Genomic DNA, 72089 nt, shown 5'->3' with positions numbered 1-72089 from the left:
TCGCTGCTTTGTTAGCTTCTCGAAAGACGTCGGAAATTCTGCACTGATTTAATCTGAGTTCCAAACCTACATCAATAATAATGTTGTTAATTTCTAGTGGACTTTCCATGTAGTCTTAATGGAGTTGATCACAACAAGATTATCGTCTTCAATGATAATATTTTTTATATTGAGGGAAAGGGCTCCTCTAATGCCTTCTTTAAGGCCACAGACTTCGGTTTGGAGAATAGAAAAAGAGGACCAAGGGACTTGGCCGCCGTAAGCAAAACAATGACAGCCTCATCAAGAATGACAAAACCAACAGAAGAGTTACTATTATCGAGTTTCGAACCATCTTAGGAGGCAGAGTCCAAAAAAGATTTCGGCCGGAGCGGGCAATTTTAGACGCCTTGAGCTTGCTACAAGTGGTAGAAGGGAGTGAATTACTGGGAAGTTTATTGATGATAATAGATGCCTGAGAAGGGAAAATACTTTCATCATTAAATTAAAGATTAATTTGTTTCTAAAGTACCACATAAACCATTTAGATCAAAGAAAAGGAAGCAACTTCCTAATTAGTAATTTGAAATTAATGCCATGTATAGCATTTGTATGCATTTTGTATTTTTTTTTTTGGCAATTCAAAGATATTAATGACTATCAAAAAGAGGAAATACAAACACCAATCAAGACAACCAAATGGGAAAACTTGTACTTAGTATTTTTGTTGATTCATATTTCATTTTTTTCGGTATGATGATGTGGAATGGGAATAACTCGTATGCAAAATTTTGCGTTAGGGGATTACCTAGTTAGAATTTTGATTTATCCTTTATGGATTTGCATTTTATTCTCTAGTTCGAATTTAATACTCTTATTTTCAACATTAATAAAGGTAGCGTTTCGAGTTAATGAGCTTTAATTATTTTCTATTGCAGAATTTTAGCTATTTAATAGTAGATAATTAGTAAATCTTAGACGCCATAACACGTGGGAGAGCATGTTAAATTACTTTAAGTATTTTTATTGAAAAAATTGGTTTTAAAGTGAGAATTTTTTTTGGGATGTTACAATTATAATACGAATTTCCTTTTAGGGTGATTCTTTTTCACCTGAAAAATTAAGTTTGAGATCTAATAAGTTCACATGATTTAAATAAATTTTAATAAGTTATGGTAAGTTCAAATAAAACATATCATACAATAACTTTAAGAAGTTCATATAAGTTCTAATAAGTTCATATTATTTTGACACCAACAATTTTTGAGATGATTACTTAGTTTTTTTATATATCTTACCGTTTTCATTCAAGAAAAAAAGTTTGATTACTCTTTTCAAATTGTGGATAGTAGTTGATTATTAATTCATATAATTTATGATAAGATCTAATTTTATATCTGTCTCCAATATAGTAACTATATTATTGTTTCTATTTTTGTTGAAAGGATGTTCGATGTCTCATTTCAAGATTAGTGTAATAAGAGACAACTTTTGAAGAACTTATCTATTAGTTTGTCCGTAAAAGATTGTCTTAATTTTTTTAAGAATAAATTGATGAGAACGCAGTAGAGTTGATCAAATTGAGCCCGATATGAAAGCCTAGTCCGAAAAATGCCCGGACTTGGGAAGATTTTTTGGGCCCGACTCAATTTTTTTGGTTTGGGACGGGTTTGACTTTCTAATTCAAATTTCGGGCCCGCCCGAAAGCTCGTTGTTTTTTTCCCGAAAAAGCGGACTTTGGGTACAAAAATTGACCTGGCCCAATTAATGGCCAATTTTATTTGGGCAGCCCGACCCTCCTTAAGATCACTTCTAGAATAGAGCCTAACCTAATACAACTTTTACAAAAAAATATAATAAGATAAGTGGGTCAATTTTTTAGAGATATTTCAATTTGGAACCTAGCCACCCCCTTTCTTTTCTCTCCCCATTGCTGACCGTAACGAACTTGACTCTGCCCCTGAAAAAAAAAAGAGCGGGGAGACCTTTGGCCTACGCTGGGGTGCGGAGGGTCCCTTTGCCCCCATGGAAATTTTTTTGTAAGGATCTAGTAATCCCAAATTACTAATCATGAAAAAAACAAATATGTTACAATTCGTATTCGATTTTCTTTCCAAACAATCACAAGTCAACTAGCCATAAAATAAAAACAGAGGATCACATGAGTTTCAAACTTTCGGTTAATAGGAACCCCTCATTTAATTTCCTTTCGGAAATTGAACAGGCGAGCAAAGATGATCAAATCCCCCGATAACCCCCCTAACTTCCCCCTTGACCCCCTAAGGGGAAATCGAAGGAACAAGTTTGATTTAATTGAGAATCATGTTTAATTTTAAACCTCGCCAACCTCATGGCTGCTTTCTCATTTTAGGCCTAAAGATTGACTCTTCAACTTGTCGTTATAGAAATGAGGAGGATAATTAATATGGTAAAAGATTATTCCATTTCATTTATGTTATGCTCTTCTTTATTACGGCACTCTATTTTGTTGGTCGTTTAGTCCATGGTCCATTGGATGGTCGGTGCAAGGCCAGACTTGCAACCAGGAATAAGCAAAGTCAAGTGGGAAAGTTGGTCCCCATTAGTTGTTTTGAATTGAATGCATTAACAGAAAAGACTGACATAGATGTAATGGATGAAATTGTCCTTCTCGATGGCGGTAAGCCTCAATTTATACTTTTAAGTACTTGTTTTCTAGTTTTTATGAATAATAATTCTTTTTCTTCTCTCTTTTGGAAAGATTTTACCCAGTTATGGGGTTCCTTCTCTCTAGTAGTGGGAGTTGGAGTTCCATTCATTAGTCTCTCCTTGTGGGAATCAGAGTTTAGCTTTTATGGTTCCAAAGATACAGTTCCTTATGCTATTGCAATCAGTAATGGATTCTTGTACGCTATATACACAATCCAATATAAAGATTTCTCCTCAAAACTATGTAAGAATGATAAACCGGATATTATGTTCATTTAAAAATCGTTATAAACCGGATATTATGTTCATTTTAGAAACAATGACTAATCATCGTAATAGCAACCGTATTATCAAATCCTTACATTTTTTATCACAAAATTTTAATTAACCCCATCAATCATTGTGGTGGCATTTGGATTCTATAGAACAATGATAACATTACACTAAATCGAAATGCTACTACAGATCGATTCCCTCATCTAAATATCACGTATAAACCTCTTAATGTTCAATTACTTATATCCGAATTTTATGATCCAACACAAGAAGGTCAAAAAGATTACTTTTGGAATTACCTCCAATCGTTTCATGAAGTTATTAATTTGTCGTGGTTAATTATAGGTGATTTAAAAGAATAACTATCCCCCAATGACAAATTGGGGGACCGTGTGTGCCAGCCTTTCCAACTCTACCGTCTTCCTAATTTCATTAGTCAGATAAGCGCACATGATATCCCTGTTTACAAACTGCATTTTCTTGGAAAAAATTGGTTCACGGTCACTTAATCTATGAACGCCTTGTTAGAGCAATTTGCCATCAATCATTTCTTGACATATTTCCTGAAAGTATCGTCGAATATTCACATTTCACGATCTCCGACCATGCCTCTGTGCTTTATGAATCTAACTCGCTCTCTATCCCTCCCCCTTCCCTTTTTAGATTCCAAAACTTATGGACTCTTGACAAGGATTCACATCGTATCATTGCTAAAAGTTGGAATCCTAGAATCCGGGGTTCCAGATTTTTCCGGATACATCATAAGCTTTACTAAATTAAAACGTCTCTGAAATACTGGCTAAGACCAAATATGGCTACATGAACAATAAACTAATTGCTAATGATGAAAAAATAAAAGATGTTGAGCAGATAATTTGGGCGCGACCTTTTAATCCAATTTTACAAGATCATATTTCTCGTCTCATCCTACAAAGAGAGCGCCTTTTCCTGTTTAGGCAAAAAACATGGGGAGGTACAAGTAGGAAAAAATGGCTTTGTCAAGGGGACAAAATTCCAGGTTTTTCATAACCGTCTTAAAAAAAGAAATGCCTTGGCTACTATCTTTAAACTACACACTCCCTATGATTCTTAGGTCCATGATCCGACCGAAATTCAGGATCTGTTGGTATAATCTTTCCAATCTAGATTTACCACAGAACATCCTAATCCCCGCAGTATTGATTTAAGTTTCCTTTCTCCATTGTTTCTCAGGATCAATCCGCTTCTCTCTTACTCCCCTTCTCGCATGACGATATTAAAAATGCTTTTCTTGATATTAACCCTTACAAAGCCTCAGGATCTGACAGTTACGGATAAAAGTTTTTCCAAGCCTACTGGCTCATAATTGGGAAGGATATCTACCTAGGTAGTAAGAGCTTCTTCCACCATGGAAAGCTTCCACCTTCGCTTACGCATACTATAATCACTCTCATCCCGAAAGTCGACATACTAAAAACCCCAAACCATTTTCGCCCTATTAGTCTAATAACACTATGTATAAAGCCATTTCAGAACTACTTGTTAAATGTTTAAGCCCAGTTCTGATGCACATCATAAGCCCCCTTTAAAAATAATTCACACCAGACATATCAATTAATGAAAATATTTTCGATCATTGTCCAAGAAATTATGAGCACTTTTCAAAAAATCCAATAACAAAATCGGCTGTTGTGCTACTAAATTAGACATGGAGAAAGCCTACTGATATTTCGGCCAATGTTTTGGATATCCAAAAATGAAAATTTCTTATCGGTATCCGATTCGCAATTGTCGAATATTCGATACAAAATATCCGAAAAATAAAAAACGGATTGGATATCGAATATATATCTGATCAGATCGACCGAATCTAATATTTATGAATACCCCAATAAATTAGACTTTAAAAGCTTATGAAAACCCCAAGTAGTCGATGGAATCACATGAATTTATCTTAACCCGCTAAGCTCCTTATTATTAATGCCATTCTTCTGGGCAAAGTTCTACACTACTTCTCAGTTTTCAAGATTCCGGCAACGATTACAAATAAATTAGATAGTCTGATGGCTATGTTCTTTTGGAAAGATAGACATGGGAAAGGTATCCACTAGAAAAACCGTGTTGTTTTGCAACAGCCTCGAAAATTTGGGGGGCTAGGAGTTCGCAATGCAACCATTCTTAACGATGCACTTTTAATGAAAAAGGCATGGCGCAGGGGGTCCCTGACCATCCACGTTTGCTTAGTAACCGTCAATTATCTTGGGGCCATAGGGGTCTCCTACTTGCGGAAAATTTATTGCATAAACACTGCCACTGGAAGGTAGGGGATGGATGAGACATTGGGGTTACTACACATAATTGGATGCAGGGTCGAGTGCCTATGTTTCGTGATTCAACAAGGCTTCGTGAAGTGCGAAACCTTAAAGTCGCACAACTAATTATTCTGAATCAACAAGGCTGGAACTCTAGTATGATTAACTCCTTATTCGAACCAACAACCACTGCACGACATATTAAGAGTATTGAACTCCTTTTTCCATGAATGCGCGTGATTACTGATATTGGCTGCATACCAAAACATGCGAGTATTTAGCTAAGTCGGGGTATGACTTACTACTCCACTAGCAACATGAAATCTATAGCATGACATCTACCATTGATATAGCGCTCTTTTGCTATCTATGTAGATTGAACATCATGCCTAAATGGAAGCTTTTTATATGGAAGCTTTGGCAGAATGGGATAGCAACCACTTCTAACTTAAAAAAAAAAAGGGATGTTACCAACACCGAGGAGTGTCCCATTTGTCTCAATGATCAAGAAGATGTCCATCATCTTTTTCGCCTCCGCCCGTTGGCCATGGAAGCTTGGGACCAAAGTCAACTAAATTTCGATTCCATCAATACGGTTCATTTGGCTTTCAGAGATTGGATAAGCCACTGGATTTTGCATTATACCAAGGAGGATGGGGCACGGGGCTCAAGTCTTGTAAAGTTTATCGACACACTTTGGGCAATATGGTGTTTGCGAAATAACCAAGTTTTCTGCCAGCTCCGGTCAACAACAACTTCTATCACAATGCAATTACAAGAGAGTGCCCAACAACATTCGCTTTTCGTGTAATCTGCCTGCGACCCGACGCGGAATCCACTGGACCCAACCCAACCCCCGGGTTTTGAAGTTGTCCAAATAGGGCAACAAACTAGTGACGTGTCGTCCACCACACTCCTTATTGCATGCACACATAAAAATAAAAATTATGCAGGTGGCACAACTTGGGTAAGAGATACAATAGATCTTCGCTACTGTGCCTAGTGGTGGGCATGGGCCGGGCCGGCCCGTTGTCCGCTACGTGGGCCGTGGGCTTGTCACAGTCTAGAAATTTTATTTTCGGCCTGCACCGGCACGAGCCCGCGTGGGCCGGCCCGCGGGCCGAACGCTCCTTTCCTTTGTTTTTTACCCTAAAACTGTCAAAAATACAAAAATACAACATAAAACATGGGCCGGCCCGCGGGGCATGGACAAAATTTTATAATTTCAAGCTTGGCCCGGTATGGCCCGCCACTCATGGATTCGTATCGGTATGTAGTCCGTTTATTTATTGCTTTATTTTCTATGCTTATTGTAAGTTCTTTCGATTTAATAAAAAAAAAGCTTATAAAAACTTACAAATAACTACGGTAAAAGTGTAGAATGAAATATACTCACACTGTAAACTCACGTGAGCGAAGCTCTGATAATTTCTGTTGCTGTTTATTATTTTTATTATTATTATAAAGATTAAAATATAAAACTGTATTGGAGCAACTTAGTAAACACAAGATAAATCAAAGTCATCATTCCCATAGAAAAAGAAATAAAAGGAGACATGTTCAATTTTCACTTTTCACCAGTAAAATTCTCCAACTAGGGATTTACATTTATTTACTGTTTACTACTAAACTTTATATAAAAAAAATTGAGCGGCAAATCCGGGAAAGATTATTGGTATCAAACAATCTCATAAACTTCGGTGAGTTTAATGACTCCATTTCCTCGCAGATCTAGATGTTAATTACTCTATATTTTGTGTGCATTCAAGAGAGAAAAAAGAGCAGAAATTCATGGCCTAGGTTGCATTAAAAGTGAGCTTAAGCTAATCCCAAGTCAATTAATAATCTATTATTTTACTTGTAATTAATTAGAGAAAATTCAAACAAATAGAGAGATTTTGCCATTTTTGGTGGGTAAAAGCTGGGTTATATTTGCTTCTTACTGGAAATAGTGAGGCATTAAAAAAAAAAGTTCAAAGTTGAAAACTTTCTCATTTTCTCTATTTATAATTCACCTTCTGCAAGATTTTGCATCTGGGTTTTTCTTAATTCCACTTCAGAAGTGTGGATTATCACTACTTTAATTAATGGGCATTAATTTTTTCTTTTTTTTATTAATTTAAAAATAATATTTTTCATTATTTGTGCAGATCGACCTCCTTTCTCTGTCATAGTATATAGGGCTTGTTTGGATAGCGCGTATGATTGGGACAATTTTTTCGCTTTCATATGCACACAGTATAAAGAAAGAAAGAGAGAAGGAGGAAGAGAGAGAAAGAAAAAAAGTGCTGAAAAATATTTTATTTATTTATTTATTTATGGGATAAGCATTTAATGCATTAGCATCTACTGCTTTACAACATTTAGTAATTGCAGAGGTGATGAAATAGAAAGTAGTAGTAATATAAAGTAGTAGCAATTTTTTGTGTGTTTGTTTTTGTTCATGAATCAAGAAGTTTAACGACTTCATTCATTCATCATATATTCATAGTCATATTCATCACCCACAAAAGAAAAACAAAAACAAACAATACCCATCTTCTGATTTTCTGGGTATCCAACTTTAGAGAGAGAAACAAGAGAGAGAAAGTGAGGAGAGAGATTGAAGAAAGACAAATCTGCCAGTTGCATCCCAAATTCTCAATCTTTTTATCTTTTTAATCTTGCAAAATAGTAACTTTCTGGGTTTCTTTTCAGAAATCCTCACTCTCACTGGTTATACTCTCAGGTACTTTTACTTTTTACTCACGTCTTTTTCTGCTTAGACATTAGTCTTATTGGAATAATAATAGTAATAATAATAAGCTGATTTTGATTGATCTTGTTTGATACTTTTTTTTTTCAATATAAAATTTTCTGGGTTTTTGTTATGAATTTGAATTAAAGAATTGTATTTGGTGTACTTAGTGGATTAATCAAAATGGGTTTGTCAATTTTTTATCTGGGTCCTTTTCAGTTAGTTAAGGATGTTTGTTGATCTTAATTTGGTAGGAGTTTTTGTTGTGAGTGTGATGAAGGTTGTGTTGATGAACATAATATATTATTGTGTCGGTGATGCTTGTTGTTTAAGCTTGTTGTTGGAAATGATTAGCGTATCTTAATCAGAATTACTGTTTCATTTGCAATAAGCATCCGAATCTGGAGTCCACTTTGTTATGTCGTAGTAAAAGAAACAGTATTGACTTGGGTGTTTTATGTTTATAATGTACCAAATCTTACTTTTTATATGCTGCAATTGACTAAAGTTGTTTAATTGGATCTGTTTTTCCAATATTGTTGCCATACTTTGGTGCTCCCCTTTGGAATGCATTTTTTTAATGGTTTGCTATTATTTAGTTTGTGCTTTGATTATGTAGTGTTTTTAATGGTGGAAAAAATGTTTTTAGGTTTATATTGATTTCCTAAAAGCTGCCTTTGTGGGATTCAGGGCAGTATAAAATGTCTAGGCCTCTCCAGAGGGGCATATCGGGTGAGCAACGGCGGCTTTCTGTAGGCAGTCATGGTTCTTGGGACTTTCAAGACTCACAAATGAAAGAAAAGTCAGAAAAAGATGATACTCGAGCAAGTCGTTCTTTGTCGGACCAAGGCTATTCATCACTAAAGTTACCTTTTCATTTGAATTCTTTGGATAATGGCCATTCAAAGTTGGGTGTTAATGAAAATGGTTTTACAACAGACTTATTTAGCAGTAAAAGTCCAAGAAATCGACACAAGTTTATCTTGCTTATGTTAAGAATCAGTTTGGTTTTCATAGTGATTCTTGCTCTAACTGGGTCATTTTGGTGGACAATCTCAATTAGCACATCATCAAGAGGTCACATATTCCACAGTTATAGGAGACTGCAAGAACAGCTTGTCTCAGACCTTACAGCCATCAGTGAGCTCTCTCTAGGGCCAGCAAAATTGAGAGAATTAGACTTCTGTTCTAAGGAGTACGAAAACTTTGTGCCTTGCTATAATATTTCTGAAAGCTCTGCTTTAGGTTATGCTGATGGTGATGAATATGATCGTCTTTGTGAGCACAGCTTGAAGCAAAATTGCTTAGTTTTACCTCCAGCGAATTACAGGATTCCTCTGCGATGGCCTACTGGAAGAGATGTAATTTGGGTTGCAAATGTTAAAATTACTGCTCAAGAAGTGCTTTCTTCTGGAAGCTTGACCAAGAGGTGAAGAGAAACCAACTCCATACAATTGTCTTGAACTGAGAGTTCTATTATGGTTGTACTTTGTGTTAATCTTCTGGCTTTATTACAGGATGATGATGTTAGAGGAAGAGCAAATTTCTTTCCGTTCTGACTCACTTACATCAGATAACATTGAGGACTACTCACATCAAATTGCAGAAATGATTGGGCTAAGAAGTTCTTCAAATTTTATACAAGCAGGGGTATGATATCTTCTTTGATGGATCTTACCATAACTTTATAGTCTCCTCACCCCCTGTCCTCATTGATGGTAGTTATCTACTTCTCCAAAATATTTATGTCTGGAGGTTTCAGTATATGGAATTAGTGGTCAATTGAAATTAGTATGCCGTTGTTATTTGGTCCTAGAATTAAGTCTTGTTTCCTCCCTTGATATCCTTTTGAAATATTAGTTCAAGATGTGTACGATGAAGAATATATTCCCAAATGCCACTCTGGAAGTGGCGTGTATGATCAATTGATCATAAAGGACTTGATGTGGGCAACATTATGCTTATGGTGTCATCCTTGCAATGCACCTTTTTACTCCTACATTAACATTACCTAGCCTCTAAGGGGACTCTCATTAGGGCATTTGAGGGGGTTGACCTTAATAATGTGATTAGAGAGACGTTATTGCTGTAACTATTCTTTACCAAGTACACAATAACAAATTGCTCCTTGATAATAAATATAATTCCCACACGAAACCATAATTTAGTACATCATAATCCACCGCTGAATTGATGTGTGCTGAGTAATAGTCTATTCTGAATCTTTGTTTACTGAGAATCTAAGGATCCCATGTGGACGGTGAGGTAGATTTGATGTGCTTTTGATCTAGCATTTTGAATTTTTAATGCTATTGTGTTAAATTTCTTTACTATATGTTGTTAACAATACATTGACAAGCTTGAAGCTAGCTGTTTGTTAGTGTGTTGCATTATAACTCTATTTTCTTCAGCATTATAGAACATTTTCTTGTGTTGCACCCCAAAAAATGTGATCCTTGAGTTAGGCATTATATGCACCCTAATCATGAACCATGAAGCATCTTTTTCTGGTGCAGGTGAGAAATATCCTAGATATAGGATGTGGATATGGTACCTTTGGAGCGCATCTCTTCTCAAAAGAGTTACTGACCATGTGTATTGCGCCCTATGAGGCTTCAGGTAGTCAAGTACAACTCACACTTGAAAGAGGTCTTCCGGCAATGACTGCTTCCTTCGCTACAAAACAGTTGCCATTTCCATCTCTTTCATATGACATGGTGCACTGTGCGCGATGTGGCATTGACTGGGATCTGAAAGGTACCAGGTCTTGGATTTCACAAGACTAAACATTTATACTGCTTTCAATTGATTTTTTGTCATGCCCCTTTCTATAGAATGTCTTGGCAGAATTTCCGTTATTATAAAAGAAGGGAAGTCGGGGTGGAATCTACATCAGCATTATGATGTATTGAAAATATAGTGATTGCCAAGGGAATGACAATCATTTTCTGCCCCTTTTGGTTTACAAATGACAACTACTTGCTACGATTATCAATGTTTTGCACCTGAATTCTCCTTTGAAGAATTGTTTCTCCTATCTTTGTGTGAGGGGCTGGGACTTATTTAGTTTGTTATTTGACCTAAATAATCTTGTCGGGAACATTTATGCAAGAACCTGCACTGTAAAGGGGATCAGAAAATAGGCCCTGTCTAGATTGTGATCCTGCACTTCTTGGTCTCTGAATTTCTGACGGACTTGGTTTTAGGCTCTGCTTTGTAAAGCCAAATTTTTGATAGGTCAAATTTATATAGCCTTCTTTTTGCTATAATGTGCTTTCATTGAAGGAGTTTAAGTCAATTTTCTTGCTTTGCTAGTGGTTTCAACTTGCAAGGAAACCAAGACGCAAATTATGGGAAAATATATGTATCTTGATACCTAAATGTCAAAACTTGTTAATAAGTGAGATATTCCATTCATGCAGATGGGTTATTCTTAATTGAGGTTGATAGAGTCTTGAGACCCGGCGGCTATTTTGTCTGGACTTCACCTCTTACCAATGCCCGTAATAAAGTGAATCAGAAGAGATGGAATCATGTTCATGATTTTGCAGAGAACCTTTGCTGGGAATTGCTGACCCAACAGGATGAAACTGTTGTTTGGAAGAAGACTACCAAAAGGAGTTGCTATTTTTCTAGGTCAGTCATTAACATGCTGATAAGGAAACTGTTATTTTGCAGTTTTCAGGGTCTTTGGTATTTGACATGTTTACTTATGAAATGCTTAATTTTCAGGAAACCTGGTTCAGGTCCAAATGTGTGCGGCAAGGGTCTAGATATTGAATCTCCATATTATCGCACGCTCCAAACGTGCATAGGAGGGACTCATAGTGACCGCTGGCTCCCCATAGAAGAAAAGTTAACATGGCCATCCCGGGCTAAATTGAATGAAAAGGAGCTTCAGCCTCATGGTAAATCATCTTGTCATTGTTTAGTGTGATAAAGAGTTAAAATTCATGTGATGGATATCTTCACCTATCATTCTTATTATTAGTTGACGCACTCATTTGACTCCTCAGGACTTCATCCAGAAGACTTGGCTGAGGATGGTTTGAATTCGAATTCTGCAATCCGTGATTATTGGACTCTTCTCTCACCTTTAATATTCTCAGATCATCCAAAGCGACCTGGTGATGAGGATCCTTCTCCTCCCTACAACATGCTTAGAAATGTGCTAGATATGAATGCTCGGTTTGGCGGTTTTAATGCTGCTTTACTGGACACTGGAAAATCTGTGTGGGTCATGAATGTTGTACCAACAAGTGGTCCCAACTACCTGCCCTTGATTCTGGACAGGGGATTAGTTGGTGTATTGCATGACTGGTAAGTATCAAAGGTCACTCTCTTTCTTCTTCCCTTGTTAGCACTTGTATTGACTTCTGCTTTTGGAAATCCGATGTATCATCTACTGCTATGTACCATCACTGGTGGTGCATGATATTGCTGGAAAAGTTTCATTTAAATTAGACTTAAGAATATTAATCTTCCTCTCTCTAGGAGATAACGTGAATTTCAGACTTCATTATCTTGTAGAACTATGTATTTGTACCTAAACAATGGATAAAAAAGAACTTGGATATCCGGTTTTTCATCTGGGAGTGGAATGCATCTTTCACCCCAAAACTGAATTAGGCAATAAAATAACTACAGGAGTGATGGAAAAGGGAAAAAACGAATAATGGTTCTTGATAATCTGTGTCTGTTAGATCTGGTTCATTTTCCTTTTATGTGGTATGTTTTATCGACTTATGAGTGGCCATCAAATCTGTTTCTGGGACTGTGTTGGGATTTTGGAGCTAAAATCTAAATAATGGCCACACTGTCATGGAGATTGTTAAATATATCCAGTGGGTAAATCTATACACATGAAATAGACATGTTAAAAATAAGAATCCTATAGTAACCTTTATTTTGTAATATTTGTGTTACCATTGTAATGTTTGCCATAACAGATGGACAATGCACCAGCTAGGAAGACTTTAACTCAGTAAGACATGATAATTGAACTTTTAGTTAGAGAACATGCTATGATTGTTGTTGAGAAACATAAAGCATGTTACTTGTCAAAAAAGTTGCAGATGGACTTGTCCCATGCTGTGGATACATCACATTTTCAAGTTCTCTTTTCGCAAGTTCAATACGAAGTATATGATAGTTAATATTTTAAAGTTGTTTGACCATTTACTGAATTACTCGTAAATCCGACTTGTGTAGGTGTGATGCATTTCCAACATACCCTCGAACTTATGACTTGGTGCATGCTGATGGTCTCCTCACTCTAGAGAAAGATTCCCAGCGCAGATGTAATACTTTCGATATCTTTGTTGAGATTGATCGAATTCTTCGGCCGGAGGTACCTGAATTTTTCTAATTCATCAATTTCCATTTCACAATTTTTAGCAAGCAGCTAACTTGAAGTATTGGCTTAGGGATGGGTAATCTTCCGAGACAAAGCTAATCTTATTGAGTCTATAAGACCCTACCTAGCACGACTGAAATGGGAAGCTCGAGTTATTGAAATCGAGAGCAACAACGACGAGAAACTCCTGGTTTGCCAAAAGCCTTTCTTCAAGAGGCACGCAAAGTGATCAGCAACCTACAAACCTCGAGGACAGTTTTCTGTGATTAAAAATTTATTTATTATTATACCACGACGCAAGTCAATAGAAAGAGAATCGAAGTCAACAGTTTTTTGGAACAGAAAGAGAAGGTATACGATCAACATCAATATGTTTTTGTTTTTAGTTGACAAACTCCTATGGAGTCGTAAGGCGACCATAGGAACCTCTGTAATTACGCGACTGAGGCACAGGGAGAACAAAATTGCATTATGTACTCTTTGGTCTCCATTTTAAGTTATACGATGATTAGCAGAATAAGCAAAAGATTATCTGCTGCAGTATATATGATGCTGGGGCGGAAATTTTCAATAGATTTTTTCTTTTTTTTCTGCTACCACTTCCCTTATCAATTCTATATTCATTGTAGAAAGCTTATTTAAAAAAGGTATCATTAGTAATACAAGTCTTGTAACACAAAACTTGGGGTACTTATTTATTGGTACATTTTGAAAGTTATTATGGTTATGAATTATGATGTTTAGCATCAGAAAGAAAATGTTTTCGAGTCATGTTTTCTGTAAGATGACATAAATGTCAGTTTGTCCACTGTGCAGCGAGAATTAGGACCATTTTGCATCACAACATGCTTAATGACAGAAGTGATTAGGGCTCGTGAAGCATGAATATGTAAGAATTTCAACAGAGGTTCTTTCATAATGAGTTCACAGAATTCAAGAGAGATTCTTCAACATGAGGTTGTCTTTTGGGATATTTTTTTCATTCAATAACCACTTTTTGGATCTGGATTATGTCACGAGTTTTTAGGAGAACAGTTTCTATGATCTTGTAGGTAAAGTCTAGATTGAGGTCATAAAACTTGATCATTGGATCATTGATGTTTATATTTTAGGAATTAGGATGCTGGTTTAATGCTTATAATAACCATGTTTTTTTAATGTATGACAAGGAGGGAAACTTAGGCCATGTTCTCTTTGACATCTTCGACATAAAACAAGTGAATTGAATCGATTTGATTGTAATCGAATTGAATTGAAATGAAATTAAATCAAATGAACTGAATTGTGTTGGTGATTAGGGAAGAGTGGTGGACTAATTCCTGAAATAGTTTCTTTTTATTCATTTCTTGAAAATGACTTACATCACCTCTTGGGTATTTATAGACCCAATATTACATCATCTAGATTTTTCTACTAAGTTCCACTAATTAGATATTTAACTTAGATTTTTCTAGACTTTGATATTTCTAACATACACTAAAATATTCTAAACTTAGATTTTTTTTTTACATAGATATTTTACAAGATTTTTCTCGACAATTTAAGACATGCATATAAGATTTTTCCTTACATTACATGACCTATCTAGAATTTTCTAGATTAACTTTCATCACTCCCTCTTAATCTTGAAAATTCTTGTACTTCAAATTATTCTTCCAAGAAAAATCTTGTTGACGTACTTGTCACCAACCACCGGAGGATATGTACTTTTAAGTTCCCGTGTTGGCACTCATGTTACCAACCTTGATCTTGTCAATGACTTTTTCGATTTTTCTGATCTTCTCATTGGTACTCATGTTACCAATTATTTTACTGATGCTCATGTCACCAGCCATCATCTAAAATATTTTTTTCTCCAAATTTTCTTTTGTTGGTGCTCATGTCACCAACCCAACCCGCTAATGTTCATGTCATTAACAAACTTCAAAATAAAATTTCTTCTTGATTTTCTTCGCCAAAATTGGCAATCTCATTATTTTTCTTGGTACTGCAATTCTTTCCTGCATGACCAAACCTTTTGCACCCCCAGCATTGTAGCTTTCCTTTGTGCCAACAATCTGCAGTATCATGGTTAGTCTTTTTGCAAATATTGCAGGATAGTTTTTGATTCATACCTTTCAATGATTTCTCTTCGTCTTCATCCCCAGAATTTTTCTTGGGCATTTTGTTAAATTTTGCTGCAAGAGCAGTCTCAATTATTTCTTCATCAATATGCCTATTTTTCCTTTGTTCATGGGACTCCAAAGATCCCATAAATTGCTCTGCTGTTATTTTTGATATATCTTTTGTTTAATCAATAATAGCAACAATGTTATCATATTTTTCCGTTAAACTTAATAAAATCTTCTTCACAATTTTCTCATCTGAAATTCTTCTCCATATGATTTCAACTTATTCACTATTTTTATTACCTTTGAAAAATAATCTTTCATTAATTCTCCTTCTTTCATTTTTAGTTTTTCAAAATATCTTCTTAGAGACTGGAGTTTGATACTTCTCCACCTTGCTATCTCCCTGCAATTCTTGTTGCAGGATCTCCCAAGCCTCCTTTGTCGTGTTGGCTCTTAAAATTCTTGGAAATATTATATTCGTGACCGCATTTTGTATTAGATATAATGCCTTAGCGTCCTTCATTCTTTCACCCTCGAGCTGCTTTTTTTGAGCTTCAGTTAGAGTACTCTCTTCTTTGTACTCCATATACCCTTTATCAGCATAACTCCACAATCCATGAGATTTAAGTAATATCTTCATTTTAATTTTCCAAAAATCATATTTTTCTCCCCCGAAAATTGGAATTGGAAAGGTTGGGTTGTTGAGTGCCATTATAATTTATGTTGTATATATATGGGTTAAATGTGTTTTGTGGCTAAAGTTGTGAGGCCTTGAGAATTTTGGCTCTAATACCAAATGTTGGTGATTAGGGAAGAGTGGTGGACTAATTCCTGAAATAGTTTCTTTTTATTCATTTCTTGAAAATGAGTTACATCACCTCTTGGGTATTTATAGATCCAATATCACATCATCTAGATTTTTCTACTAAGTTCCACTAATTAGATATCTAACTTAGATTTTTCTAGACTTTGATATTTCTAACATACACTAAAATATTCTAAACTTAGATTTTTTTTACATAGATATTTTACAAGATTTTTCTAGACAATTTAAGACATGCATATAAGATTTTTCCTTACATTACATGACATATCTAGAAATTTTCTAGATTAACTTTCATTAAATTGAACTGAAATGAATTGAATTATAACTAATAGAAATGATAACTGGAGGCTTGAGGCTAAACTGAACTGATTGCAACTGAATTGAACTGAACTGAAATGAAGATAAGCTGGAAAGAACATTCCCTTCTTAGATGAAGGAATACGCCATATGGACGATTGATTAGCTTGAAAAATATCTTTTATTATATATATATATATATATATATTATAATAATATTATATATATATATATATATATATATATATATATATATATATATATATGCATAATAGATTGTCTCAATTATTTTCCCCCTTAAGAAAGTTTATTTAGAGGTCTTATTTCATAGTCTGTCGATATAGAAATCACACAGAATGTATGTTATGCAAAGGTAAGGGATGACGCTTCATGCAAGGTCAGGGTTATGCAAGATTAGAATGTATGTTATGCAATGTAAGGTTAGAAGATGTGTAGAATGATGAGAAACAGATAGAACGATTATCGAAAATCGTTTTTAGTAAATAGTTGGGTTCCATAAACGAGGTTGTTTTATGCCAAACAATAATCATCTAATATTTTCAAGACCCTAAAAATAATTATTCTAGATTGTTCAAGAAACACATAAAAGACTAATTTTAGTGATATGTAATTATGCAATCAATATTACAGGGAACCTAACAAGTTGTCCAAATTAATTTGATTAATATTAGAGAAATTATTTAGGTATTTCTTAGCAAAAATAACATGTGGGTGATAAAAGGAAATAACGCAGGACAATCATTTAATATGCATAAAATAATCAGTCAAGTATGATAATATAAAAAATATATAAAAAGAAAGAAAAAGGTCTAGAATATACATTAGAACGATTCTATATTAAAGATCTACATCAGGAAATAAACAATTAGTAACTTCAATATAAAAACAAAGAATTTATTTAAGGGCCCTCAGGCTTATATCGTGACTTCGGTTTGCGAGATTGACAACCTTCGGGACGAGTAATCGTGAAGCCTCAAAATCTGAATGTATGAAAGTATGTATATTAAATGTGTTTGTGTTTGAAAGTATGAATTTTGTAGGGAGGTTTTGTGTTTCGAAGAAAGGTATCCGTAAAGTATTCATTGAGTGTTTATGTGAAAAATCTCCGTCCTTAATCTGTACGGAAATCAGGCATATTTATAGGGAAAACAGAACTACGCCTCACGCGCCAGATGCGCTTGGCGCAACTAACGTGTCAAGTGCATTACATGACATGCCCAGTAAAAAGCGTACACATGGCACGCGTTTTGAAAAAGATAAGAAAGAAATTTCGTGTCTCGAGCAGAGAACTGTGCTTAACGCATAGCAGTGCGCTAGACCCATGGCACAGTGCTTGGCACAATGCCACGCATTAGGAAAGCTGTGCCTGACACATCATGATGCGCCTAGCACAAGGCTGTTATTTCCCTAGGAACACTACAAGAGGGGGGTGAATTGTAGGTGTAGAAATAAACTTAACTTTTTGCGGAAATTAAAACTTAAACGAATAAACAAGCTAGAGGAACACAAGAGATTTTTACGAGGAAAAAACTTCTTGGGCCCAAGAAGAAGAAACAACCTCGACCACTAGGGATTTTAAACTCAACTCTTTCACTAATTAGGCCAAACAACTTTGTTACAACCTAATTCTAACTCGAGCCACACCTTGAGTTCCTAAACTCAAGTTCCTGAGCCACTGTTCCTTTACAGCGGTTCTCTCAACTTCACTCGAAGTTTTCTCTTCATACAAGCTTTACTCAAAGCCTCTCTCTTACAGAACTTCACTCAAAGTTCCCTTACCCCAAAAACCAAAATACAATTTGATCAAAATAAGCTTAGTGGAATTAGAGTAAGAAAGCAAAGAACAAATGGCTATTATGAGAGAATGAAGGCACTGACACTTAATTAGTTAAACTCAATTAATTACTTAGTCAGACACACTTTGGAACTCATTTAGACTTTAATATTTATAGTGATAATCACAAAGAACGTGGGAGTAAAACTCGATTACATGTTAAGTCCATTAACCCATAATGTCTTCCCCTAAGGAACACGTTTCTCATCATGTCCCATGATCCCATGATCTCAATATGAACGTGGATATATTTTAGCCACAACTCCTATTTAGTAGGAGTTCCTTGAGCTTTATCCGAAAATCAGTTAGTTATAAAAACAGCTTTTATCATTAAAACTGAATTTTTAATCTTTAAGAAAATAATATCTTTTAAACAAATTCTTTATAAAACCGGATAATTATTTTCTATATATATTTTCCGAAAAACAAGAATTAAGATTTTGGGATTTTTCAGATTTTTCGGATTTTTATGACTTTTAATTTTTGAAAGAAAATAAATGCTAAGAAACTTGTGCTATAGGAACAACTAATGCTACATATCAATTCCTTCATATCATGCATGTTTCTTAACCTTAGGAACAGTAAGGGGAGTATTATGTGACATTTGTGAGTTGTTTAATTCCTTTGAATCATGTTTATGTTTTGTAACATTCCAATTTGCAATGGTCTTAGGCAATTAAACACAATTATTTTAGCACACAAAGTCACTCAAATTGATTCAAGCATGGGGGAATGATAGGAACAATCACTTAATTTTTATTAACCCTAACTCAAGCCTTAATTTTTCATATCTATCCTTTGTAAAGGCTTAGTTAGAATATCAGCAATCTGATTCTCAGTTTGCCAAAACTCAAGTTTAATCAAACCTTTTTCAACATTTTCTCTTAAAAAGTGATGTCTGATATGTATATGCTTAACTCTAGAATGATGCACTGGATCTTTAGAAATACTATATGCACTTGTATTATCACAATAAATAGGAACACAATCAAAGTTTATTCATAGTCACTAAGTTTTGTTTTATCCAAAGCATTTGAGAGCAACATGCAGCAGCTGCTACTATTCTGCTTCAGCAGTGGATAAAGCAACGTGTTTTGTTTCTTGGTACTCCAAGAAACTAAACTATGACTAAGGAATTGTGCCATACCTGAGGTGTTTTCCTATTTACAAGATCTCCAGCATAATCTGCATCTGCATATCCTTTTAGCTCGAATGTATCACTTCTTGGATAGTAGAGTCCAAGATCATTTGTTCCTTTAAGATATCTAATAATTCTCTTACAGCAGTAGGTGAGACTCCTTTGGATTTGCTTGAAATCTAGCACACAAACCAACACTGAAAGCTATGTCTGGACGACTAGCAGTTAGATACAAAAGTGAACCAATCATTCCTCTATATTTGTTTGATCAACACTTGTTCCTATGGAGTCTTCATCTAATCTAGTTGAAGTTCCCATAGGAGTGTGATTTATCTTTGAGTTTTCGAGGCCATATTTCTTTAATAGTTCCTTTATGTATTTTTGTTGGTGTACAATTATTCCCTTTTCAGTTTGTTTGATTTGTAATCCAAGAAAGAAATTTAACTCACCCATCATACTCATTTCAAATTCATTACTCATGAGACTTGAGAATTCTTTGCACAATGTTTCATTAGTAGCTCCGAATATGATGTCATCAACATAGTTTGAACAAGTAAAATGGCAGTTCCTTTAGATTTTAGGAACAAGGTTTTATCAACCTTTCCTCTTTTAAAATTGTTTTCTAAAAGGAACTTTGATAATCTCTCATACCATGATCTAGGTGCTTGTTTTAACCCATAAAGAGCTTTATCAAGCTTGTAGACATGATTTGGGAGATTATTATTTTCAAACCAGGGGTTGTTCAACATATACATCTTCGTTTAGATAGCCATTTAGAAATGCACACTTAACATCCATTTGATATAGTTTAAATCCCATGTAAGCAGCAAATGCAATTGAAATTCTAATGGCTTCTAATCTAGCTACAGGAGCAAAGGTTCTTCATAATCTATTCCTTCTTGTTGATTATAACCTTTTACTACAAGTCAGCTTTGTTCCTAACAATGGTTCCATATTCATCTAGTTTGTTTCTAAACACCCATTTTAAGCCAATTACTTTTTGTTGTTTAGATGAGGGAACTAGATGCATACCTTGTTTCTTTCAAACTCATTTAATTCAGCTTGCATTGCAGTAATCCAATCAGAATCAGTTAAGGCTTCTTCATGATTTCTTGGTTCCATCATTGATAGGAACGCATGAAATGCACAAAAGTTCCTTAACTGAGATCTAGTTTGCGTACCTTTGGATATGTCGCTGATTATGAGTTCCATTGGATGTGACTTTTGTTGTCTCCAAGGTTTTGGTTGAAACTCTCTTATAGGAACATGTTGTTCCTTGAGTAGATGAGGAACTCTGATTAGTTGTTCCTCTATTAGCCTCGGTGGACTCAGTTCCTTCATTTGGAGGAACAGGAACATCTTCTCCTCCTTGAGGGACAGGAACATCTTTGATGTTATTATTTCTAATTCCTCTCTTTCCTCTTTCACTTCTTCTTCTTCTTGTGAATCTGCATTCTTTTCACTTGGTTGTACCAACCCAATCTCATAGTCATCAACCTGTATGCTTGGATTATTTGTCAGATTCATCAAAGATTACATGAATGCTTTCTTCAACACACATAGTTCTTTTGTTATATACTCTATAAGCTTTACTATGTGAGAGTATCCAAAAATATTGCTTCATCACTCCTTGCATCAAATTTTCCAAGATTATCTTTTCCATTATTATGCACATAACATTTGCAGCCAAATGTTCTAAAATAGGTAATATTTGGTTTCTTTCCAAAATAAAGTTCATAAGGAGTCTTATTAATGATAGGTCTCATCATGACACGATTAATTATGTGACAAGCAGTATTAATAGCTTCAGCCCCAAAGTTCCTTGGAAGTTCACTAGCAATTAACATGGTTCTAGACATTTCCTCCAAGGTTCTATTTTTCCTTTCTACAACACCATTTTGTTGTGGTGTTCTAGGGGTAGAAAAATTATGATCTAGACCATTATCTCTGCTTAAGTCATCAAATTTATAATTCTCGAATTCTTTGCCGTGATCTGATCTAATGTGCATTATTTTATGACCACTTAAGTTTTGAACTCTTTTAGCAAAGACAAGGAACTCATCATAAGTTTCATCTTTACGAGTGAGAAAAATAACCCAAGTATACCTAGAGTAGTCATCTACAATCACAAGTACATACCTCTTTCCACTTCTCTTTGAATTCTCATGGGTCCACATAAGTCCATATGAATTAATTCTAATGGTTTGGTGGTACTTACAATCGTTTTAGATTTGAAAGAGGATCTTACTTGCTTACCTCGTGCACATGCATCACAAACTTTTGATCTAAGTTTCTCAAGTAATGAAAAGCTAGCATGTCCTAGACGCTTGTGCCAAAGAAGTGAATCATCTTCAATAACACTAAGACAAGTTAAATTGATTTGAGGAACAAGGTCTAGATCCACAATGTATGTGTTCCCTTTCCTTGTTCCTTCCAAGATAACCTTCTTAGTTTTAATGTTGATGATCAAGCATTTTTCTTTATCAAATTTTACAGTATTTCCTTGTCACAGAATTGAGAAATGCTTAATAATTATGTTTTAGACCTTCAACTAAAAATACATTTTCAATGGAGTGTAGTGGTGACTTACCAACCTTACCCATGACAACTATATTACCTTTCTTATTATCATCAAATGTTACACTTCCACCTTCATAGGTTGTGAGTGAGAGAAACTTATTTTGTCTCCTGTCATGTGCTTGGAACAACCACTTCGAGATACCATGTGTTGTTCCCCCTCACTCCAACCTGCAAAAATCAACTAGGTGTTAGTTGTAGGAACCCATCTTTCGTGGGTTCCTGTTCTTGACTAGGATTTGTTTTGACAACCCATTTTTTCTTACTTATTGTCACATTTTTCCCAATCATCTCAGATTTTAGTTGACATTGATTTATGTAATGACCTACCTTGCCACAATACATACAGAACTTATCACTAGGTAGATCAACATATTTCTTTGTCTTGTTCCTTTTCTTGTAGTTTTCAAAACCAAGACCTTCCTTCCTCTTGGTCTGTGGTTTTTCAATCCACTTAGGAACTTTCATGATTTTGCCTCTGTTCCTTGCGACAACCAGTTCCTTTTTAAGATTACAGATCTGTTCCTTTAAAAATTTTTCTCTTTATTCAAATTTTCAATCTCAGATCTGTATCCTTTCAAAGGGGTTGATCTTATATCAAAGGAACTCAGAACAGGGACAAACTCCTTCAAGTGTGAAATCTCTAAATTAATTAGATAATTTTCATTTTTCAAACTTTCATAGCATTCTTTGATTTTAAGTTTTTATCAAATAAATCAAAGAATCTGTTTCAACATCTGTTCTCATTTTCTTAAGCCTTCTATGTGTTCCTTGCAGACTTTAAGGCTTGTTCCGTTTGTTACGTTTTTCACGTTCATCTCTACATTCAAGAATTGCATCATAAAGAAGATCATATATTTCAGGCCTAGTTTTACATCTAAGTCTGACTCAAGACCATGTTGACTTACCTCAACTTTTTCTTCATCTTCTTTTTCGTCAGTGTTTGCCATGAGGCAAAGGTTTGCTGTTTCTTCAGTTTGTTGTTCCTCTTCTTCTTCCGTCTCTGAATCTCCCCAAGCAGCTATCATAGCTTTGCGACATTTGCCTTAGAGAAAGGTGCTTTTGATTCTTTTTTCCTTTCAGCAAAGCGTTCCTTGTTCCTTTCTTTGGTTTTGTCATTTTCCCAAAGAGGACATTCCTTGATGAAGTGATCTGTACTACCACATTTATGACAAGCAGCTTTGTTAGAAAATTTCTTAGTTTTACCTTTGAAGTTTCCATTCTTCATGTTCCTGTACATCTTTCGAAATTTTCGAACCATGAGGGCTGCTTCTTCTTCTTCTGATCCGAATCATTCTTCATCATCTGCTTTGAGAGCAATTGATTTTTTTGGAGCTTTCACCAATTCAGTATCAAGGTGAAGCTCATGAGTCATAAGTGACCCTGCCACTGTTCTAATTGAACTTAGTGAAGTCTTTTGTTTCTTGAAGAGCGATGACTTTAGCCATCCATCTGTCCTAGGAAGACTCCTAAAACCTTTCGAACCTGTTCCTCAGATGAAATAAACTTTCCAAGAGAAGCCAACTCTTATAATGTTAGTAAACGAGTAAACATCGGATGCTTTCTTTGATTTCATGCAGAACAGTTCTATTGATTCATAAGTAAATCAATTTTGATCTTTTAACTTCATTAGTTCCTTCAGGTTCTTCTAGTAAATCCCATATCTGCTTTGCGGATTTGCATCCCATGATCCTATTATTCATGGGGTCCAAGTCCACAATGCAACAATTTAATAGCCATGGCATTTACTTCCATTTTTTCAAAATCAGATTTGTCATAATCAGAAGGGGTTTTAAGTTACCTCATTTTTGTCATTTGTAGTTGTGACTTCGAAATCCCAACTTCAATGACTCTCATACCTGATAGTTTTCAGCTTTGATGAATATCTCCATGCGTTCTTCAATATTGTATACTTCCCATTGAACAATAGGAGGCCTTTGAGTGGAATAAGCCTTCTTCAAGTTTCTCGGTGGTATTCTTGTTCCTTGGATCTTTTTCTCAATAGGGTTTCCTATCTTACGTGAGTTCTAGCTCTGATACCAATTGTTATTTCCCTAGGAACACTACAAGAGGGGGGGTGAATTGTAGGTGTAGAAATAAACGTAACTTTTTGCGGAAATTAAAACTTAAACGAATAAACAAGCTAGAGGAACACAAGGGATTTTTACGAGGAAAAACTTCTTGGGCCCAACAAGAAGAAACAACCTCGACCACTAGGGATTTTAAACTCAACTCTTTCACTAATTAGGCCAAACAACTTTGTTACAACCTAATTCTAACTCGAGCCACACCTTGAGTTCCTAAACTCAAGTTCCTGAGCCACTGTTCCCTTAACAGCAGTTCCTCTCAACTTCACTCGAAGTTTTCTCACTCATACAAGCTTCATTCAAAGCCTCTCTCTTACAGAACTTCACTCAAAGTTCCCTTACCCCAAAAACCAAAATACAATTGATCGAAATAAGCTTAGTGGAATTAGAGTAAGAAAGCAAAGAACAAATGGCTATTATGAGAGAATGAAGGCACTGACACTTAATTAGTTAAACTCACTTAATTACTTAGTCAGACACACTTTGGAACTCATTTAGACTTCAATATTTATAGTGATAATAACAAAGAACGTGGGAGTAAAACTCGATTACATGTTAAGTCCATTAACCCATGATGTTCCTTCCCCTAAGGAACACGTTTCTCATCATGTCCCATGATCCCATGATCTCAATATGAACGTGGATATATTTTAGCCACAACTCCTATTTAGTAGGAGTTCCTTGAGCTTTATCCGAAAATCAGTTAGTTATAAAAAGCTTTTATCATTAAAACTGAATTTTTAATCTTTAAGAAAATAATATCTTTTAAACAAATTCTTCATAAAACCGGATAATTATTTTCTATATATATTTTCCGAAAAAACAAAATCTTTTCCTAGATTTTCTTTTTAAAACTGATTTTATCATTTAAACTGATTTGAAATTAGATAAAACTAATTTCCTATAATTTAGGCATGACTTACTCAATTGTATAATTGTACCGTTATACTTTTGCACGCCTAAGTCTAGTTCCTTTTATAAACCAAGTTCCTTTAACAGATTCGTTTAATGCCACTTAGTTTGTTCCTTTTTTTTTTTTGATAATTGGTTCTTGCTTTTTATTGAAGACAGTCAAATATTACAAAAGGAAGTTGGTATCACATTGAAAACATTCCAGACTTCCAAAGTGAAAAAAAGCAAGCTATTCTATAGCCACGCCATGAACTCATATGCCCTTGAGAGTCCCTGCTTAGCAAGAAGATCAACCACTATATTTGACTCACGACTTCTGTATAAGATTTCGATTCCCATACCTCGATACATCGCGTTCCTGACGAAATTAATTATGAAATTTAGATTCCAAGGCCCCTCATTCTTCTTATTGCACCAATGAACAGCGTTTTGGGAGTCCGATTCAATCTCTATTTTTGACTGGGATAGATAATCAATTGAGGATGATAACTTGATTGCTCTGTGAATGGCCAAAACCTCTGCATGATTAATCTCCATAAACGGAATAAGACTTGAGAAAATGCATAAGAATTTGCCCTGGAAGTCTCGTAGGACCCCACCAATAGCTGATTTGGATTCACTTATCTTCAGGGAGGCGTCTACATTCCATTTATACTTGAATTGATCTAGGGGGGCCCAGCACGCAGGACCCATAGAGGGCTGGGCAAGCTTTGGTTGAATCTGGACAGGAGCCCAATCAAGGCATTGGGGAAACCTGAGAACTTCATTCGGTCCATATGGGAATGGATCATCCCATCCCTTGACCCACCAGCACAATCGAATAATGACAAGCTCCTGTAATTGAGAGATAGAGGAACTAATATTATCAAAGCACCTGCTATTACTCTTTTTCCAGAAGGACCACATTATAATGAAGAAGCTTGCGGACCATATTTTTTTAAAGAACACACCACGTTTCGGGGGAAGCCATTGATCGAAAGCTTCGCGAGTGGATGCGGGAAAGATCCATCGAACATTCCATATAGAGAGCCACCAATTCCACAATGATGCGGCCACCGGGCAGTGAAGAAAAAGGTGATTACTCGATTCTAGGCCGGAATTGCATAATATGCAGTGGGCGTTTGAAGCTTCAATGATGCCAAGATTAAGTAATCTGTCTTTTGTATTCAGTTTTCCAAGGAAGGCAAGCCAGGAAAATATTTCAATTCTATTAGAAAGGAACAAACTCTCATTCTCAAATAAAACTGCCACTGTTCCTTACCATCCTTCCTTTGTTCCTTTACACTGAACTAGAAAATAAAACGCCTAGCTTTTATTCTTCTTGATCCAATGCTTGCTCCAGTATCAACTTATAGAAACTTCTTTACTTAGCCTTTGAAATCCTCTCTTGACTTCTTCCTTGACTTCGTATTCTCCCAGTTCCTTGCATTGATACCTTAATCATCATACACTTAAATAACTCATTAATTCACTACTTAGTTTGCATCTTTGTTTCTTTGTCAGCATCAAAACTAGGGTTCACAAAGGCTATGCGCCAAGCGCACGGTACTGCGCTAGGCGCACCAGCCTGGCTTTTGACACGCCTTTGCCAGCTTGTTTAGAACGTGTTTAAAAAGATTTTCCTTTATCCTTTAATTTCAAAAATCTGATTTTTCGGAATAAAATCTGATTTCAACTATAAAAAATACCTTTTGAAAATATTTGTTTTATCTAAATAATTATTATTAAACAATTGTTTGGGCTTTTCAAAGGATTTGGCTCAAAATACAATTAATTATCATGAATAATTAATTGGGCTTTAAAATAGAACTTTACCACTTTTCAAAATGGTTTCGAATGACTTTTCAGACTGCTCTTCCCTTGGGTCGGACCAATTAAGATCACGATATTTTTTATCATCGGATTCTTAAATGGGGAGACACGATTATGTGTCTAAAACTACATATATTGTGTTACGGATAGATGTTAGACTTGGTCTAACTCTATTTGATCTCCTTAGTTTGTTATATAAGATATGTTAATATTATTCTTTATTTAGCTATGTATATCTCTATGTAATCTTCTACGTATATTTCTGTTGTAACTTCCCCCTAGGTTACAGTAGCTTTCTATAGTTTGTATTATAAATACATGAACAATATAATGCAATACATATTCTTTGACTCCTCCATGGTATTTGAGCAGGTTTATTAACCGTCCTCCATTTTTTTTCTTCTCTTTCTTGCTTCTTATTTTCCCATGGCCAATACCACCATCTCCAATAACGCTGAGCGGTCCTGCCCTCTGGTGGTTGTCTCCCTCTCCAACATCCTAAAACTCACCAACACCAATTACTTATCATGGAAACTTCAAATCCAGGCTACTCTTATCGGCTACGAATTGTTTAAATTTCTCAATGGCTCGCGTCTTGCATCACTTGCCACTATCACTAAAGACTCCACCAAGTCTCCGAATCCCGCTACTACTACTTAGCTACGCCAAGATCATTATTATTTAGTGCTCTCATTTGCACCTTGGATAGTACCATTGTTCCACTTGTTTCTCGAGCCTCCACGGCCAAGGAGGCTTAAGATATCCTAGCCCACACATTTGCTCACTGATCCCGCGAGAACGCAAAGCTTCTTAAAGCTGATTTCGTCTCCTCACCAAAGATACTCAGTCAGTTTCTGAGTACATGAATGTTGTTTGGGTTTGTGATGATCAGTTAGCCATCTTGGGTGAACCTGTATAACCTGAGGACTTAATAGATCATATTCTTGATGGCCCACAAGATCCCAACTACAAGTCTTTATTTGATGTTGTGAATGCTAGGGACACATTAATTACTTTTAATGAACTTTATGAAAAGTTACTAGTTTGTGAGGGACGTTTGCGTACAGAACCACCCCTATTCCTACTCCTTTACTGGCCACTGCCTTTTCTACTACCACTTGTTACCCACCTGCTGCCTCGTCCCCCTCCCAGGACCATAACCCACACCCGTTTGGTCACAACAAAGCTCCCTACAACCACTCTAAGAAATTTACTCACACCAAAGGATAGGGCTACCAAGGCAAATGCCAATGGTGTCATGTTCAAAGCTATTCTCTCTATTGCTGGACCAAATTTCAAGCAAGTTTTCCACACACCAAGCCTACTCTACTCTCATCCTCCAACTCCCCTCAAGCTAATATTCCTGCGGCTCCCCTATATCCCCCTCTCCCACTTGGTTACTCAATTCGAGTGCCTCCCATCATGTCACAAATGACCTCTCTATCTTGCTTTGCATCATCCCTATGATGGCTCATAGGAGATTGTAGTCGGTAGTGGTATGTGTATCTCCAATTCTCATATAGGTTCTTTATGTCTTCCTACTGCCTTTAAACCTTTAAAATTACATAATGTGCTTTACGCTCCACCCTCTCCTCTCCCTTCGTCCATCCCCCCAACCGCTGCGCCACCTAGAACGCCCCCCACCACTGCGCCACCAATAAACAATGGTTTATGTTCTTCAATTTTTGATAGTTTTCGTTTCATTTGTGGTGGTAGTGGGTTTCATGGTGGTGGTGGGGGATGGTGTTATGGTCATGTGATGGTGGTGGTTCAGATGTTCTGGGTTGCGGATGAGGGAGTTGCGAGGGGATGGGGCGGGCTGCGGTATGGGGGGTGGACGAAGGGAGAGGAGAGAAAGTAGGGGCGAATTAAGGGGGTGGAGGGAGGGGTTGGAGGCTGGTGGTGGGATGGGCTACAGGTGGTAGGGGCTGGGCTAGGGGTGAAGTGAGGGCTGGGCACAGGTGTTCGTAGTGGTGGCCAGAGGTGGTCAACACCGAAAATTCTATGGTCAATACCGGAAAATAATACTAGGTTTGTTTTCGCAAAAAAAAAAAATTTATTTTGGTTTATTTTCGCAAAAAATGCTTTATAAGGTTTATTTCGCAAAAATGAACTTGTAAAAGGTTTTTTTTGGCAAATTTTTCTAATATTTTCAATAATTTAGTTTCTCAATTCCAACTTAAAGTTACTAGTTCCCTCACTTTTAATTGTGAGGCTTGTCAACGTAGTAAGCGCCATAAGCTCCCCTTTTGTCAATCAATTCTAGTTTCATCTCATGCTCTTGAAGTCATTTATACTGACTTATGGACATCACTGCTATATTCTCTTAATGGCTTTAAAAATTATGCCATTTTTGTGGATTAATTCACCAAATACATTTGGTTCTATCCTCTCAAAAATAAATCTGATACTAAGTCAGTCTTTATTAGGTTCAAAGCTTTTTTAGTGGAAAAATATTTTGAACGTCCAATTGAAACACTTTGTTTTGATAATAGTGGTGAATATGATGCATTATTTAATTTTCTCACCATTGATGGCGTCTCATATCTTATCTCTCCTCCTCATACTCTTGAGCATAATGATTTTGCAAAACGACGATATCGCCCCATTGTTGAAACCATACTCTTAACTCTTATCTCATGCTCAACTTCCACCTATTTTTTGGACGTATGCTTTTACCACTACCTCCTATCTCATTAATCGACTACCTACTCCTACTCTTAATGGAAAATATCCTTTCCATTTTATATTTGGCACTCCTCCAAATTATCTTAAATTATGCATTTCTGGTTGCTTATGTTATCCATGGCTCAAACTTTATACTTCTCATAAACTTGCCCCAAATCCAAACCCTGTATTTTTATTGGGTATTCCAAAACACAAAGCGCCTATCATTGTTTAGATCCCACCATCAAAAAGGTTTATACTTCCCCTCTTCACATGGTCTTTTCCTTAGTCAACGCAAATACATTATTAATTTGTTGTGGTGTTGGGAATAATTGATGTTAATCCCTCTCCATCTCCTCTTGTTGTTACTCAACACTTGAATGCTAATATGGGCACACCACTTGCTGAGTCAAAGGACTACCAAGCTGCTGTAGGTAGCCCTCAATATCTCACATTAACGCGGCCCAATGTCGCCTTTGCAGTCAACCGCGTATCCCAGTTCATGCACCGTCCAACAATCGATCATTGGGCCACCCTAAAACGCCTACTAAGTTATCTTAATGACACTCTTGACAAAGGTTTCACTATTTACCGTGACTCCTAACCTATTCTTCATGCATTTTCCAATGTCAATTGGGCTGGAGATAAACATGATTACATGTTCACTATGGGTCGCATTGTCTTCCTTGGTCGTACTCCTCTCACTTGGTATTCTAAGAAGCAAATGTTTATAGCTCGGTCCTCTACCGACGCCGAGTATAGGGCTGTTGCTGCTACAACGACTGAATTAATGTGGTTTCGTAATTTACTCATTGAGTTACATGTACCCTTGGCCCAGGTTCCTGTTATATATTGTGATAATCTTAATGCTACTCATTTGAGTGCCAACCCATTTTTTCATTCCAAGATGAAGCATGTTGCTCTAGCTTTCTAAATCATTTGGGAACAAGTTCAATGCAGTTTACTACATGTTAGTCATGTTCCAACTGGTCATCAACTTCCAGATTTTCTTACCAAGCCTCTTTCTCGTCCCAAGCTTGACCTCTTACTATCCAGATTGGAGTTTCGCCACGCCCGTCCGTCTTGCGGGGGCATATTATGGATTGATGTTAGACTTGGTCTAAATCTTTCTTATCTCCTTAGTCTATTATATAAGATATGTTAATAATATTCTTTATTTAGCTGTGTATCTCTCTATAGTCTTCTACTTATATTCTTGGTGTAACTTCCTTCTAGTTTACAGTAGCTTTGTATAGTTTGTATTATAAATACGCGAACAATATAATGCAATACATTACCTTTCACTCCTTCACATAGAAGTCATAACTGCCGTAAAATATTCGGCTATTTCATCAAATATCCCTGACAAAAAAATTTATTCACCAAATACCCCAACTTTTTTCAAAATTTACCAAATTCCCTTGACCTTTAAAAAAATTCACCAGATACCCTTGACCTTTAAAAAAATTACCCAAGATGCTCTTTTGGCTAACAGATGTTAGTGTTCCGTTAACTAATTAACTAATTAACCCTAAATAAACCCTAAAAATCCTAACACACTCTCTCCCTCACCCAACCCAACCCTCCAACCCTAGACCCACCAGCCCCACCAGCCTCACGACCCTCACCCCTCCCCCTCCCCCTCCCCGGCAGCCCACACGCAAACCCCCTCCCCTCGACCTCCCTCGCGCCTCCCCCTCCCCTACCTCCTTCGCGCCTCCCCCTCCCCTCCCTCCATCGCCCCACCCCCTCCCTCACACTCGTCAGTTCAACACCAGTTCGCGTTAGTTCAGCACCAGTCCTCCCTCCTTTGATCTCGCCGGCGCCTCCCCCTCCCTCACTTACTCGATCTCGGTAGTTCACACCAGTTGGCCGGCGAGTTTCTTCTACTTTTTAGTTTGCCCCGAATTTGATGTGGGCTGGGGGTGGTGGGCTCGGAATTTGAAGGGGTGGGGTGGTGGGCTCGAGATTCGAAGGAAGGAGGCGCGGTTGCGGCTGCGTGGGAGGGGGTTGGTGGGGCTAGGGTTGATGGGAGGTGGTGGGATGGGGGTGGTGGCCCTGGGGCTGTTTGGGGGGGGGTGGGGGCTGGTGGGTTAGGGGGGGAGAGAGAGTGTGTTAGGGTTAGTTAGGGTTAATTAGGTTGAATTGGGTTAATTAGGTTGATTTAGGACAAACTTGTAAATAAACACAAATTGAGGATTAACGTTCGTCAACAATTAGGAATCTGGTGAATTTTTTAAAAAAATCAAAGATATTTGGTGAATTTTAAAAAAAGTGAAGGTATTTGATAAATAAATTTTTTTTGTCAGAAATATTAAGTGAAATAACTAAAAAAAATTCTTGTTCAACCCAATCTTTGGTAACTGTTTTATCCCATCAAAGCTCATCACTACTTAGTAGATGCCTCACTGGCTTGTATAATCATGTATATCATGCTGTTGCTTTTTTTAAGGGTATTCATAAAGTAGAATTGACATTATATGTAATAAATGAAAATTCCTTTGTTTGTAGGACCTGATATAGCACAACAGGAGTCATCATCCGAAGTCATGGTTTGTGGATTGTGGCGTGTAATTGGCCAAAACATTAATCAAGTATGTTTTCAAAAGATTCAATTGATAATGAACATGAACAATGACAGAGTTCCAACAAAAGAAGAAAAATGTGTTAACAAATATCAATAGCAATGTGGATTGGTTGGCTGGAGGGTATTAACTAGTCATCTCTCTTGTAGACAACGAATGAGAAATTTGTTCACTTTCAGATGGTATGTTCAATCAGACTATCATATCATCATCCTCAGATAACGTGGGGCTTATATTTGATTAAAGGTAACCTAACCTTTAAAATATCACTTTTTGGGTGTTATCTGTTCTCATAAGAATTAGTTGATATCCTTGTTATCTAAAGGACTCTGTTTGGGTCCATCCAATTCCATCATTCCATGTGAGGAATGAAGACATGTGTCAAACTTTACATATCAGACTAGAGCCTTTAAAAGGCTCATTATGGGTCTATTTGGCAATATTATATAAAAAGAGGCCGAAATTAATAACTTAGCTGAAATTGGTAAGATAGTAGTTTAAATTAATAAGGTAACTAATTAATCTAGCTATTTGGCAATATTATTTGTTTAAATTGATAAATTATTTTGACAAAATAATTACTATCAAAATTTTAGAAAGGTTTTTTAAATTTCAAGTCACCTGATTTTGATAAGTTTTAAATTTAAACTTATCAATTTCAATTATTTTAATCACCTAAAATTTTATTTTAGATGTTTCCCAAATACTATTAATTATTTTAGCACCTAAAATATTATATCACCTAAAATTCTATCACCTTATCGTTTAATGTGTCCAAAATGTTTTCTCAAATATAACCAATATATAAAATTACTTTAATATCCCTCGTTAGGAAAAAATACAGTAGTTTATATCAGGAACAATTTCCTTATAAATAGTGAAGGCATCCACACAAGCGAGGCATATAATTCTTATCTTTGAGAGCATCTCTAACTACTTTCTCTCTATATACATTTTTTAACTAACTTAAACATCAAATGAGTGTTTTCATATCACACCCTAGTTTTCTCTATTCTATAGGCTTTGACTAGAGGAGGGACAAGATTAGCTCGACTCATTAATATTATTGAGCATAATTTTTTTTTGTAAAGGTTTTACATTCAATGGATCACCCACTCTTCACCTTAAAAAAATTAAATTTTAGGTTTAATAAGTTCAGATCAGCTTTGATCAGATCTAACACAAATACTCAAAAATAAGTTCTAATAAAAGTTAATCGGGTCTAATAAGTTCAGATTTTTTCAGGCGAAAAGAAAAGCATCCTAAGAGAATCGTATGTTTTGGTTCAAAATATAGCGTCATACTACCTTTGTACCGTATTAGTTTTGATATAATAGGATACACAAGTTCATAGAAGTGTTTGTAAAGAGAAAAAGAGATAGAACTCATCACCAAATAAAAGTAATGTTGTAACTAATTTGTAACTCTATAAATAGGGAAGTGTTTTTCAACTAATAAAGAACAAAAGAACTAAAAATTCACATATGGTACTAAATTAGCAACTTTTAGCGCTCAAGATTTGTTGTAATGAACAAAGAGTTGTAAGTTGAAAATTAGGAAGTTTAAAGAAAAGCATCCTTTTGAAGTTAAAGAAGATTATTTACTTTATTATCTCTAAATATTTTGGGCTAAATTTTTTTTGTAAAGGTACTACCTCCGTATATCCTTTCTTTTAGGGGAAAAGATAAGCTTAAATTATATATAGAAATACGAAGAGTCTGTTAGAACCAAATTAAATATATATAGAGGACCATCACCAAGCCAAACCTCATCACTATCAACTACTCCCTCCGTCCCTTAATAGAGTGCTTATTTCTCCAATGCACGTTTGCCAATGCACGTTTTGTATCGTTAATATCTTTAATTTCATATTAGTAAAAATTATATAAGTTTGATTTTCTTAATGTACGTAATGAGACGAATCAAACAAGACCCCACATGACTATGTTTTTCTTATATATTAGAAATATTTTTTGAGGGCTTTCTTTACCTTTGAATAGTGTCCAAAAAAGAAATGGGCACTCTATTAAGGGACGGAGGGAGTATAACTAGTCACCACCTATTTGACAAGTCGATGAGCTATTTTTTTTTTTGGTAAAATATAAGTATATTAAACCAAAAAGAATCAAAGTGTCACCACCATACAACCTAAGAAGCAACTCAGCAATACACAGCAGACAACCAGACTACAACACACGTACTATAACAACACTACTTATCTAGCACACAACATTACGACCCATTCCTTATCAACATTAGACCAGACTAGCATCTGCACTCTAATACAAATCATCTACTTAATCTTCTTGATCACTATATCATAACAAGGAACTTTTGCTTCCCAGATAGCAACATTCCTAGCCAGCCACACATGGTACACAATAGCAGCAAGGGCGGCATAGCAAACTTTTTGTCTCCTTTTACTACGAAATTTCCTACCTCATTTCTTCCAAGTAGTAAAGACACTTTCATCAGCAACTACTCTAATGTCTAGCCATTTCATAATACCTTCACACACATTCTTACCAAAATTGCATTTGAAATAGATGATGATAATTATCAATACCAAGGCAGCAAAGAGCACAACTAATATCAACACAGATGCCAGCAATAGCAAGCTTGGATCTCATTTTCACTTTATTTTGAGCAGTCAGCCAAGCTATGAAAGAGTGCTTAGGAACATCAATGAATTCCACATCCAGTGATGCCATCTATCTTTTTCTCCTCTTCTTGATGTAACCATTTGTACCCAGCTTTGATATTATAACTTACCCCAGTGTTGAGCCATTGATTTCCATTGTAGGCAGCTCTCAACTTCTCCCTAACTTCACATATATTCTTCCAACACCAACTTGCATTCATGGGAGCTTTGTACTCCCACCATTCTGTGTCTTTAATATACACATAATTGACTCATTTAATCCATAATAGGTCAGCCTTCTGTGTAATTTGCCAAACATACTTGCCAATTGCTGCCACATTCCAACTATAACACTCTCTAATTCCCAGTCCACCTCTACTTTTTGCAAAGTAGACCTCATGCCAGGCTACAAAAGGTGGCTTAGGGGTAAAAACATTACCCTCCCACAAATAAGCTTTGCAAATCTTTGTTATAGTGTCAAGCACACCTTTAGAAATCGAGAATACATGATCCCAATAAGAATATAAGCTCATCAAAACTAAATTTATCAAAGTTAATCTTGCTGCATACGATAAATGTATATAGCTTACACAAACAATTCTCTTGAGAATTTTGTCAACCAACAAGTCACAATCAGATTTAGACAGTCTCTTAAATGTAATAAGTATACCTAAGTATCTAAATGGGAATTGACCTTTCTGGAAACCTGTCACTTGCAAGATTCTATGTTGCACCTCATCCAGTACATTACCAAAATAGACAACTGTCTTCTCTTGGCTAGCTAAAGTCCTGACGTTTCAGAGAAGGTCTTCAACACTCTTTTCGGCATTATAGCTAATTTGACCTCTCCTTTGCAGAACAACATCAGACCATCTACAAAGATGAAGTGAGTAAGCTTCAACTCAGAACATTTGTAGTGAATGTAAATTTTGGCTTCTTATGCATCTTAGTCATCAGTCTTGAATAGTATTCCATAGCTACGACAAATAAGAGAGGTGAGATATGGTCACCTTGTCTCACCCCCCTCTTACCCTTGAAAAATCCACACAAGTTCCCATTATTACTCAGAGAGTAGCTAGGATTAGTTACACAAAGCATAACCCACTTGGTAAACTTTTCAGGAAAGTTAAGGCCTTCTAGCATTTCCTAAATAAAGTCCCAGTCTAAGATATCATATGCCTTCCTTAGATCAACTTTCATGGTACATCTAGGAGGCTCAAACTTCCTTTTATAATTTCTTAATATATCTTGACATATAAAGATATTATGAAAAATAACCCTCTACTCCACAAAAGCACTCTGGGTTAACATGTCCTGCTGATCATTATTCAATCTTCTCCCTTCATACAATACACTCCTTCTCCATAAGTTGTTGGCTCTCCACTTATGCCCCAGAAGACTCTCTAATCCTATAAATATGATTTTGAGCCCTCCTTTTTTTTTCAAGCAAACATGGAAGTAAGATGTGTTGCTATCTCCTCCCTTCAACCACTCACATTTCACTTTATGGTGAAGAAACTCCATTCTAGCTTTACTCAACTCCAAATACTTCCTCCTAAGTTCAGCTTTCTTAGAATGCAGATCCTGGTTAGTCAAATCACCTTGTAACACCTTTTGCATATTAATCATGTGTTAATAGACAACATCTACTTCATTCTCTATATTAGAGAATTTACTTCTATTCAACTCAAATTTCAACTCCTTTAATTTTTTCACCACCTAATACATTGCACACCCTTCTATCTACATTTGCCACCATCTTGTAACAATGCTCTCAAACTATTCAACACTAGTCCACATATTATAGAACCTGAAAGCCCTAGGTTTAACATTCTGTGAAGTCTTCAGAATGACCAATATAGGGGGAGTGGTCTGACACACTTTCCTGAGTAAAATTGTTCTCCCGCACATTATTTAGGAAGACTTTGTCAATCTTAGAGTACAACCTATATTCACCCTCTTGTTTGTTAGACCAAGTAAAAAAAAAGGACCAACGGTCTCCATTTCCTGAATTTCACACTCTCTAACCCTTAACTTCTTGGAAAGTCACAGCAGACCCCAATCTATCATTAAGATTAACAACATTGTTAAAATCGCCACAAATCATCCAAGCTTGCTGAGTCACCTTAAGTCTTTTTAGATCCTCCCACATCTTTTATAGTTCAACTACATTATATGAGCAATACACCAAGGTAAACAAGAAACATTTCCATGTACCCTTGTGCTTAACTCTATTAAGAATGAATTGTGCCTTACACTCAAGGACATCAACTTCAAATTTATGAGGCAACCAAATCATCCAAATCCTCCCTCCCTTATGATGAGAATAGTTTGCTACAATACTTCAATCAAGGCAGACTCTAGGATATATAAACGTTAGCAACATTACAAGGCTTTACCCTAGTCTCTAGGAGTCCAAAAAGCCCACAATCATGATGGTTAAGAAATAGTTCTGACATCACCATGCTTGTTTAGGCTATTTACTCCCCTAATGTTCCAGAGTCCAACCCTATCCATTAGACAACAAGGATTGATCTCCATGCTCATGCACACCCCACTAGTAAAATAAGTGCTTATTGTTGCAGTAAAAAAGTGGCCCATTGCTGCCGTTTTGAGTGCGCAACAATTAAGGGGGAAGCAATAGTAATAATTATATTGTTGCGGTTTTCTCAAGAAAACCGCAGCAATATGTATTTTTTTCAATATTAAAAATACAGGCATATTGCTGCGGTTTCTTCCCAAAACAGCAGCAATATACGCAAGGCAGATAAAATTTTTTTTTCATTACTCAAGGAGTAAATTTTTGGTAGTCATAATATACTTTTAATATAAACAATTTTAAATCCAAGGAGACTATTGTAGTATAATAACAACACAAAAGTAACTAACCCAAAAGGCCATATATTCAATAAAAATAATATTTTATAAACCCTAATTAAAAAATATAAAAAAATGAAAACAGAGTAATAAGGAAAAATTTTAAAAAAAATGAAAAAGAAAAAAATAGAGTTCTGGTGGAGACGAGGCTGCTTCTCGCAACGGAGACATGGATGAATCACCAGTGGTGGAGACAAGGTTGAATCTTGAAACCCACGAACACCGGTGGTGGAGACGAGGTTGCTTCTCGCGACGGAGACATGGACGAACCACCACCGGTACGAGGCTGCTTCTCACGACGGATCACTAGTAGAATAAAGGCTATTTGTTGCGGTTAAAAAGTGCCCTATTGCTGCGGTTTTGGGCGCGCAGCAATTAAGGGGGCAGCAATAGGTATTAATAATATTGTTGCGGTTTTAAACCGCAGCAATATCTACCAATATTGTTGCGGTTTTTAGTCCAAATCGCAGCAATATTATAATTTTTTATCTATTTAACACGTAATATTGCTGCGGTTTCTGGCCCAAAACCGCAGTAATATTATTAATTAACAATAATAAAAGTAATATTGATGCGGTTCTGGGCCCGAAACCGCAGCAATATTACTTTTATTATTGTTAATTAATAATATTGCTGCGGTTTTGGGCCAGAAACCGCAGCAATATTGTTAATTAAAAAACAAAAAAAGTAATATTGCTGCAGTTTCTGGCTCAAAACCGCGGCAATATTACTTTTTTTGGTTATATAATAGTGATTGGGAAGCTATATATGCAACCCTTATGAAGCTATGCAGCAATATGCTATTAAATTTTCTGCATAAATTTCGGCAGAGCTCCGTTTGTAAATTGGATAAACCCATAATAGGGAATTAACCTGTACAACAACCAATAACATCTCTGAGATCCACCATCCAAGAAAATCCAAAATTCCATCAAACAACCACCATTATCTCCAACATCCATTATCCAATATTCAAGCCAACAACCAACATCATAACTACAATTCCATAATAATAGTGATTGGGAAGCTATATATACTTTATACTAATCATTTTAAACTATAATTTAAGCCAAATTTTAAATTAAAACACTAATTAAGAAATTTTTTAAAAAAAACTAACCTAATATGATAAAAACCCTCGCCGGTGGGAGGAGAAGAGCCGGAGATGGGAGGAGAATCACCGCCGAAGGAGTGGCGCGGGTGGAGAAGGGAGGAGAAACGAGGTGGGAGAAGAAACGTCGGTGGAGAAGCGAATTGAGGAGAAATGGTGGTCTGCGCGAAACGGTGGAGAAGCGAAATAAACTCGCCGGTGGAGAAACCCAAGTCGCCGGAAATAAACTCGCCAGTGGAGAAGCGAAGACCCCGAGTCGCCGGAAAATAAACCCAGTAGCCGGATATAAGAGTGTGAGAGAGTATGAGAGTATGTGAGAGGAGAGAGAGAGAGACTAAGAGAATGTATCGTGAAGTATGTGAGAGAGAGTATGAATGAGGGCCCGTTAATTTTTTTTGCCAACAAATATTGCTGCGGTTTCCACGTAGGACCGCAACAATATATCAAAAAAATATTTTTTAAATATATTGCTACGGTCCCACGTGGAAACCGCAGCAATATTTGTTGTTCAGGGCCCACGTTATTTTTAAAAAGTATCCGTTAGACAATATTGCTGCGGTTTTTGGTGGGAACCGCAGCAATATTGTCAATTTCTATTTTTTCTTTTCTTTTTGCGTGTTATATTGCTGCGTATAGGTAAAACTGCAGCAGTATCACCGTAGCAAATAGCATTTATTCTACTAGTGGGAGACATGGACGAGGCGAGGGAAGAGGGCTGAAATTCGAGGCGACGCGCTTGAGATCTAAAGGCAGCGAGGCTGACAATTTCGCTGAGATCTAAAGACAAACGACGATGATGGCTGTCAACGCCACTTGAGATCTGACGATGGGAAGCACGACGAAGAGACGACCACCGCAGTAGACGTGCGATATCAAACTCGACGACCACCGCAGTAAAAGTAAGCGCGCGTTCGGATTTTACTGGGGGACAGAGACATGTCGTCGTCGCTGAGGAGGAGATGAGAGAGAGTGAGGTGAGAGGAGATAGAGTGAGGAGAGCGTAATTTTTTTTAATTGATGAGGAGGAAATGAGAGGGAGAGAGAGGAGAGAGAGTGAGGAAAGAAGGTTTAAAAAAACGGTTGGGAGGAGTTGTTAAAAGGAAGAAGGAATAAAACCCTAATTGGGTCGTGCATTTTATTTTAAAACATCCTATTGCCGTGGTTTTTAGTAGGAACCGCAGCAATAGGTTCAAATATTAATGAAAAACTAATATTTTAATATATTATTGCGGTTCTTACTAAAAACCGCAGTAATACAGTTGGTCAAAAAGTCAACTTAAGTTTGAAAATTTTCATGTTGACATCTATTGCTGAAGTTTCTAGCCGAAACCGCAGCAATATGTCTACTTTATATTTTCCTTTTCTTTTTACGTTATATATTGTTGCGCATGGGTAAAACTGCAGCAATACTACCGCAACAATAAGCAATTATTCTACAAGTGCCCTGTCTAACTACATCTCTCCCAATGGCTCACTAGGCTCCCTTCCCTCATAATTCCGATTGAAGGCATCACTGTCATTCATTATATCAATGTCCTCCTCTTCTACATCCTCCTCTATTGTTGCTAATCTTGTACCTGCATTTGTGATATTTTGCACTGGTTCATCAAGTTGAATAACTTGTGCGGGTTGTTCAATATTGCTCTGAGCTTGTGGTTTAGGCTTTGGAACCCATTGCTTTTGTGGTTTCAGTTTAGCTTTTGCAACTTCAAACCTCTTATATCTGCATTGTTCCATGTTATGCTCAATGCCTCCATAATCACTACATAAAATAGGCTTGCATTCATAAATCATCTATTGAGAGATCATCTTTCCATTCTCATTACAAAACATGATTTCATTAGGAAAATCCTGGTCCATGGACATTTCAACCAACACCCTTGCAAACTCCAGGATGTCCTTCCGAGCAGTTGCTCTGTATGTTCTTAAAGGCTTCCCAATCACCCCTACACTCTTATTTAGAGGCAAATTCGGTAATGTGATCCAGATAGGAACAATCCTAACATTTCCAACATTTAAATCCATATTAGGTGTCCAGTCTTCAACAACAACAGGTGTACTATCATAAAGAATAGGCCCAACATCCATTGCTTGATTTTTACAATCAAGGGAGTGAAATCTCACCACAAACAAGCCTGATTTCATCATTAATACTTTATCAACACCATACTTCCTCCAAATCCTCCTTATAGAACCATCAACAATTCTATAAGGAGGTTTGACACCCAAAATATAGCACACAACAACATTCTTCCAGTAATCTACTTTAGGCTTAATATCCTCCATTGTAATCTAAACCACATTTTCAAGCCTACTACCTTTTACTGGAACAACAATCTCTTCTGCAGGTTTATCTAAGTTCAATCCTCCCTCAGCTATATTATTGAACAGAGAATACCTCCAATTACCAGAAATTGAATTATTACCTGCATTGCTAACAAGCTACTGCATCGGAAATGGAGAAGGTTGAACTATAGAATGAACCGAGCTCGCTGGAGTACGCACCGATGCAATCGAATTATCTAACTAACTTCGCGCTGCAAAAAACGCATTCCTATCCTCCTATGAGGCCTCAACATCAATTGATGCATTTGAATGCTCCTCCTCCCATGACCAACTCAACACCGAATCATCCTGCAAATCATTGACATTTATCTCCTTCCTAGCATCTACTGATTGCGGTTTTTGAACTACTTTCTCTTGCTGACCAGACTTACCTTGCTTCTTACCCTTGTTCCCCTTTTCTATCTTTTCGCCATGGCTCCAGTATCACTAAGGTTCGAAAATGGTGAGAAAAGTACTGTTTCATTGAATTTCTAGAGAGAGAGGAAAGAATTTCTCTCTCTAGTCGATGAGCTATTTTATTACATCCACAATAACAAAGGGAAAAAGAAGCAAAGTCAAAGCAGGGAAGAATAGCTAAGGTGTCTTCAATTAGTATCTGCACACTAGATCTATTGCCTCAATTTCTTAACGATTTACAAACCTAAACTTTTGTTCAAATAACCAACATCTATATCCATTTCTTTTGTTACTCCTATTTGAAATGTGCACATTCTTTAATATCCCTTTAACCATTAGTATCTTTCAAAAAGTACTTATAAAATCTCAAATTTTAAGACCATGTATTGAAAGTTGAGAACAATCTAACAAAAACTATATATTTAACTTTAATTTTCTTATACATAAATTACATAAGATCAAGCTAAGGTCGAAAAAAAATTTAAATGAAATGATTTACTAAAGGAAATGGAAGTATGAAACTAACAAAAAGCGGACCTAGTTTAGTGATTAACAAGAATTTTTATAACAAAGTCAAATATTACCTTCGATCTTCATTAGTTTACCTGTATTCCTTTTGGGGATGTTTTTTTATTAATTTTTCCATTTCTTTTATTTCTATTTTTGGAATGGGACCACTAACTTTTCATCACACATATATTCAACTTTACATAAAATAATAGTTTCTCTTTCAATCTATGTCCCACAACATTGTTTCTCTTAGAACTTTGTGCAAAGAACTTGTACACTAAAAAAGACAAGGCGGAGTACACTATTAACTAGTTACGACTCCTTCGGTCCCAAAATATTGTTCTCGTTTTATTTTTCATGGTCAAACTTTAAAACCTCTAACTAAATATTCTCATTAACATATACAAAAAAAAAACATACGCATGTTGGATCTTGTTCGATTAATCTCAATGTGTAGTTTTATAATATCAACTTTTTATATTTTTTTGTTAATACATAACTAAAGATATTGATGGTCAAAATATACGTGCTAGACCGTATAAAAGGAAATGAAACTATATTTTTGGTCATAGGGAGTAATCCCTACTTTTAGGTAAGAGTATGAGCAATGGGGTTGGTTTTGGTTGGTCTAGCAAAAAGTAAAGCTAGCTTTACTTAATTTTACTATTAGAGCGATCGGCCCTTGGAATTGGTTGGTCTGGAATGCTAAACCAACCATGCCTTAAATGGTGTGCATAGCAACAAATTAAATGGGGTGTTGTCATATGTATCAATATTGTTTTATTGTTGCTGTGTTTTTTTACAGGATTGTTTTTTTTTGTTTTAAAGCAAATAAAATCAACTTATAATTCTTTTGAAAAAATTACATTACGGTTATAAAAAAAATTATCTATAAATGGAGCCTAAATTTTACATATTTTACCATTTTTTTCACAACCTAATTTTCTTTCTAATAACTTTCTCCTACCTAAAATTATTCAAAATGTATATAAAGTAATTAATATATTACTAATTAAAACATGAATTAAAATTATCTATTCTATATAAGAATAAGAACATTTTGGATAGGAAAAAGAGTATATGATAGAGTATATCAAAAGTAAGAGAGAGAATTTAAAAAGCCAAGTGGGACTAGTCTAACCATTGTGAGAAAAAAAAAAAAGATAAGTTGTTGGAAAGTTAGTGGAATGTGAGGTGTAAGAAGGACGAAAGGCAAGAGAATGAAAAAAGTATAAAGACCAACAAAGACCCACCCACCCATTTTACATGTTTGTACAATGGATTGGTTGGTATTGTTTGATCTTTGAGTTTTTTTTTCTTTCTCTCTCCTCTCCTCCTCTCCTCCTTCTTACACCTCACATCCCACTAAAACTCCCACCAATTCATCTTTTTTTTTTCTCACAATGGTTTGGTTGGTCTTACTTGGTTTTTCTATTCCTCTCTCCTACATTTACCAAGCACAACCATATACTCTCTCTCTTATTCAATGTTTATTTTTATATGAAATAGATGATTTAAATTAAGCTAATTAGATTACGTTAAATTAGATTACGTTAAATTAATTACGATTACTTAAATTACGTTACAAGCTAATAGCTAACTAGTTTACGTTAAATTAAATTAGTGTTAACTTGAGATTATAGTAACTTTGTGTTGATTAACTTGAGAATTTTGGTAATTCAATTGGCTTAGAAAAAACATAAACATTTTTTGGAATTCCGAATTTTGTAGAACACTTGGATCAATTTGAAAATTATTTTGGGAATTTTGTGGGTTAATTGGATTATTTTGGAAGTAATTAGGATTATTTTAATCCATAATATTGGCTTAGTATAAGTAATATTAGGTAGGAAAGAGAAATTAGAAAAAAAAAATAGGTTGGGAAGAAGTTTGGTAAAATATATGAAATTTGGACTCAATTTATAGATAAAAATATTTTATAACCGTTACTGTAATATTTTTTTAAAATATTAACCTGATTTTTTTTATTAACGTTACAAAATTTAGAACTTTACAAAATTACGATATTGAGCATTAAAAGTAAAGAGTGTTGCACTCCATCCTAGGTCCATCTGGTCTAGAAATCAAGACCAATCAACCCAACGGACCAAGTGCCGCAATGATAAAACTAAGTAAAACTAGTTTTACTATTTGTTAGACCAACCTAAAACTAACCCATTGTACATGATCTAAGGTGTTACTAAAAAGTGAAAAGTAAAATTTTTAATGATAATAATATTACAAACAATATCAACATCCGACCTTAGCTCAGTTGGTAGAGCGGAGGACTGTAGTAGTGTGCTGGTATCCTTAGGTCGCTGGTTCGAATCCGGCAGGTCGGATATTTTTTTTTCCTCCTCCGATTCAAAAATTCCCTTTTCATGTTCCTTCCGTAAAACCCCAATTCCCCTGATTCATCTTCCACACTTCCTCCTAAACCCCAACCATGGCCTCGCACTTCTTTTCCACCATAACCAAACATTCCCTTAAACCCTATTTTCTCTCTCCTCCATTTCCCCAAAACCCTGTTTTCTCTCTCCTCCAAAAAACTTCCCCATTTTCCACCTCTTTTCTCATCACAAAAACCCCCAAAAAATTCAAAAAACGTAAGAAAAAGCCCAGCCCTCGTACTACCCCTATTCAACACCCTTCTTCCTTTATCCCCCACTTCGAAAATCTCGCCAATCGAGATAATTTCTTCCGATTTCTCATCCGATCCAAACAATTCCTTATCAAACAACCCGAACATATTCTCCGTTTGGATGACGCCGGAAAACTTTTCCGCGAACTGGGTTTTCCCCGCGGAAGAAAAGTCACTAAATTTTTGGCCAAACACCCCCTTATCTTCGAAGTTTACCGTCATGAAAGTAACAAAATGTGGGTGGGTTTTACTGAGTTCATGGAGAATTTACTGGAGGAGGAGAAAAAAATTATGGGGTGTATGGAATTGGAGAGGGTAAAAGTTGTGAGGAAGCTTTTAATGATGTCAAAAGATAAAAAAATGGCATTGAGTAAGATTTATCATTGTAGGTTATTGTTTGGAGTTCCTGAGGATTTTAGGGATTGGGTGTTGAAATTTCCTGAGTATTTTAGGGTTGTTGATGGTGAAGATGGAAGTAGAGTGCTTGAATTGGTGAAATGGGAGCCGGGTTTGGCGGTTAGCGCGTTGGAGAGGGAGTTTATGGTTGATGAGGAGAAGGTTAAGAGGGCATTAAAGTTTCCTGTGAAACATGGGAAGGCATTGGATTTGGAGGTGGATGATGTGAGGAGGTTGAATTTGTTGAATACATTGCCGTTGGTTTCGCCTTATTCGGATGGGTGGAAGCATGAGTTGTGGAGTTTGGAGGCAGAGAAGTATAGAGTTGGGATTATACATGAGTTTTTGAGTTTGACATTGGAGAAGAAAGCTTCTATACATCATATAGTGGAGTTTAAGGAGGAGTTTAGTCTTACTAAGCATACTTATCAGATGCTTAATAAGCAGGGTAGGGCGTTTTACTTGGCTGGTACTGAGATGAATTGGGTTGTTTTTTTGAAGGATGGCTATGATGATAATGGAAATTTGATTAATAAAGATCCTCAAGTTGTTTTTAATGAGAGATTATATAGGTATGCTCAAATGCAGCATCCTGATGAATTGTGTCGTGATAGTGAGAATGAATCGAATGGTGGCAATGAAGTTAGCTTAATTGAACGAGAAGAAAGGGTATCATTAGGTAAAATTAGATGATTTTAGTTGTGTATTTGTATAATGCAATTGTATACTACTGTTTTAGAAATCTCTAATAGTAGAATTTCTTGAACTGAACTTATGATTGTGATATCACCTTTTTTGAGCCAACAATTGTGTGTAAAACTGGCCAAACTGTGCCTTTTTTGCTCTCTATTGCCTTGTGTAATTTGGGAACACTGTATGTTATATCTCCCAGTTACCTAATTCGTGGTATACCACTTTACTTTCAACGTATCTAATGTAATTTTACTTTCATACTTCTGGACTTTTTAGTAAATGGCATCATTTGGATGATACAAATTTAACGTACGAATTCAGCAAATGGTTGCACAGATATCAGCCTGCACTTCTGACTAGTTTACATGTAATGTACATCATGTACCTACTTGTTCTCCGGCGATGTTCTACAAATAGGCAAAAATGACACTTTCAGGTAATGCAGCAAGAAATAGAAACCTGCACATTTGACATTATAATTGATGACCCTGACAAGCGAAGGTAGATGTACAAGGATTTTATACTTTAACAAATAGGGTAAAAAGGTGATCCCAGACTGAGATAGAAGATGAATCAGGTGAAGAAAAAAAAGGAAGAAATGCCCCTAACCCAGAAATTTTTGTAGAACCATATCAAAGGTTAAGCAAACATATACATCATTTCACAGTGATGCAGCAACACCAAAACCCCTCATCACTTCATCAGAAATATCATAATGGCTCTCTATTGTAGATGAGGACATTGATCTCCAGCTAAACAAACTCACAAATTAGCAATTTCAACCTCGGAAGCTTTGAACCCTGTCTAGCTGACTAACATGTTTCACATTCAGAGTGAAGTGAATGGACTGTAAAATTCAACTAACTACCAACTCTTAACCTGCCTTCATGAAGATCCTCAGAGAAAACTGCAGTTCGGGATATGTTTTCATCAAAGGTACTCAAACCAGAGTAAGGGCCATATGAGAATATTGAGGAAGTCCCATCAGATTCAAAGGTGGTTGAGGACTGTCTAACATTCGGCCGTATGTTAGCAGAACCCATGGCAGCATCTTGCTACTCGGTAACCCGTTGTACCATTTTAAGAGACTGCACCACCTCGCCCATTGTGGGTGTTGATTCGCCTCGGGTGCAACACAAGCAGCTGCAATCGTGCAACCTCGTAAAAGTTCTTCTTTCGGGTAATTGCCCTCAAGCTTCGGATCCACAAGCTCTTCCAGACGATCCTTCTCTCTCAAAATTGGCCTTGCCTGCAAATAACAGTACAATCTAGTCATCGTCTATTCTAATCAAGATCAGCTTGGGAGTATCGATAGAGAGAGAACCATGTAGAAATACAACTAAGAACTAACCCAGGTAACAAGGTTCTCCTTCCTAGCTGGCTGTGACATATCAACAGGCTTTCTTCCAGTCAGCAACTCCAGCAAGACAACCCCATAGCTACATACTTATTTGTATCAATTAAATACATCTCAGAAACTACTATATTAAGTGAGGAACTAATATGGTACATGAAGGTAATTAAAGATGAGGTTCCCTTAAAAAAAAAAAGATGAGACCCAAATGTGCCCATAACTCGAGTAGACAGATAAATTTGCCTGCCTTCAGGTGCCTGTTTGGTAAGGCCAAAATCGGCAACCTTAGCATTGAAGTTGTTCTCAAGTAATACATCTGATGCATTGACGGTCCGTTTGGTAAGAGGTTATAAATGGTGGGAATAGTAATGTATTATAGTGTAAATTTGTACTAGAAATTCAATGTCATTACCAATGGTAATGCTACTTAATCACAAGATATCCATTTTCTTCCTAAAATCTCATTACTATCCATTACCACTTGGGAAGGTGGTATTAGGTGGTAATGAAAATTTATATAGGAAAACCCATGTTTTGTGATAAAGTTTCATTTCCATGGTTATGGACATGTGAAAATCTTTAGAAATTTGCATTAAATTTCATCACCATTACCACTATTTATAACCACTAACCAAACGGACCGTGAAAGTCTGAGTTTGATGACACATGGTTGTGACTCTTGTGAGTCTTCATGCAAGTCCTCTAGCAGCATCCAGTGCAATCTTCATCCTCGTGTCCCAATCTAATGGAAATTTAGCGCCCAAAGGACCTGAAGTATAGGACAGCTTTTTAGTTCAACAATCATGTTATAGCACAAGATTACAAACACAGGTTTCAGGCAGGAACTTCTACAAGTGACTTGGATTTAAACCTATCAAATGTTTTTCATTAAATCACACCCGAATAGTATCATAAAATTGCATTTTCATTGATAATTAATTAAACAAATGTGTTTGTGAGCTTGGTAGAACCCTTTGTTCTACCTTTTCTAATATCTTGTGTGGAGCTAACTTGTTTTGGCTCTCCTTTTTAACTCATACACATATTACATATTTATAATTATTGTATCATAGTTTCTAGATTTTTCTTTCAAGTACAAATATCTTAGATTTTTCACAAGATAATTCTAAATACACATTAGATATTTTTCACATTTTTCATCAAACATTTAGAATTTTCTAGATTAATCTCTAACACTCCTCCTTAATCTTGTTCTTGTACTTCATCATGCATGCTTCTTTCAAATGTCTCTTCAAAGTCTTGTTGATGCACTTGTCATCAACTATCTCCATAACTTGATTTTTAAAATTTTCTTCTCATTTTCGTCCTCGTCAGTGCCTACGTCACCAACCACCTTGATCTTCCATTTTCTTCTTTCTATAGTGTTGATTATCACTTCTTTTTGGTGGTACCCTTGTTACCAACCATCTCACCTTTGTTTCTTCATCACATTTTCTTGATCTTTAATGTTTTGCGTTGGTACTCATGTTACCAACTTACTCCCCTAATTTGAACTTTTTCATTTTTCTTCTTCACATATCTTTATCCAATTTCATTCTTTCATTGATGCTCATGTCACCAATCATCTCTGCTAATGTCCATGTCACTAGCAAACTCCAAAAACTTTCTCTTGAACTCCTTTTTTTTCTTTTTCTTCTCCTTTTTCTTTTCATTTTGTTTTTTTCTTCTTCTTCCCAACTATTGGTGCTCTTGTCACCAATATTCTCCCATTTTTTTCATTATTTCTTTTTCTTCCAATGTCAATTTCATTTGTTATGTTCATGTCATCAACCATCCAATTTATCCTACATTTTAATCTCCAACATTTCTCAAAAGTTATCTAATCCTTTTTTTTTCTCCATCATCATATTCTAATTTCCAAACATATCTTCCATTTTTGACTTCTTCTAAAACTCTTTTATATTATCTCCATACCTTTTGAATTATCTTCTTTAAAATTTTGTATTCGATACTTACCTTGATTGTGCCCTCCAAGTCTCTTCTTACAAGCTTGATCTCCATCTCTCAAGCCTTTGATCTTCCTCGTAATCACTTTTGCGTCACTGATACCATGATAGAATATGTGGCGCACACGGAAGTTGTAATGATAGAAATTTGGGGTCGCGTGTGAAAGTTGTAATGGACCTCAATAATATAACAAAATTGCATTTTCATTGATAATTAACTGTACAAGTGTGTTTGTGAGAGCTCATGTCTCTCATTCACCTTGGTAGAACCCTTTTGTTTCTACCTTTCCTAATATCTTGTGTGGAGCTCACTTGTTTAGCTCCCTCTCAACTCATGCACATACAACATATTTATAGTTGTTGTAGTTCTAGTTTCTAGATTTCGCTACACTTGTCTAATACCTTTGATTTGTACAATATGTTTCTAGACACATCACTTCGGGCATGTTCTCTTCGGCAAAAAACAGCTGAACTGAACTGAATTGAACTGAACTGAACTGAATTGAACTGAACTGAACTGATCTGAACTGAAATGATTTGAACTGAACTGAACTGAATTGAATTGAACTGAAATGAAATGAATAGTGATATGTGAGAGTAAGGGCCTGTTCTCTTCGGCATAAAACAGCTGAACTGAACTGAACTGAACTTATCAAAGCTGAACTGAACTGAACTGAACTTATCGGAGCTGAACTGAACTGAACTGAACTTATCAGAGCTGAACTGAACTGAACTGAACTGAACTGAACTGAACTGAACTGAACTGAACTGAACTGAACTGAACTGAACTGAATTGAATTGAATTGAATTGAATTGAATTATATTACATTGAAATAAATTGAATGTAATAAATATATAAATAATATTTTAAACAATAATAATATGAATATTAAATAATAATTATAATGATAAGTAATAATAATGAATAATAATAATAGTTGTATTTTGAATATTTTTAAATGATAGTTATAAATAAATAATATTAATAATCATAAATTAATAATATAATAATTAATGATAGTAATGATAATTAATAATAATTATTTTATATTATTTGTATTAAATATTAATACTTGACGATGATATATAATAACAATAATATCTAAGAAGTAAATTAATATTACTATTTTAATAATTATATTTAATAACTTAAAAATATTTAGTAATAAAAATAATGATTGCGTTGGACCGCGAAAATTATACAATAAACCGTCTTGACGCGATTTGATTGGTTTATGGGCTAAAAAAAGTGGGTTTATTTGTGCTTTGACCTAAACCATGTTCCTCCTAATAATAATAGTAATGATAATTAGTAAAGCTACAATAAAAAAAATATATAGAAACAATAATAATAATAATAATAATACTTAATAGTAATGATATATATTTAAATAATAATAATAATAATAATAGTAATTAGTAAAATAAATTATATCAACATAATAATAATAATATTTAACAAAATGGTTATAAAAAATAGAGCTGAACTGAACTGAACTGAACTGATCTGAACTGATCTGAACTGAACTGAACTGAACTGAACTGAACTTATTGGAGCTGAACTGAACTGAACTGAACTTATTGGAGCTGAACTGAACTGAACTGAACTTATTAGAGCTGAACTGAACTGAACTGAACTGAACTGAACTGAAAATAAGCTGGGGAGAACAGGCCCTAAAAGTATTGTCAAGAGCTGAACTGAACTGAACTGAACTGGTCTGAACTGAACTGAACTGATCTGAACTGAACTGAATTGAACTGAACTGAACTGAATTGAACTGAACTGAACTGAACTGAATTGAATTGAACTGAACTGAACTGAACTGAAAATAAGCTGGGGAGAACAGGCCCTTCATGTTTCATTACACATCTAGATTTTTCTAGATTAACCTCTAACAGCCATGCCTCCAAACTTCCATTCGGAACAAGTTCATAATAAATCACATTTTGGGAAAATTCACAAGGCTGGTAAAGTAGCCCACAAGTTTGACAAGGTTACGGTGATGCAACCTGCTAAGCATCTCAACCTCAACAAGGAACTCCTTATCACCTTGAGGCCCACAATTTGTAAGCCTATTGATTGCAACAGTTGTGCCATCAATCATAACACCTTTAAAAACTTTGCCAAACCCACCCTCTCCAAGTATGCTGGATTTTTCAAAGTTATTCGTGGCCTTCTTCAGTTCTTCATATGACAAAAATCTTGTACTGCTAGGGTGTGGAAGAGATACTCCGACTGGGGCTGCATCTGAAGTATGTGGCCTTGATACATAGTTCTCTGCGGAGAATTGAATAGCAATCAAATAACACGACTAACTGAAACAAACCACAGAAGAAAAAAATGGGATGTGAGTGGGCCTTGTAAATTCTACTTCTACTTACCTTAGTACAGCTAAATGAATTAAAGTTTACTGCAAGTTTTCCAATACTAACTATTATAGAGAAAATATTTTTGTCTCCTTTATTTGGGTTGTGCAAAGCTTTGACTACTTCTTCACTGTCAGTTTGTATTATGATGTTGGTATGCCCCTCATTTTCTTCTATTGCTCGGAGAACTACATAAGCTTCCGTTTGAACAGGAGAAGTCGCAAAATTTCTCCTTGAACTGTAAAAATTGTTATCAAGTTCGTTGATCCAAGCAATCGCAGCTGTGGCTCTTTCTTCCCCTTTGACTTTCTTCCATGATACGTCCACACTGATCGTGGAATGGAGGTTGTTCCTATTTGTGCCTATCTTACATACACTTGGCTTTTCGAGAATTCAGGTTGTGTTAGTCTGAGCATCTTTCTAGGCTTCTTCCTTAGGTTTTCCTGTTTCTAAATTAGAGATTCTTCCCATGTTGTCTTGGGAGGTGTTCATGACTGATAACGAATTTGGTTCGATACCTCTAAAAGTTATCTCATTTCAATGGAGCCAGATACTCCACATAGTTGCAATGAACTGTGTGACGCTTGAATTCTCTTGGTCTTCTTGTGGTTCTGATTTCCTTTTCTTAAACAAGTTCATGAAATCTTTCAACCAATCCTTTAATGTTATAGGATTGGAGGAAGAAGATCTGATATCTATTTTAGCCATCCATATTCCACTAGAGAATTAACGATCTCTAAAGAGATGCTCCAATCAACTTGGGGTACTTATTGCAAAATTTGCAATTCGTATCCACTTGAATTTTCCTTTTTGCTAATCCTTGTGAGGTGGGAAGGGTATTGTTAAGTATCCTCCACAAAAAAAGCTTTCATTTTGGAAAGACTTTGAGCTTTCATATATAGCTCCAATTTTCCTATAAAATACTCGAGTCCTCTCTCGAATGGTCTCGAGAATGATCGCTTAATCAATCAACTAAATCCTCTCTCGAATTTAGTCAATTGATTAAGAGATCCAATGAATTCGAAAAACTCCTAATAAAGGATCCCATTAATTTCTACACAATTACTTGGCGTAGAAATTAAGTTGATTCTTAGGGATGATAAAAGAGTTCAAAATTCGATTTAAGAACATTTGAGTTCAAAATACGAAAGTATAAATGTGATCAATATCTATCCTAAGGCCTCAAAACACCAAGATCAATGCATAAACATCTTTAGAACATCACAATCATATTAACAATACTTTTAAACCCTTATTCATACTTTCACCCTAACCCTAGATAAAAAAACTACTCACTAATCATGAATTCTAAGCAATAAAATATGAAATATATAACTAATTTAGGGCTAAATATGATTAAGAGATAATTAATCTAATAAAAATAACAATTATGAAACTATAATATATGAGATCTAATAATATGGAGGAACAAAGAATAACAATGAAAAGAGAGTATATAGACTGAAACTTTGAAATCAAATTGAATAAAAAGTACCTTCGATGTTGTAGAAATTGCAAACTTTAATATACGAAACTCAAATCTAACAACAAGTTCAATGTTTTTCTCTCTAATATGAACCCTAATAATAGTTTCGAGTCTTAGGAATAAATGCATCAGTCTTTTACTAAAAACAACACTATTGTTTTAACTAAGGCTCGACTTTTTTTCTTTGGCGGATTTGTATGGTGCGGGGGCACCATGCCCTGTGCCTCGTAATTAATATCAAGCGCCAAACGACGCGGGCAAACCGTTGTGAGGGGTACGGTGGAGCACCTCATGGCTGGTGCGGGAGCACCATGCCTGTTGACATTTTGGCATCAAAAAGTCCCGATGGTGGGGGCGCACCACTTGGGTGTGCGGGTGCACCAACCTCTGCGGGCGCCTAAAAAGTGGTGCGAGCGCACATTAATCCCCGCTCGGTTTCTCCAACTCATTCCTTATGTCATATCTCCCAACTCTCGACCTCGGAAAAGGTCATTCCAACAATCAAAGCACTAGAAAACACCGTGAAAGCAAATGTACTAGAGATCCAGTCAAAATTCACTGAAAATCTAGGAAAATGTCACTATGATCAACAATGATCAAGTGAAAGAAATAAAGAGGGAAATAAGGAAGAAAGAGGGAAGAAAAGGGAATAAAGAGGATCAAATCAAACCAAAAGGAGATCATAAAGTGTATTACAAACGCACTTATCAATGGTATTTGGTGAGGTATAGGGCTTAATGGACCTTGTGGCATGATTGTCCAATCTCCATAGGATTTCTTTGATGAGTAATGATAATTAAACAAAATGAGACAAACTGTAGCATACAATGTTTAGGTAATGACTATACTCAAAGTTGGTAATTACCAAAAAAAATTACATTTAAACTATTTAATTTGATGTACTAAAGGCCATTGACCTATTTACACAAAAGTTGGACGGAGTGGACCCTCAAAAGTTTAATTAGTGACCATATTTAAGTGAGGTAATTACCTAAACTTTTACATTAGAAATGAAGTTTTTGATCTACTAAGTTAGATTGTCATATGTTTAAAAAAAATGTACACCAACTCGAACGACAAAACTATACCAAGACATTCATCTATTTACACGCATTGCAAACAAAATTACCGCGAGAATATCGAGCTATATTGATTTGGTTATGTTTGCTTCTGATAATGTTAGCTAAAGCGTGTAAACGTTCATCATGCATTAATTCCATCTGCGTATGAAATTACACAAGTTAATACAATAACATCATGCAACAAAGTCAAATATATACATTAACACTTCGTATAGTATAAAAAATGGTTGAGATCACATTCAGATCACCGCAGTGGATGTACTTCATCACGTACATTCCACAATCATGCCTAAAAAAGAACAAATACATAAATAAGTCTATCTTATACATTTAAAATAAAAATAAGAGTTCGAAATTTTCTTTTATGCACGCATTCGGTTGTCGTGCACATGGTGGATATTCGTAAGTGAAATCTTTCATCTCCAAGAACAAGGGCGTAAAACAGTGACCTATAAGGCTTTCCGAAGTCACAGTCATATGATACAAAAAGATAGGAAAAAACAAGTGCTAACCAGACATTAATAGGCAGGGGCGGACCTATTAAGGGTCCTGGGTGGCACGTGCCCCACCAAAAAAAAAATCGGATTCTTTTTACTTTTAACGTCAAGCAGATTTGTACAATAGGTTAAAATTAAAATGCGCGCAATAATTGCACATAATGCAACTTGCTCCAGTGGTTACTCTTGTCTTTGTAACATCTCATTGCTTTATTTCGCGGGTTCGACTATCCCTACACGCTGCTTTTGTTTTTTTGTTTTTCCTTTTTCTTTTTTTACTTCTTACTCTTTCTCTTCTCTATTTTAGCATTTTTCTTCTTCTCTATTTTGGATCTTCATTTCATATTTTATATAGTATCCTTCTCCCTGATTTCTAGTTCTAGTTTTAACCTTTTTTTTTTGTTTGTGATATAACGATTACTTTTTCTTTCATTTACAAATAAATGTAACAATTTGACTTTCGGCATTATTCAAATATATTAATTATGACCAAGATTTATTTACAAATACTTAAAAATAAATTCTACTATTTAAAATTTTGTTTGATTTCGATCTACATTAAATAAATTTATATTAGCTTCTTATAAACTTTAGTAACAAATTGAAATAAAAGTTGCATCTGTTGATGAATGTGAAAGTCAATATGTTAAATATACTAAAAAAGAAGATAATATTTGATACTTAATATTATTTATTAAGGTTGTGAAAATTAAAGTGTTGCATTGTTTTAAAATATGATATTATGATTTTTCTTTTCTAATTTGGTGCCCCACCAAATTCGAAATCCTGGATCCGCCCCTGTTAATAGGGCTATGTCGTGTTTGGTAATAACCTAAATATATTAAGGTAATTACCTAAATACTATTGTCTAGTATTTGGTAATAACCTAAAGATAGTTAGGTAATTACTGAAAATGTAATAAGTACAAATTTGAGTACCATGTCCATGACTGTCACAAGGCGATGGTTCGTTTTGGTAAGAGAATCCATAATGTAAAACTTTTTACTACGTAAGTCACGATCATCAAGAACCAATACTCATGCTTTATATCAAGCAAAAGAATATACACTTATAAACAAGTCACAAGCAACGTTTAGTAAAATTTAAATGAAACCACGTAAAGAAGCATACATAGAAATATTTAGTACAAATCTCTTCAATACTACTTAAGTCAGTTGGGAGATAAAAGTTCAACCAAGAAGCAAAGGTGTTCCAAATGCTTATGTGACAATTGAAAATCCTTATACCCAGTACGTTCATCTTGTTATAACACAAAAGCCTACAAAATAAAAATTTAGCAATTAGTAATAATTCTATAATAAAAATAAAATTTAGCGGGTCACCTTTCATGAAGGTACTTGCAAGTATTAATTTCTGGCTTTTTTACTTAATGCGGGTCAGTTGTAAAACATATATATACACATCAAGAAATTTTTGAAATCTAAAACTAATTAATACTAGACCAATGAAATTAGTAATTACCTAAACCCTGTTATAACTTGCACAAAAAAATCAATGACTTTCCACTACAATGGAATGAATGGTGAATGGATGGGTTTGGTAATGAGCAAAGCATGTTTAGTAATTACCTAAAAGCATGTGATTTGGGAATAATTTGAGCTTTTTAGTACAAGGAAAGACAATAGGGGACCCAAAATTCAAGTCAATGGGGTTTGGTGAGGTATTGGGGTTAATGGACTCAGTGGCAAGATTGTCCAATCTTCATAGAATTGCTTTCATGAGTAATGGGAATGAATTGTGATTGGATAGGTTTTGTAATAATGCCCAAAACATGTTCGATGAATACCTAAAAGCATATGATATGGGCTAATTTACTATAAGGAGGGACAACGAGGGCCCAAAAATCAAGTCAATATAAATACATAAAACCACATGGATTAGGTTATCAATAACCCACATATTAAACATACAATGCCACAATCATACATGTATTAGATTATCAATTAGGTGATTAACTAACATACATAATGGTTATATTAGGTCATTATCAATCTTTAGTTCATAATTTAGTTTAGCTACTAGATGCAAAAAAAATTCACAGTAGGTTATTAATAATCCACGTCTTAATCGTACAGTTCCCTTACCAAGACAATTATTATATTAGGTAATTTTCTAAAATGGTTTAGGTAATGACCTAAAGTTTTGGTAATATTTTAATCTAATTAGGTGATTACCTCACATATATAGTGGTTGTATTAGGTCATGACCATAATACTTTAGTAATTACCTAAATCTTGCAGCATAAAAAACTAGTGACATTCCACTCCAAGGGAGGTCCCGAGAATGCTGAAATTTTGTTTCATCTAATTGTTAAACGAAAGTATGATCGACTCAACATATGTAACCCAATAAAAGTGTGAAGTGCATTGATTTATTGCAATTAACTCACATAAACCTTAATTTTATTTTTGGTCATTCCCAAAATAAGTTTAGTAATTACAAAATGTCTTTATATTTGGTAATGTTCAAAAATAGTTTAGTAATTACCAAAGCACTGCAATACCTGACACTAAAAACCAGCTTAACCTTCCATGGAGGTCGTGAAAATCTGAATTTTTTTTCCATTTAGTAGCTAAATTAAAGTATGAACTACTTAAATGTAACCACAAATTATCGCATAAAAGTGTCAAATAAATGCATTGATTTAGAGCAATTTAATCACCAATACCGTTATTTTATTTTCTCTAAAACCCTAGGTTTTTTTGGGAAAAAGTTTCACAAATTACAAGTTAATCTTACTCAAACGCACAAATGAAGATAGAAATAATCAATTCGTTACTATATACGAAATAATCAAGTAAACTGACATCCATTTCTTGTACGGGTGAAGAGTTCAGATCGAAATCGATTTCGCAAACTTCAACAATAGAGGTGAAGATTTTGGGCGAGATGGAGGTGAAAAATGGGTCGAAATGAGGGAGGAGATGGAAGATGGGGTGGAAATTGAGGGAGAAAGTGGAAGAATGGGTCGAATTTGGGAGAAATTCGGTTGTGGAAGATGGGCGTTCTTGAGGTTTGGTGAAAAACACCAAGAACTAACATGAAGAATAAGGAAGAGAGAGAAAATGGATAAAAAAAATTGGGGTCAAATCGTGAATCATTATTTGGAAGGTGAAAAAAAAAATCTGATTTTTTTCATTTTTTTTAAAAAAATTATTTTTTTTATTTTCAGAAATTAATTTCATAAATTATTTTTTTCTGATTTTCTCTTTTTTTAATTATTTTTTCTATTTTCAGAAATTAATTTCATAAATTTTGATAAATAAACAAAATCAAAAGAAATTAGTTTTGGCATCTAAAAGAAAAGAATTGGGGGCTCCACAAGCAAGAATGTATTACTCACATTCATTTGCTTCCATGGTCTTTTTTCAAAAAAAGACATCTTAGAATTATCCCCAAAAATATGGTACGCAACACAGCTTTCTAATAGTAACTAGTATTTTAGCCCGGACGTTGCCGCAAGTTGGTATTTTGTTTCCAACTTGATATGCATTTTTTCACTCCCTCTAAAATATATTAAGAAAAACTCAACATTTGAAAGGTACAAATATAATAATGTAGACACTTTAAGCATGAGTAAAAGTTGGTTGAAATGGTAACTGTGTTATGTATAATAGCAAGAGGTCATGAGTTCAAATCTTGTTGCAAACTGCCTTTTAATTGATCTATATCTCTATTATATAAGGCAAAGTTTTATTTTGAAGAAGGGGGGGGGGGGATAGGACATTTAAACTAAAGATTAGTTTTTTGAGAAAATAAAATATAAAGACAGTTTTTCTACCCAATTAATTTCATTTTCTACTTTATATGCTTATCACACGCTATCGCACGCATCGAGTGCAGGGGGGATTTGGACATTTAAACTAAAGATTAGTTTTTTGAGAAAATAAAATATAAAGACAGTTTTTCTACCCAATTAATTTCATTTTCTACTTTATATGCTTATCACACGCTATCGCACGCATCGAGTGCATGTAAGGCTAGTACTAATATATTAAAAGGTCTTCATAAGAAAGTTTGTGTGTCATGTAACACTCTCACATTAGCTTATTGCAACAAGATTTGAACTCATGACCTCTTGCTATCATACATGACAAAATTATCATCTCAACCAACTTTTATTCAGGTTTTAAATGTCCACTTTATTATATTTGTACATTTTAAATGATGAGCTTTTCTTAATATATTTTAATGAAAATGGAATAAAATACATATTATGTTCGAAAAATAATACCAACCCGGGGCAACGCTCGGGTCCAAATACTAGTTAAATATATTAAAATATGTTCATAAGAAAGTTTGTGTGCCATGTGACACTCCCCACTAAGGTTCTAGTGCAAATACTTTTTTTTCAAGTCAAACTTTCAATTAAAAAAAGTTAATGTTGTGTAATTATAAAGTATCGAACACGTGACCTTTGAAATAAAACATGAAAGCTTAACCATTAACCCAACATAACACTATTGTTTAATAATTCAAAATAAAAATCATAAGATCATATTCTTGAGAATTCTCAATGGTAGATTCGGTTTTTTTTTTCTTCCCATTACTAGGCTCAAGTTTCCTAATTTACCCAAATGTACCATTAATTAGGCTTAAACGTTGATTTCATGGGTTAGTTTTAATACTTCTATTAAGTTTTGTCTAAGCTTTACTAACCATGATTTATTTAGGTCAAAGAATAGGTCAATATTAATATTTAATTATTTATAATGAATCCTGATATATCTTGATACACCGTTATGAAGTAAGAAGATGAATTTGCCATGGAATTCTTAACAAGAGGGTTTACAGCATCGTGACTAAGCTTTTGTCCTGTTGGGTGAAGGTTAATACGGACGCCCACATTTGTGAGATTGAAGGTATGTGTCAATGGGAATAGCTGCTCGTAATGGTGGAGCCGTGGAGGGCAATACAATAGTTCATCTTGGTAGATAGGATGTTGAAGTTGATACAGGATCTTAATTTAACAATCTAACAAAAAGTCACAGCGGATTCACTATCAAAAGAAGAAAAAAGAAAAGGTAATCATCAGTTGCTTGATATTTCAGACATTTGCTTTTCCATGCCACCAGTGAAAGTTTGGTCTTTATCCATGCAATGAGGGTTATTCAAGAAAGCAACATCAATACATCATCAATTGATAAGCCACAGAATACAGTCATCAAAAAACACGCCATGGTTTACATTTATTTGAACAAATGAAATTAAACAAACAAACAAAACAAACAAACTGCAAATTATTGAGCTTGAGTTTATGCTTAGAAGACGTTGAAACATATGGTTTAAATTTTATTGCCTGCTTTCTTGCTGAAGAATTGCGATGCTTCACACTATAAATTGCTGTATCAAATGTTGGTTCGGCAATAATCAAAGCACAACTTCACTTAGCAGCTTACGGCCTTGTCTTCAACCTTGACTGCTGATTCACTTGCCTTTTTAACTTGCTCCTGCTTCTGTGCCCAATACTGGCACCAGTCCTTGTAGACATCGATCCACTTTGACCTGTTTTCTTCACGGATCTCCTACGAGCATCCCAGTTGCTGTTTCGGGATGAAGTTTTGGCTACAATATCCATTGAAACCTCTCGGGCTTTCTGCTGATTAACCGGTTGTTTGTTCAGGTATGCTAGCCTAGGGAGAAGCCCACAAACTGCTCTCCTAAGCTGGTCACTGCTTACGTTTATGTTTACCGGATTTCCCAAAATATTGAGAGCCACTACAGAACTGTAGTTGGCAACAAGCTGTCCCAGAGCCTTGGTTGTGGTTATTTTATTGAAGCTAAGGTCCAGAACTGTCATCTTCAATAGCCTGTGCATCCCCTCTACTTCACTAATTTTATTTCCCGCTAAATACAGCTCCTTGAGCAGTAGGCAACTTGAAAGACCTGTTTATTGCAATCAACAGCATAAATTTAGAGAAAAGAAATACAATGTGAGCGTGTACTGAACAGAGGAGGGCACTGTATATGCCAAAATGCCCATCCTCACATGTTAGGGGAGGACAATTCTCCAAATACTACAACAGGTTAATGATAATTACCATGTCCAATACGTGAGATCTTATTGTAGCTCAGATCAAGTACCCTCAATCGGGTTAACTCCCTTAGTCCTTCAATGGTAGCAATCTTGTTCCTAGATAAGTCGAGGACATGAAGACCCTTTGGAAGCGATCCGTGAGTAATTTGAACTGCAAGTCAACCAAGAAGTCAGAACAGCTATAATATAATTAATCTTGTTATCTTAAATGAGATTCTGATGAGTTCATACCAATTGAGTTGTTTGATAAATTGATTGAACGAAGACTTGAGAAGTGCGAAATCATGGGGATAGCTTTCAACCCCATTCCTGATATGTGAGCCACTGTTGAGGAGGAATTCAGGGACTGAATCACACTGTTAGCATGCAGGAGTTCCTCTGATAAATTGAATTTGTTATGGCGCGAGAACTGAGTTGGGCCTTTTGCCACTGATTCATCGGCCTCCGGAGAAGATGGGAAGGTGATTAACTCGCTACCATTCTCTTCTTCAAGAGCTAATACTGTAGGCTGAAGGTTGAGGTCCTTCACCCAGTCATCTACCCTCTTGAAGGGAGATGACTCCCCTGAGAAAGCTATCCACTGATTCTGGGGCCATAACCCTGAAAACCCTCCCTTAAACTCATTGTCTTCTTCATGGCCACTCTTGTAACTGCATAATTCAGAAAATGAGCCTGCTGATTCCACTTTGATGAGCTGTTTAACTCGACAGGGTTCAAGCGTGTCCGATGAGTACCCACCTTGCTGATTGACGGAAGCAAGAAGTGTTGAAACCCTTGTTTTAGGTAGGATGACCGGTTTTTGTAAGTTCCTATGACTCCAAAGGAATAGTTTCCACCACAACCTCTTGCTCCTCGAGGGAAGGATTTGGCTCGAAGAATGCTTCTTCAGCATTACTTTATCAGCACTTCGGTGAGACAAAATAGATGACTGGCTACAAGGAGACCCCATCAAAATATCATCCCTAACTTTATTTGCCAAGTCTTGTAACTGTTCAAAAGATTGTGATTTAGAAGGTGGCAATTGATCAGCTATCTTCTTGAGAACTTCCCTTGACTCAAGGTTTGAGCAAGAACGTGTAAGCCTCGGTAAAACCCATCGTTCTTCCCTTAACATCCCAGGATCACTGACATGCCCAACTTGGCCCTTGTCATTCTCCTCGTCATTAGCATCTTTCTCAGCTTTGTTATTACACTCATCATCCACCAAATCAACACAAGGATTTCCTAACTGAAAGCACGGATTACTGGAATTGGTATCACTGGCTTGAAGGTTCGAATCAGAGTTATCCCTGCTCATTGCTGGTGACTTGTCGTCATGTTCGTCCTCACCTTCATATGCCACCTCCAGAGCCTCCTCCACAACACAGCTCTCAGGGTTCACCAGCTTCACCTTGCAACTAGAAACCTCGGGTACATCAAATGACACTGGGACAACAAAAGAAGTCGATTTCAGCTCATCATTGTCAGAAGGTTTTAGTGGGTGTTCCAACTTCACTTGCAGAGATGTAACCACATCGTTGTCATTACAAACCGGTGAAGACACAATAGCATCCTACAGCCAACAACAACAATATGTCAAATCCTTAGTCCGACACAAATTCTTCCATCAGATATTATGTCAAATCCTAAACCCCCAAGCAAATTCTTAAATCATACTACCTCTGATTTTTTTAGTTGCAACGATTAGACATTTTCTACACTTTATGTCAATCGTTGCAACTAAAAAAACAGAGGTAGTATGACCTAACCTAGTCCGACCACTATTAGTTAAACAAAAAAAGTTAGTGGTCTGACTGAGTTAGACGATAGTTGTAATCCCAATAGTCATATAATTCGATCTACTTTCAAAATCACGCCAACAAAAGACATTACTACAAACTTAAATCAATTATTACCTTCACCTTCTTCTTCCTTCCAACTAACTTGGGAAAGCAATTGAATAATGCCATAATCCCTGAATATCTAACTTCACACAAAAAAAAAAAGCCTGAAAAAAAAGAAGGAAAACAGAAGTTTCTGCTTTTTTTTTCTTTCTTTTCCCTTATGTTCCCTGAATCAGTTGCACAATTAAAGTATTACATCTCAGCTGCTTTGAAAAAGAATTAGTTAGGTTGAATATTAGCCATAATCAATGGGTAAGCGCCAAATCAATGCTTTGCAAACAATTGAAAAGCAATTAACTTGAAATTTTACAACACAGCACACCCTCCACTGAGGAGAGATCACTAATATCTTGGCCAGAGTGATGATATACACACCAAGCTGTCTTCTTAAAGTTCCCCACTTCTTCCAACCTTCATTAACAAAACAAAAAAAGAAGCACAATTTAGAAATCAAATCAAAAGAAAACCCATCAAAAAATATACAAATTCTATATTACCCACTACACAAAATCAGATTTTTTGTTTAGATTCTTTTCAAAAAGTAAATTGCATCAGAAATAAAAATATCAAAGCACTCAAAAAAAGTACCCGGCTGACAATAAAGTACAATTTTCTAAGCTTTTTGACTATCTAACAAAATCACAATCTTCACACTTGATTTTAGTAACGTCCGTGAAAGTATATAACGAGTCATAAATTATATTATCGACTATCAAACGAGCCGTAAAAAGGATACACTAGTGAATAAGAAACTAACTAGAAATAGTCAATAAAGTGTATAATGAAGAATGAAGATGAAGTCATGAGTTTTACCTTGTGAAAGTGAAGAACTCAGGTGGAGCGGCGATGAATAAAAGGAGGAGAAAAAGGAAAAGAAAGAGAAGTTTTTCGTTAGGAATAAGGAAAATACGTGCAAGTGTAATATTATGAAGTATACTTGTTAAAAAGAGTCAGAAACTAGTTGGGTTTGTTTTCGGTATTTTTGAGGGATGAGGATGGAAATTTGGAAAGGTGTAGTTTTGTAGGATTCTGGAATTTGTTTAGACAATGTAAGGAACACGCCTCTTACGCGATCCATCTAATATTATTATTAGTATTACTACTTTCTAGTTTCTAACAGGTTGTGTGGTGTCATACTGTCATACAGATATCATAAAAATACAAATCAAATTGTACAAAGATTCGTAGAATATAAAAAAATTTGAAATTTAAAATAGCTACTAATATTCCCTTAAAAAAGGTTCTAATATGCCGATAATGAGACAATCAATAAGTTATTCTGTAAGATAGTAATGTGATTTTGATTTTGAGATCAGATGGTAATGTGATTTAAGACAATTATTTAATGCATTACTCTGTCGGTATGTTATTGTTGATCCTATTTTGCTTAGGGGGAATTATGAAATAATAAAAAGTTTTGTATGAACTCGATGCATCCAATAGAATTATGTAGGTTGTAATAATTACAATTATTATTATTTTATTTTTCTCTCTCCTCAGATTCTCTTACCTTTCGATTTATCTCTCATAACTGCTTCATTTTCTCTCTCTTCAAGTTGTTACTCTGTTTTTCAATCTTTGTGATATCGTTTATTGTACAATTGAACCTGTTATAGAATATTAGAATTATATTGTCAGTTTCGATATACTGTGTTTGTGTATGGTATAGTGTGTTTCTTTATGCTATAGTATGTTTACTAGTTTTGAAACCCGTATGTTTCACGGGTTATTGTTTTTTTTTTCTTGCAAATTTTTTGTTAGCATTGTTGATTTTTTGTTGATGTGAAATGAGATTTTTCAACACAACTGTTATATAATTTCTCCATTATTTTTCTATTGCAACAATTACCACTTTGAGTAGTTTCATATATTCGAATCACTTCACTTTTGGTAAAAAAAAAAAAACAACTATATTTGTCAACATCGCATTTACTTTATGTTAATAAAACCATCATTAATTACTCAAATTGCCTCATAAAGTTGCGTTTACTTTATTAAGGATTTACTTATACCCTACTCTAGTTTAACCCTCTATGCTAAACTATCATTTTTTTTTTCTTACAAACCATGCCCAGAGTCCAGACTCATTGCTGCAGTAGAAAAAGACAGAAAAAATATTTGTCATTATACTTTAATTTCTAGATCTGCAGTATAAATTTTATATTTTTAATGTTCAGTTGAATATTATAGCTAAGTCTATATAAATAGTATCCCAATAATTGGTATGACTAACAATAGCTAACACATTTTTAACATGAAAAATATCCAAATGATACTTTAAGAAAGTAGAGGGTAAAAATTTAATAAATGCAGGACAGAAAAAATATGAGTGTTAGCCACAACTTCAACCTTTAATTATTAACACATAAACACTAACGCATATAGAATAGAAGATGGGAAAGCAAAAAAAGAAGATCATAATAATGGTAAAATATAAAAATAACCTCTATTGATAATCGAAAATACTATTTAAGAGAAAAAATATATTCATCCATCATGACCATATCAAGACTTATCAAACTTTTCCTTTTTTAATGATCTGCGACCTCAAATAGTCTAGAAACTCGAACCTTGATTTTTCAATTAGTTTTAGTAGAATTAAGTTCATCGAGAAAAGAATAAGATCTGACATATAGATATATCAAATTTTAAAATTTAAATAAGTATTTATACAACAAATATTCTAGGAATAAAAGAATTAGTCAATTGCATAATACCTCTTCAATGTCATTGAAAAACATTCATTTGATTCTTCATGTAATGTCATCATGGTATGCTATAGGTTCTTGATGTGAAATTGAAGGCTATACTTAGGTTCTTGAATGAAAGATTAGTTTTTTTATGTTTCTTTAATGAATTTGATTCGAAAAACCTATGCCCCACGCACAAGAATTTCAATGATATGAAATTACCAACTCCTAACCAAGGGTGATAATAACTAGGTTTCATTGCTTAAACTTGGATTCACTACTAAAACTTTAATTCCACAAGGAATAGGTTAAACTCAAAAACTTCTCTACTTTATTATGATGGCCGGAAATCATATATATATTACAAGATTTCCTAAACCTACTAGAACTAGGAAAGCTTAAAGATAAAAGATATCTTCCTAACAAAGATAACTTAGCACACGCCTAAACCTAAGATAATTACTATCTAATCACACGCCTTATGTAAAATAAAACTAAGTATTAAGACTCAATGATAAGGAATTAGACTCCTACTCATAATAGGATTCCTTTATCATTTAAACATTTACTTAAAATAAACCCTAAATTACATAGAATTCTAACAGAACTAGAATACTACATAATATTATTACTCTATCATATCAGTTCTAAACTATATATTTGTATTTTTTTATCTTTATATAACTCAATTTTTTAAAGTATGATTTTGAAAAACATAATTGATATCGTTACATATAATACGCTATTATTATAGTTAATTTTATATATATTAAAAATAAACAATAAATAATACGTTGTTATTAATCTATATAAATATATTTACATAAGTTATAAAATTATATTGTATATGGAATTTATTTCGAAACATATTTCAAACACTCTCGATGGTAAAACAAAATATAATATTGTGAATTATGTAGCAAAAGCTATATTCATTTTTACATAGTTGAATAATTTAGGTTGTTCATTCAAAATCAGAGTGTAATCTTCACTTATTAAAAACACCTTATATGTATTTATATCTATATTAAAAACTATTTTAAAAAAAAAAATTAAAAAGAAGCGCATGTCATGCTTAGATGGAGCTCTGTATAATATTCTAAGGTTGTTTTTGTAAAATCATACTCTAATTTTTTCGTCATATCGCTATATATTTTAATTTTTTTGTAACAACAAAATTTCCTGAATAATTTTTGTTGGAATACTAAATTGTTCTGGTTTAGTTGAGTAAGGCTGGTGTTTGGATCATCTAGAGTTCTAAAAAGAAGTCTACAATGTAAAATTTGAGTAACATCAGCCATTGAAAAAAAAATCAATAGCTCATATATCTCATAAAATCAACCACTCTATTTTTAATTTTCTCATCAAAATCCACCCCCTTATTTCCCTCCTTTCACAAATACACGCTCTTGATTTTAAAATGTATGGTTCATATACAACTCTACCTTGTAGAATTTTATCAAAACTCTAGAGGGTTCGGACTCGTAAGACTGAGGTTTTGAAAGATAATATGCTTAATCATGTAAGTTAAACTTATGATAAAATGCTATAGTTACATACAATACACTATAGTTATAACTATTATTATATTTATCTAAAAGAAAGACTAAATAATGCCTTATCATTCATCTAGTTAAATATATTTTTATGAGTTGTAAAACTATATTGTAAATGTAACACCCTGATAATTCTTCCTTTTTAGAAATACCTTTCTAAACATAGAGAATTACCCAAGCATTATCGCCCGTGTGATAACGTATCGACTTATTCAGAATGTTGCAACGGGAAACATATAACTAAACTTCATACTACTTTAATATAATAAATAAATAAGTAAATAAGTAATTAAATCAAACACTATATAAATGTCTATTCAAATCAAACTTATCATAATATGTTCCTACTAAGATAGTAAATATAATAATAGATTACACAAGCTCTTCATTCCAGATTCCCAATGATGCAACATCTGCAAACCTGTAAATGTCAATGCTCTAAAGGATCTGCTAACCAAAATGGGTCATCACAGGATAAATAAGGCACAGCCATGATCAACAATCACAAACAAAGCACGTAATCAGCAAAGTTGAGTACTACATAGTATTACATAAACATTCCTAACATGATACTAATAAATAACATGCAAGGATGAATAATAATATAACAATATAACATTCTGCAGATAATTCCTACTGAACTAAACTTTAAACATCTTTTTATTACTTTAATGGAATAGTTATTGGACCGAGTTGTCTTATCTAAACTTGCCTTCACCTAGGAAGACGAAATACGGGAGCGACTTCGTATTTCAGAATGACCTGTGATATTGAGGAACCTTTGAAAAATAATAGGAATGGTGATCAATCCATTTCCTAGAAAAAGTCATGGCACGCTCACCATGTAGCTCAACTCCTGATTGTCCAACTCTAGACGTGCATCAGTCTAAAGTTTATTACTATCCAAGTTACACTTTACGTGATTTACAACTTATTACTTGTTATGACACACATAAGTAACATAGAAATATCAAATTAAACATTCACAATTGAACTTCTCTTTTATCTTAGGATAATAAGTGCTCACACAACTTACAATCCAAGATTACTTTCTTTAATTTCAATCTTTCTTATCTGTTGAACCTACCAATAATCAATCTTACATTTCAAAGGCATAACTTATCAACTTACCAAATAAGGCCCTCGGTCCTTATAACGTAGTGAAAATAATACTGTAAGGGAACACATGATTAAACATGATTCAATCTCAATAATATTATTAATTCCCCCATGTGAATTAATAGCTAAAGTTCTCATCCATATGTTTGCATCAACAATTCCATACAAACATGATAATCTTTAACTCATAATCAATCTCATAATTAAAATGTTTGCACACGGGCATAAAACATGAAAATCCAATCATACTAGAAATCACATATGAATTTATAAAGTTCCTATACATGATACTACGACTTTTCCTTCTTAAATCATGATACTATATCACATAGGACATAAGTATGTACGTACCTTGTGTGAACCAATTGATATGCCATCTTTAATCTCTTAAAAGTCACCTACTGAATATTCTTCGCCTAAAATAATCAATATAAATCAAAGTTAATACTCTAAATAAAATACAGCAACTTAAAATACTTAAATCCCCCTTTAAAAAATATGTAAAAGTTGTTTTTACTATTAAAACTTCAACTACTTTTAATATCTAGCATAGTACTACCATACTAGTAATTAAATCCTTAAACTCCATTATTAAAGTCTTTTCTAAAATTCCAGCAACTTATATAATTATAAATCTATCTTTAAACATACATAAACATGCTCAGATTCATAATTTAAAATAATCTCATAGTTTATAACATGTAACTATGATTTTTCAATATTTAACACCCTAAAAATCCATGCTTTGATAATTAAAAACTCGATCTAAAAATAATAATCAAATCTGAAATTTTATTCTTGTAATACATAATATATATGAATCAAGATTAATCATTAAAACAGCAAATTAAAGTTAATTCTCATGATTAGTATTAAAATAAAGCATAAAAACATGATCTTTAATGGAAACTTGAGGAAGAAGAAAAGAAATTAACCAACAAATCAAAGAACAATGACGAGGAAGGCGTCGGAACAAGGAGGAACACGCTGCAGCAGTGGCGCACAAAGGGAAATTGTGATTATGGATGTGTAGTGACATTTCTTGTCGAAGAAGAAATGTTACTTGAAGAAGAAGAAAGAAAACTTGAGAGAGAATGGAAGAAATCACGGGGAAGAGGAGAGAGTAATGGGGGCCGGCTGGTATGAGGGAGGACAGAGAAAATAAATCTTTGTGTGGTAAAAATAATTGGGTCTAAGGTACTTATAAAGAGGCTTTTCTTTTGGGCTTAGGAAAAGGAGATTGGGTCCAAATAGGGTTTGATGATGAATATGATTAATGAATTAGAAATCCTAACATCAATATAAATCATTTTCCTAATCTATTTAGAATTTTGAGTTCCTCAAGCCCATTTAAACTTATTTTCCAAATCAAATTAGTATTTCAAATATTCTTTAAAGCATGCCTAAATAAAATATTTTTAACTTCCTTAAATCTTTAAAATAATTTCTTTTGACTTTCAAAATATTCAACCTTCTTTCAATAATTAAATCATTTAAAACTAAATTATGTTTAAGTATAAATATAGAAATACTAAAATAAATTTATAAAATCCATAAAATTACGGGGGATTACAGTAAATTGGTCTTATTTTGAAGTATATTTCAAGCACTATCAAATGGTGAAAAATTATAATATTTTGAATTAGGTAGCAAGAATTATATTCAATTTATATAATGTAATAATTTAGCTTGTTTATTCAAAACGAAACTTTAATTTCTCATTATCCAAAACTCCTTTTATGTATTTAAATATATGTAGGACTATATTTTTTTGAATATTTAAAATAAAAATTAATGACATGACAATCCCACGTGGCGCTCTCTATTCGTAAGTTGTAGAACTATATTGTAAATGGATCTTATTTCGGAGCATATTTCGAGCACTATCCAATGGAACAAAAATTATAATATTCCAAATTACGTAGCAAAAGTTATACACAATTTACATAATATAATAATTCAGGTTGTTCATGAAAAATCAAACTGTAATTTTAGCTTATCTAAAACTTCTTATTGTAAAAGAGTTCTCGTAATTCAAAACTCCTTTTATGTATTTAAATATATGTATAATTATATTTTTTAAAATATTTAAATAAAAATTAATGACATGACAATCCTATGTGGCGCTCTCTATTTTATACTCTCTCCGTTTCCTAAAGATCTTCCCTCTTTTCGTTTAAGTGCGTTTCCAAAATATCTTCCCTCTTTTACTTTATTCCTTATTTGGAATTTTTTTTACTTTTTACCCTCTCATATTCCTATCATATGGTCCACCATTACATTATTAATTCAATTTTACTCCCTTTCTCTCTCCTACTTTAACCCCTTTTTATTTGTTTATTTATCTTAACCCCTTTCTCTCTCCTACTTTACCCACCCCACACCCCACACAAATGAATCCTTCTTGGTATTTGTAGGAACAATAACAAGGAAGACCTTTAGGAAACGGAGGTAGTAAGTTGTAGAATTATATTAGAAACGGATCTTATTTCGGAACGTATTTCAAGCACTATCCAATGAAACAAAAATTATAATATTTCAATTACACAGAAAAAGTTATACACAATTTACATGAGTTAAGGATACAAGAGGGTACTAACTTTGGAAAAAGTTTCAGTTAGGGTACTGAACTTTCAAAAGTTCCAGTTAGAGTACTCAAATTGGACGGATGTTACTCTAAGGTACTGAACTTTGCTTTCTTCCGTTATCAGCCCAAAAATTAAAAGTAAAATATGACGTGGCAAAAAATACATAGTGACGTGGCAAAAAATACATAGTGACAGTTAATTCAGTGCCTTAAATTCAAAAAAAGGCAGCGAAATTCTTCAACGGTAACAAATGATGATATACATTTTAAACTGAACCATATTAACAGATATATTTGAACATCCAAAAAATCCTATCTCTCAAGAAATCAGGAGCAGCAAAAATATCAACTTCCACAACACGAAAAAATCAGATATTGTTGTTCATCCATCAGCAGCAAAAAAAAATCAACTTCATCACCTTCAATTAATCAGGTACAAAGCAACTACATTAAGGAAAATTATACCTAATGTTAATGTTTTTTTTCCTTTTACGAATGTGAATTTTAATTTTTAGTATTTTGTGCACCTAGGCAGCATAAATGTCAAGAAATAGCTATGGTTCCATGCCCCCAATTCCCAAAAGATGTCATTGTGGGTTTGTTATAACCAAAATCAGAGCCTGGACAAGGGACAACCCTGGTAGAAGGTTTGTAGCATGCCCTGACTATGATGCTACGACTGATACAAGGGGGTGCAAGTTATTCAAATGGTGTGATGTTGAAGAGCCTACATAGTGGCAGAAAGATGTGATTTGGGGGTTAATGGAGGAGAAACAGGAGCTTAGAAGGGGAGTGATGTTGCTGAGGCACAATCTGAAGGCAGCAAATGAGAAGGCAAGGAAGATTGAATCAAAATATATCATGCTTAAAATGAAAAGGGTGGATTTATGAGTGTTAGGGCTTGGATTTGTGTACTCATTTTGGTTCTTGTTTGTTTATGGTACAATATATAACTATGTAAGGGGTTTATTTAGGACTCTAATTACTATATCAAGCTATGTACTAGCATATTATTAATTAAATATAAGTTACCTTTGAACTAAATTCTCCTTTGCATCCTTTGAGCCATTGCTAGGTCCTGAACTTATATAAAGAAACTAATTCAGAATACATGGATAGATTATAAGGTAAGAAAATGTTAGCTAATTCAATCAAATCACATACTTGTAATGCTTGGCTAGTTAGTGTTTGTGAAGCTTGTGAACCCTTCTCTCGGTTGTGACTAACTGAATGAGTAGTCTTGGCTGAATGAATATATAGTCTGCTCACCCTCATAATCTGAATAATATGCTAATCTTCTTTGTGGGATTGTGTGATTGAGTGGTTGACTTGGTGGTTGAGTTGGGGGTTGACTTGGGGGTTGTTGTGGTGGCTGTTGTGGTGGTTGCTGTGGTTGGGTTTGGAGAGTAGCAACTCTTTGGTAGCCACTTGGGTAGGTGTATACACCTACACCTCTATGGTGCATGGCCGCATGGGTACAATAGTGCTCCCATTGTGGCGGCTACTACTTGACTCACTTGCACCCATGTGCACAGACTCTGTAGGTACATTCTTGCAACCTCTCTTATTATGCGCTTGAAGACCACATAGGTTGCATGTCAATACTGAGCCTGTTCTTTTCAATTTTCCCGTAGTTGT

At 34.8% G+C, this 72089-nt stretch overlaps 3 protein-coding genes, 1 non-coding gene and 1 pseudogene across 8 annotated transcripts; 3 read left to right on the top strand and 2 right to left on the bottom strand.

Annotated features, from left to right (window-relative positions):
* The first annotated feature begins 6912 nt into the window (after window positions 1-6912).
* On the top strand, window positions 6913-14061 carry LOC104892177 (probable pectin methyltransferase QUA2). 4 transcript variants are annotated; one of them, XM_010678036.4, is made up of 10 exons: window positions 6913-7962; window positions 8662-9166; window positions 9260-9400; window positions 9489-9621; window positions 10488-10728; window positions 11394-11607; window positions 11704-11879; window positions 11988-12291; window positions 13183-13321; window positions 13398-14061. In XM_010678036.4, the coding sequence occupies exons 2-10, from the start codon at window positions 8673-8675 to the stop codon at window positions 13554-13556; spliced, it is 2001 nt and encodes a 666-aa protein (XP_010676338.1). In that variant the 5' UTR covers window positions 6913-7962; window positions 8662-8672; the 3' UTR covers window positions 13557-14061. The 4 variants fall into 4 exon arrangements, with proteins under 4 accessions (XP_010676338.1, XP_048498134.1, XP_010676329.1 ...); XM_048642177.2 differs by having other exon boundaries at window positions 8643-9400; XM_010678027.4 differs by having other exon boundaries at window positions 8621-9400.
* Window positions 14062-44332: 30271 nt separating this feature from the next.
* On the top strand, window positions 44333-44417 carry TRNAY-GUA (transfer RNA tyrosine (anticodon GUA)). Its single transcript is given in 2 exon segments — window positions 44333-44369; window positions 44382-44417. It is a non-coding gene; the product is annotated as a tRNA-Tyr (tRNA).
* LOC104892196 (protein WHAT'S THIS FACTOR 1 homolog, chloroplastic) lies at window positions 44411-46065 on the top strand. The gene has a single exon (XM_010678049.4). It carries the CDS (start codon window positions 44522-44524, stop codon window positions 45803-45805), a length of 1284 nt encoding a protein of 427 aa, XP_010676351.2. The 5' UTR covers window positions 44411-44521; the 3' UTR covers window positions 45806-46065.
* Window positions 46066-46262: 197 nt separating this feature from the next.
* Window positions 46263-52201, bottom strand: LOC104893859 (proline-rich receptor-like protein kinase PERK9; annotated as a pseudogene).
* A 7485-nt stretch (window positions 52202-59686) lies between these two features.
* LOC104892205 (hypothetical protein) lies at window positions 59687-63511 on the bottom strand. 2 transcript variants are annotated; one of them, XM_010678060.4, is made up of 5 exons: window positions 63313-63511; window positions 62512-62910; window positions 60848-62168; window positions 60621-60767; window positions 59687-60465 (listed from the first exon to the last, which is right to left on the bottom strand). In XM_010678060.4, the coding sequence occupies exons 2-5, from the start codon at window positions 62563-62565 to the stop codon at window positions 59975-59977; spliced, it is 2013 nt and encodes a 670-aa protein (XP_010676362.2). In that variant the 5' UTR covers window positions 62566-62910; window positions 63313-63511; the 3' UTR covers window positions 59687-59974. The 2 variants fall into 2 exon arrangements, with proteins under 2 accessions (XP_010676362.2, XP_048498151.1); XM_048642194.2 differs by lacking the exon at window positions 63313-63511 and adding an exon at window positions 63088-63224.
* Between the last annotated feature and the right edge of the window lie 8578 nt (window positions 63512-72089).

Source organism: Beta vulgaris, chromosome 1, assembly GCF_026745355.1.
Source record: "Beta vulgaris subsp. vulgaris cultivar EL10 chromosome 1, EL10.2, whole genome shotgun sequence".
Taxonomy (NCBI): domain Eukaryota; kingdom Viridiplantae; phylum Streptophyta; class Magnoliopsida; order Caryophyllales; family Amaranthaceae; genus Beta; species Beta vulgaris.
Note: the sequence above shows the minus strand (reverse complement) of the source record. Positions and strands in the feature narration are given on the sequence as shown.

Coding starts and splice junctions, on each gene's coding strand:
- LOC104892205 (XM_010678060.4), bottom strand. CDS start 62,565: ATGGCATTATTCAATTGCTTTCCCAAGTTAGTTGGAAGGAAGAAGAAG. Junction 62,169..62,511: donor GAAGGAAGAAGAAGGTGAAG/GTAATAATTGAT, acceptor TGTTGGCTGTAG/GATGCTATTGTGTCTTCACC. Junction 60,466..60,620: donor GATCTCACGTATTGGACATG/GTAATTATCATT, acceptor TGCAATAAACAG/GTCTTTCAAGTTGCCTACTG.
- LOC104892177 (XM_048642177.2), top strand. CDS start 8,673: ATGTCTAGGCCTCTCCAGAGGGGCATATCGGGTGAGCAACGGCGGCTT. Junction 10,729..11,393: donor CATTGACTGGGATCTGAAAG/GTACCAGGTCTT, acceptor CCATTCATGCAG/ATGGGTTATTCTTAATTGAG. Junction 11,608..11,703: donor AGGAGTTGCTATTTTTCTAG/GTCAGTCATTAA, acceptor CTTAATTTTCAG/GAAACCTGGTTCAGGTCCAA.
- LOC104892196 (XM_010678049.4), top strand. CDS start 44,522: ATGGCCTCGCACTTCTTTTCCACCATAACCAAACATTCCCTTAAACCC.